Source organism: Armigeres subalbatus, chromosome 3, assembly GCF_024139115.2.
Source record: "Armigeres subalbatus isolate Guangzhou_Male chromosome 3, GZ_Asu_2, whole genome shotgun sequence".
In the NCBI taxonomy this organism is placed as follows: domain Eukaryota; kingdom Metazoa; phylum Arthropoda; class Insecta; order Diptera; family Culicidae; genus Armigeres; species Armigeres subalbatus.
Window position 1 is genome coordinate 249190396 of NC_085141.1, and position 56281 is coordinate 249246676.

Genomic DNA, 56281 nt, shown 5'->3' on the forward strand with positions numbered 1-56281 from the left:
CGGTAAATAAGTTGTAATTGCTGTAAAAAAGATGCAACATCTGCATAAGGCGCAGTTCGATGACAACAGTGGAGGTCTGTAATTTGATCCTCTGTTTGCTCGGTTCTGCTGGGTACAATGTACTCGGCAGGGTGCAATGATTTAATGATTTAATGACCTGCACTTGAGGAGTGCATGGCAAGCATATGATGCGAATGTAATTTGAGGATTGAGTTGAAGAGTGAGAATGGATTTATTGTGCAATGGTTCTACAGTGAGCAATTCACTGTTTGTTTATAGTTTGTTTGTTTATGTATTAAACGCTTACATGCGTTTGTTGATTGGTTTCGATCTTACCTGACGGATCGAAAATTGCGTGTGAAAGTTGGATCATCTCTTTCGGATCCCTTCGTCACGCCATCTGGTGTACCACAAGGGAGTAATCTAGGACCATTATTGTTTTCGATATTCGTCAACGATGTGACACTGGTGCTACCACCTGGTGTGAGGCTGCTCTATGCTGACGATGCAAAGCTTTACATTGTTGTCAACAGTCTTGAAGACTGCATTTAACTACAAATGCTTTTAACCCGTTTAGAGGGGTTGTGCGTGCGTAACTGCTTGTCACTCAGCATCCATAAATGTCAGACAATAACGTTCTGCAGAAAACGAAAACCTATCATCTATAATTACACGCTGTCTGGGACAGTTCTTGAGCGAGTGAACCACATCAGGGATTTAGGAGTTACACTTGACGACGCACTAACCTTCCGTTTCCACTACGATAACGTGTTTTTCATGGCAAACCGACAACTTGGCTTGATAATGATAATCGCCAAAGGATTGCGTGACCCTTATTGCCTGCGATCACTATATTGTGCGCTTGTACGATCAATTTTGGAATTTGCTGTCACTGTCTGGTGCTCTTACCAAACCACTTGGATCTCGAGGATCGAATCTGTGCAAAAAAAAGTTCGTGCGCTTTGCATTGCTCAATCTCCCTTGGTGTGATGGCCAACATTTCACTCCTTATGAAAACCGCTGTCGGTTGCTTGGACTGGATACCTTAGATTAGAGCTTCCCAAACCTTTGGGAATGCGACCCACCTAGCAAAATTCTATATGTCTCGCGACCCGCCTATGAAAAAATGCATTTTACCAAGTAGTATTAAGTATTAATTGAATCAGAATGTCATCTGTTTCGGCTTCTTCCACATAAAAAATATTCACATTACCTTACATGTACAAATGCAAAAAATGACGAACATGGTATTGTTTTTCAAAATGTTAGCGTTTTTATTTTACTTCATTAAGGGGACAGCTTTTAGGTATAAATGTTTAAATGAAATAGCGTGGTGATGGATATTTAAATAAAGTGCGGTTTGAACTTGAAATAATGTTCCTGAAAAAATGATCAAAGGGTTCGGCATTCGAATTGAAATTAATATTTGTTCTGCGCGACCCACCAACCCCTCTGGGGGTCGGGACCCACAGTTTGGGAAACCATGCCTCAGATGTTCGACGCCGTGTGGCACAGGCCATGTTCGTAGCGAAAATCATGAACGGTGCTTTTGACTCTCCAGCAATAGGGGCTATCCATAAACCTACTATCCTACGTAGACTCTTGAGGGAGGGGGGGGCTTCGAAAAAGTCTACGTTAATCTACGAAGAGGGACGGGGGCTATACTAAAAGTCTACGTAGACTTTATAATTTAGTTAATTTTTTGAAAACAATTCATACAGCAACTTTGTGCAAAGTTCACTTGTTTGATTTTTTTTTAGACTTTTCCGTTTTTGTTATAAAAAAACAAAAGAAATCGTGAAGTCCCTTGAAATTATGCCCGGTCCGCACTGGTTCCATTTTTGGCCGTTATCCCGGTTACCCCAAGGTCTTCTGGAACCGGCTGCACAGTGGTCAGTTGACTTGAAAGGAAGACCAGAAATATCTTATTCGCTGTGCCATTTGAAATTCATGAAGTTTGATTCCCATATTGCTCGGTCCGTACTGGTTCAATTTTTGGCCGCTATCCCGGTTCCCCCAGGGTTCTCCGGAACCGGATACAAAGTGGCCAGTTGACTTAAAAGGAAGACCAAAACATCCTATTCGTAATGCTATTTGAAATTCATGAAGTTTGATACCCATATTGCCCGGTCCACACTGGTTCCATTTTTGGCCGCTATCCCGGTTCCCCCAGGGTCTTGCGGAACCGGCTACAAAGTGGTCCAGTTGACTTAAAAGGAAGACCAAAAACATCTTATTCGTAATGCCATTTGAAATTCATGAAGTTTGATGCCCATATTGGCCAGCCCGCACTAGTTCCATTTATGGGCGCTATCCCGGTTCCTCCAGGGTTCTCCGGAACCGGCTACAAAGTGGCCAGTTTTTTTTTAAGGAAGACCAAAAACATCTTATTCGCATTGCATTTTGAAATTTATGAAGTTTGATACCCATATTGCCTGGTCTGCACCGATTCAATTTTTGGCCGCTATCCCGGTTCCCCCAGGGTCTTCCGGAACCGGCTACAAAGTGGCCAGTTGACTTGAAGGGAAGACCAAAAACATCTAATTCGCAATGCCATTTGAAATTCATGAACTTTGATACCCATATTGCCCGGTCCGCACTGGTTACATTTTTGGCCGCTATCCCGGTTCCCCCAGGGTCTTCTGGAACCGGCTACAAAGTGGCCAGTTGACTTGAGAGGAAGACCAAAAACATCTTATTCGGAATGCCATTTGAAATTCATGAAGTTTGATACCCATATTGCCCGGTCCGCACTGGTTCCATTTTTGGCCACTATCCCGGTTCCCCCAGGGTTCTCCGGAACTGGCTACAAAGTGGCCTGTTTTTTTGGAAGGAAGGCCAAAAACATCTTATTCGGAATGCCATTTGAAATTCCACCCAAAACTCTTTGAGTTTCCACAAAAAAAAATTGCAATTCTTGTAAGAAAGCATTTGTTATTTTCATGAAGTTTATTTTCGATTTTTTGACGTAGAACTACGTCTGTCTTTTCTATATTGGGGTACACTTTACGATTGCAAAAAATCGAAAAACGTCACGAAAATATGATAGACTTTGGTCGTTAATATCTCAGCCGTTTCTCGGTGGATTTTCAATTTTCTTGGGCCATTCGATCAAGGAAGAGTCAACGCTCCATACCCGACGTACACTGAAGTCATTTTTTACGCGGTTATTTTTACAGGCATCGCTTTTTATGCATTTTTTTTCACTCGAATTTCGGGATTCCCGCGGTTCATTCAAACATATTTTGGGATTTACGCGGTTTTTACGTTGTTTTTCTTCACGCGCCCCATATAATCCGCGTAAAAACCAACTCCACTGTGTTACAATATTTATGTATGATAATATTTACTATTGAAAACTTGCTAAAAGTTTAGCACTCGGTTTCGGTAAATCAGTTAATCTCGTAAGTACATCGTAAGCTTCTTCTTCCATAGCACTACATTCCAACTGGAACTTGGGAACTGGTGCTTTTCAACTTAGTAATCTATGAGCATTTCTTTAGTTATTGCTGTTCCAGAGAAAACTTTCCTCTTTCCGGTTCAATTTTCAAACTATAGGCAGCTGACACTTCACACTTTTTCTCTGCTGTTTAGCATGGCATTCTTCGATGAGAACGCCAAATAATAAATTTTTGTTTCAGTGTTTTGAAGATTTTCGGGTTTGCGGTAGAACTTTGACAGCTGCGGAAGCACATTGCGGAATACGCAAAATGGAAATTTGTGTAGTATCTTGTGTAGCAAAGTCAATGGATACACTATGACCTGTGTGTCGATAATGTTCCCCACCCGAAAACACCTTAGATCGGATCAAGAATCGATCTCGCCATCTCCGGATTCTGCGCCTTTGTTCGCAAGGATAACTGAAGACCTCAAGCCAGTATAGAGGTCATAATAATGCAACTTACAAAGCTTTTAGTTGGTGCAGTTCGTGTCTGCTAACTTACACGCGGGTATTTTCTCGAAAGCTTGGGGGCGTTTGACAGCAGCTTCTCGCTATTGATGCCTGTAGAGTAGGATGCCAATGAAAATTAATTTTTTTAATTAAAAAAAAACTACATTGCTCACATGTTTCATTACCCCAAAATATGCCCCATGCAAAATTTGAGCTTAATCCTTGGCTCAATCGGACATGATTTAGGGGTGCCTAAAATTCATGAAAGTTTTGAAATTTTTCTCATGAAAATTTTCCCAAGGGGGGGGGCCGAAGGAAAATTCGAAAATCGAATTTTGTTTTTGATGTCAAATTACTTAAAAATGCATGAAACGTCGAGATCTGATGTTACCTCATTTTTTTTTATATCGGTTTTTTCTCAATAGAGCATGAAACTTGTTAGCAATGTTGTTTTCTTTTAAATTCAATGACAATTTTTTCCCATACATTCCATTGGCACCCTACTGTAGAGGAGCTCGGAATCTTCTTCGCTGTTGCAGTGGATGCGTTCTGGGAAACTTTCTTCAGCTCGTTTTCGCTGATTCCTAGGTGTCCGACGCAACTCACGTGAAGGAATAATAATTATTATCAATAAGCTTTCAAGCTGCATTGTCGTGTCTACTCTGACTTCCTCTATAGGATGACCACCAAACGCCGTTGACAGTCCAGCTTTTACGATGGGCTTTACTGTAATAAGCTACCGGGGCTTAAACTGACTTAGTGGGGGTGTTTAGTCTCTGCTCCAATTTGCGTCGGTAATGGTTGTTGTTAGGGCCGGATTTAGGGGGGGCGTGTTCCCGGCCACCCACGAATCTTATGTACCAAAACCAACCTTTTTTGTACATTTTGGGGCCCCCACAAGTTGTCGGCCCCGGGGCCCCCTTCCGGCTAAATCCGGCCCTGGTTGTAGCGGTACACTATCATCCAGGGCTGTGCTAAACCATTCTCATACGATAATTATTGGAAATATCATTTGGTAACTTCTCAGGTGTGAAAGTAGGCGAGTTGTCATCGACGAAACTTTTCAAATTTTGGAATTGTTTGATAATTAACACAAAATTATCCAAGAAATTATCATTTTAATGTAAACTTAACTAATATCAATTTATTGTCAACAATGAAGTTCAGGCATTGTGTTTCGGTGTTATATATGAAAATTAGTTCAATATTAGTATTTACCAATGATTCCAATCGAGATACAATTATCGAAAAATTCTTACTCTTATTTATTCTTAATTCAAATGTGGTTTGAAAATTATATACATCATCAGGGCTCGTAATGTTCACTCAATATCAGAAGCACATGATAAACAATGAAAGCTGATTCACACTGGGCTTGAAAAACGCTTGCTTTGGTCTCATCGCACAGAAAAGTCGAAAACCTGTACATTACATAGTTCGTAGTTCAACGTCACCTTTGCGTACAACCCGTTTGGGCTGCACCTTTGAGTTTTTTGCGATAAATTCACCACAAAATCAACTGAAATTCTCCATAATTTCCACTGAAAATTATTTGGAAAACTCTTTGGAATGCGCATAGTTTTTTTTTTAATTTTCTCAGGATCTTACTTTGCAAGAGAAATTTTAAAATACCGTTTTAAATTTTTAATTGATATTGTGTTGGATTTTGTTCAGTTTGATTTTGTTATGTTTGAAATTTGAATTTTACTGTAATGTTCACAATGGATTTGGAAATGGATTTGTATAGCTGGATTGCTAAAAACGTGTGTAGCATTCAGTAATTTTGTATATAGCTTGTAAATAGATTTTGAAAATAAATTAGATTGTAAGAATACAAATCTTTCAATCGCCAATAAACTTAGATATAATGTTCCCTTGACATAGGCAAGCGAGCATTAGAGTAGAGTGGGGCAAGAGTAGGGTGAGTAAGAGTACGGCAAGAGAGTATGAATGTTTCTTTTGATGAAATTATCATTTAGATGAAATTGTGTTTTCGTACTATGTTTAGGTGTACAACAAGTCCTAATACAATTTCATTATTTCGCTTCAGTGCTTTGTTCGCTAAGTCCTTTCTAACACCGAATTACTTCAACTAACCCTAAAAACTTGTGATAATTTCGAATTCTGTCCCTTTTTTCTTAGTTGTGGATTTTTACGCTTTGGAAGAAGTCTTATTTCGGCCGGAGATACGGATTTGACATCATAACTTGAAGATTCATATGCGTACTCTTGCCCCACCGGTTCCTGCGTACTTTTACCCCACAGTCCCAAAAATTATTCAAGTAATGGTTTTGACTTCTTGGAAAACCAAGCGGATTGGTGTTCTGCACCATAAAGTACTCTATACAATAGGTTATCGAAATGGTATAATGTTCACCTGATTGAACGTATATATGGTAATGAAATACTAGTTGCGGAAACCCAATTATTTTTAGCAAACTGACCAAAAAGTTATCTAACTCCATATCTCCCTTGTTGTTTATTAAAATCGTTTACATATACACATGATAATAGTTGGCCAGAATACCTGTCAAACTGATGCAGTGTTGCTAGTTTATCTTTTTTACTTTTTACTTCAAAAAATCGAAAACGTACTCTTACCCCACGCGCACTCTTGCCCCACTCTACTCTAATCAAGCATCCAAGCTTTCCAAGGTCGAGGCCATTTGTTTCCTGGATAAGGTGGGAAAGGGATAGCAGCGCGACTATCTGGTCAAGTTATCAATCGTGCCGATGAAGCCACGATTGTACACAAAGGGGTCGGGAAATGGCGTACTTCCGGTTGTGTCCGAGTCCCACCTTCCTTAATCTGAGGATTCACAGACTCGATCATTGGACCAAGGAGTTGGAAGTACGCGTTTGTTGTTAGTGTTTCGTGTGTTACAAGTAGGGTAATTTAAAGTGGCGTTAAATATAGTTAATTAATAAATTATCTGGTCGTTCTTTAGTTGCTGTAGGCAAATCAAGTGTGCGTGTTATTCGTGTGCGGTTGTAGTAATTAAAGTGCAACAATCAGGTAAAAATGTGCTCTAGATGTGCGAAACGGTGCTTGTGCTCATTTTGTGTTGTTCTGCCAGATTGGCTTTATATTTCACCCGCAGCGAATTCCGCGCACTCAAGCGCGCGCTTCATCCCCTACGGACGAAAGATTCCTGGCAGTCGCCAACCGGCCAGAAGCGGACGATCCGTCACTATATTGGTCCGAGGAGGCCGGGGGATCTCTAAGTGGACGGAATCCACTAGCCGGTCCGTCAAGCTACCGGCAATTCAAGTGACCCCGTCGGCAAACCGCCATCGCGATTCACCAACACGGTTCATTTAGAAGCAATCGCCAAGCGTTGCACTGGCAAAGGAGCATCGACCTCGCCCAACGGTCATCGACTGTAAGCCCCATCGATACCGTGAGTCTGGGCGAGGAGGGCGCCGCGGAGGAAAGTTTTTGTGCCAGTCGTAGTGTGCGTCGTAGACTGATGACCCGAATGTGCTGCTAAAGCCAAATCTTTTTTCGCGAGTCGGAAAGCCTGCCGACCAACGCTTGGCGACCTAGCTATTTGATTGACTAATTGTGTTTAACGTCACAGCGATATTGTTTATTAGTTTTCGAGTCCCGTCCTCGAAAAGTTGAGTTTGACTGTGGGTCTTCCAGCTTATTAATGGTTGTTGGTGAGAGGAGAGAGTCTGCCGATGATGAGAGCGGCACTCAAGCTTAGAGTGTATTAGGTTCTGATGGGCTCTCACCGATTCTTTGAGTGTGTGGTGTGACTGTAAAGTATGGATGGAAGATAGGGTGGACCCAATTTGACACGTTTCGTTGTTGCTGGCTGGACCGATCCATAAATCCTTAACGGGAAAATTTAAATGGGCTCGCCTTGAGAGAGTCTCATCCGGGCAAATTAAATTGGGCCGTGGCCGTGTTGGTGAATCGCAGTGAGTGAGGGGTGAGTGATTTTAACACCAATTTTCATTTTAATATCCTCAGCTGATAGATATATTGAAAAGCTTTCCTTCAAGTACTATTTTGTAAGGCGAATGCTCATTTTTATTGTGTGACAAGCAAATTAACGGAAAAACGCCTAAAATGCTGGGCACTACTGAGGTAGAGTAATGTAAGGTGAACGTTCTCATTTGAATTATATATTTGAATCGCATTGTCTTATACGACTCGTCTTACGGCATTATGTTTCTATAATGAACTCACAAATGGAAAGAATGAATTATATTTTAACACAATATACTTGGATGCGCTACGAAGCTAATTGACGATGATATTGTGGCGCTAGTATGAAGAAAAGAATATGATTTATTGTGAACTTAGTAGTACTTAAACTTTTGACAACTACTCACCGTCACTGCTGAGGAAGCAGGTAAATCGGATGCCGATCAAAAAAGGTAACCCTATTATGTTTACGCGAATTCGGAAAATAATTTGTCCATTAACCTAATAATATGATAGGGCCGGAATGAATGTATCCCGTTCTCGAAATATTCCTTGCCAAATTTATTTGAGAAAAACAGAGAACATTGAACAAACAAATTTGATGGTACATTCAAAGTTAATTGCCTATATGCCGGGTATTAAGCCACCCGGAGTGGAAATTAATTACTACGTCTGAAACTTTGGCTTTGATCCCACGACCCCAGTTCGCATGACAGGTGCTGTCCCTACTAAGCTACGAAGCTACTAAATACTCATTCTACTTGGTTGGCATGTGTACAAAAATATATATGAGAGAGTTAGTTCTGAAAATGTATTGCGAGAGACCGGCTGGTACCTGGTGCTGGGAATTTGGTTTCATCAGTACCCGCTAAGCTGAGTGGACGACGGAGGTCCTTCGTAGCTTAGTAGGGAAAGCACCTGTCATGCGAACTGGGGTCATGGGATCAAAGCCCACCAAAGGGGCGGTTACCCTCCAATACCTTTTCCGAACTAAATTTGATGGGTTGTGAGTGTGTATGCGAATGAACAAACTAGATGAAATTCGTTCCGGCCTTAACAGTGTATCACAATGGCATGCTATTATAGAAACTCAGCCCATATCTATGGCAAGTTCTGAGTGTTTTACGACAATACAATAAATATCTCACTGTAACGCTGAAATTATGTTCATCATTTATTAGAGAAATGCCTTGCAATCATGTAAAATTGCAAACTCGCTAAAGAAACATCACTACAGTGTATAGAAAGAAATGGTATGTAGGTAGATATTGGACTCTGAAGCAAAGGATAGTCAGTAGACCTCTTCATGTTTTCAAAAAGTATCAAAACTTCAACCGGTCAGCCCAGTAACACAATTTTTATGCTAAAATAAGCCTCCTGTTAAATTTTTAGCTAGGGTAAAATGCCCAATAGTGGACCCCCTAGTAGCGAAATTTTGCTTTTCCTGGCATAAGGAGTGGAGATTTTCAAAATATTAATTCTGCGTGATATCTAATATCAAGCACTGCATCTCCTGTTTACGATACATACATAAAACACTCAAATACTCGACGTTATTCGTTGAAATTAACATTTTAAAGTCTGTCTGAATTCGCCCTTTAGTAGACTCCTTGGGGGTCCATAATAGGAAATTGCTTCCCTATAGTCGACACTTCATTTGATTTTTATGTTCCGTTTCGGGACGTTCTTTTTTCCTATTATGGACCCCCCAAAATATTCTTATAATAAGGTAGGATGGAATTTCATAGCCAAATGTTTACATTGTGTTGTAATAATGCAAAAATGGCTGGAGGGTCCACTATTGGGCACTTTACCCTAATTCGGATAAAATTTCGAGGTGGCTCAAGTCGATTTAGTGTTTTTGGGTTATTTTCAATTTTGAAAAATTCTAACGAGAGATATGAACGTCAAAAATTATCGCAACAACCTCTAAACGGAAGCTTTCGATGTGCTCTACGCATTGTGAACAATGCGTTTCGTTTCGTTTACGTTTTGGCCATGTTGAAGTTATTTTCAAGCTTTTAAGTGCATAAAAATACTGTTTCCCCTAGAAGTCGTTGTTCTACAAAATTCTTGAATTCATAACAAATCATTGCTAGTTTATTATATTATTATTCCTCTTCTTTCTCTGGACCTTTGAGTAATATAATATAATATAATATAATATTTGGTATAGCAGGTCCACTTCAGATATTCGACACATTCGCTCTGCGATGTTGTCCGCCCTTATGGCAAGCATTCTTCTAAGTGCCTCCGCAAACCTCGGGCAGTCGAATATCACGTGCTCTGGGGTCTCCTCTACATTGATACACGCCGGGCAGAATGGCGATGACACATGGCCACACCGGTGCAAATATTGGCGGAAACAACCGTGTCCGGACAGGAACTGTGTAAGGTAAAAGTTCACCTCTCCATGCTCCCTATACATCCACGTCGACACATTGGGGTGAGCCGGTGAGTCCTCCTTCCATTTTCCGCATTGTCCCACTTAAGAGCCACAGAAAAATTTTTTTTTAGCGAAATTGATTGGAATAAGCTACGCTACAACTTTGTAGAACATAACATGTCAATATTCTGAGAAATAAAAAAAAATTCTAATTTTTTTTAATGATAGGCCACCATCGGTAGAACCATAATGATGGCCTTACTATTTCGAACAATTTTGTAGAACAACAGTTTTTTCTAAAAAATATAGTTTTGGAGTAAAATGCATCTTTCCGCGTAAATCTGTATCCTGGACCATAGTGCATGGGCCTATACGATGCTGGATTCCCCGGTTTCCCTAGCAGTTTCCCGGTTTCGGTAGCAGCACTAGTTTCTGGATCTTCCACCTATCCGGAAAGTTACCATCTGCTAGGCATTTCTGCAGCACCATCCTGAACAAATCTGGAAACGCCAGTATCGCAATTTTTAGAGCCACGTTTGGAATTCCATCCGGACCCATCTTCAGACCTTTCGCCACTGATGACAGCTCGTCGTTGGAGACTTGCATACCTGCAATGGTTACTCCGTCTTCATCTGCGTACGGTGTAGGCGGCCACATCGTAGAATCATGCTGCTGGAAGAGACCGTCAACGATGATCTTCAGCTTGTCAGGACACATTTCCGCTGGCGTCGCTGGACCCCTGATCCTCGTTACGCGATAAGCGTTGTTCCAAGAATTAGCGTCAGCTTCCCGGCACAACTCCTTGAAGCAGTTAGATTGGCTGACTTTAATCTCCCGTTCGAAGGCCGATCTAGCTTCACGGAAGATTATCTTACGCTCCTCTCTGACTGTTTCAGACCTTGCTCTCTGAAAGCGTCTTCTGGCTCTGAGACACGCAGCACGAAGACTAGCAAGAGTTTCATTCCACCAGTAATTAAGCCTCCGGCTTCTCCTTGGCTCCAGTCTTCTTGGCATCGTCGCATCGCATGCCCTAGCAAGAGTTTCTGTCAGCTCATCTGCATCGAGATTTGTAGCGCCGCTGTCTGCTCGAAGTGATTCGATAAAGAGATCCTTGTCGAAGTCCTTCGCCTTCCATTTTCGTCCGCTATTCCTAATCTCTCGCCGTACCGTCGGCATTCGTGTTCCAACACTATACCGAATCGCCTGGTGATCACTATGTGTATAGTCCTCACTAACTCTCCAGCTTATGTTCCTCACCAGTGACGGACTGCAGAACGTGACGTCGATGATGGACTCCCTGCCGTCTCTGCGAAATGTACTAACGGTACCTTCGTTGAACAGCCTGACGTCCAGCTTTGCCAACGACTCCAGCAAACTGTAACCTCTGGGGTTAGTCAGCCTGCTTCCCCACTCCACTGCCCAAGCGTTGAAGTCGCCTCCGATGATAACCGGTTTTCGGCCGATCAGCTTCTCCGTGAGTGAGTCCAGCATCCGGTTATACTGCTCCAAGGTCCATCTTGGGGGTGCGTAGCAGCTACACACGAAGATCCCGTTGATTTTGGAGATAACAAAACCCTCGCTTGAGCTGTCTACCACTTCTTGAATAGGGAATTTGCCCATCACTTGGATAGCCGCAATCCCCGATGAATCCGCCACCCAGTTGCCGTTGTCAGAAGGGATCCGATACGGTTCAGCAATAATTGCCACGTCACACATTGCTTCTGTTGTCGACTGCCACAAGAGTTGCTGTGCGGTGTCGCAATGATTGAGATTCAACTGGATGATCTCCATTAATCCTGGCCCGCCATCGCCTTCTTGTATGCAGGGCATTGAAAGCCACCCGTCGTATGCTCGTTTCCGTCCTCCGGTTTGCAGAGCAGGCATCTTGGTTGCTTCGTGCAGTCCCTAGCAACGTGTCCTTCTTCACCACTTTTCCTACATAGACCGGATCTATCCGGGCCTTTGCAGTTTCGCGCCTGGTGGCCAAACGCCATGCATTTGAAGCATCGCTCCATCTGCTTGGTGACTCGTGGAGCGAATCTCAACGGGCACACCGACCATCCTACTTTCACCTTGCCCGCCTCCACCATTTTATTGGCAGCCTTTGCTGGTAGTCGTATCGCTGCTACTTGTGTGCCACCGTACGCTCTCCTCAGTCGAATCGTCATTTGCACTTCCCCCAGCTTGCATTGTGAGACCAGTGCATCCCTCAGTTCGTCTTCCGTCGTGATCTCGTCCATGTCTCTGCACTCGACCACTGCTTCCTGCGTTAGAGCTCTTACGTTACCGTCACTGCCCAATGAGTTGGCAATGAGCTCCCGGAAGGCCGAGCTCTTGATCGTGGGACCCTTCTTCAGCTCGAACAGCAACTCCCCCTTCTGGGTACGCCTAGTTCTCACCACTTTCTCACCCAAGTCTTTTAGCTCCGGGTCCTCTCTCACCTTCTTCAGGATCGCTGCGTACGATGTTTTATCGCTCGCTTCCACGATCAGGGCATCACCTTTAACTCTCTCCCGAGAAGAACGACGTTTTTCTTTTTTCTTCTGTTCCTTCCTCTTTTCTATATTCTCCTTCTGCTTCTTCCTCTTCTCCCGCTGACTTTCCACGGTCTGCCACTCACCACCTTTGACGCGTTCCTTCAGCACGCTGGCGAAGTCCTGTACATTCCGTTGCTTTTTCGTGATTTCCTGCTCTCCAGGCGAATCCCTTCCTCGCTTTTCCGTGCGAGTGATTCGAGGACTTAGGTGCCTGCTGTGTCTCAACTGCTGTATGATCCGCCGCTTCTTTCAGCACCTTTTCAGCTGCTTCGGCTCTCTTTTTTAGCGCGATCTGTTCGTGGTCGGCTGCTTTTACGGCGGACTTGATGCTCGTCACTAGAAGCTTGATCTTCGTGTGAACATTGTGCTTGTCCTTCACGAAGTCATAAAGCTCGTTGACTCGCTTCCGCACCTCCATCAGGTTGGTCCTTTCAAGTTGTAGCTCCTCCTGAATAGCACCACTTTCCGATTTTTGGGTGGACACCCTTGTAGTAAATAGGATGTTATTGATGTTCTACTTACCTGAATTCTGTTGAGGTTCTCGATTCCTTCACTTGACTTGTATACCGAACGTAAATTGTAAACGTAAATAAAAGCGAAAGGTGATGTCGACAAAAGTGAATGACGTAAAGTATATAAGCATACACGGAGCCGAAAACTTAACGAAATCAATATCAAGTCGGTAAAGTTATATTTGAAATATTTCACTTCGGTAAAGGGAAATCAGAGAACAACGTTTTACTAAAGCAGGTTAGCTTATTTTAGCGAAACGCAACAAAAGTTGCGCCGGAAATGAAAAGAAGAGAAGATCGGAAAATAAGGAGAGCGTGAGGACTGAGTCATTCAGTGTTCGTATTTCGAAGACGAAAGTCGCGTTTCTTCTAGTGAAACAAAATGCTATCGTACGGTCAGGAATACGACATGACGCAGTCGGAGGGTAAGTATATGGCAAGATAATTGCTTACATCGTGAAAAGTCACGATTCCCAAAAGGGAAAATATTGTGATAAAAAGACTATAAAAAACCCGTGCGAGAGGTCATGGAATATTCAGTATGAGAGGTTACAATTCGGAAAAATGTATCGTGCGAGAGGTCACGCTTCCCTGCTAGGGATACTTTTTGAAAAAACCCATGCGAGAGGTCACGGAATATCGTGCGAGAGGTCACGATTCCCATAAGGGAAATAAATCCGGATGAATCGCGGATGTATCGTACGAGAGGTCACGATTCTCATAAGGGAAATGAAACCGCATGGATCATGGATGAATCGTGCGAGAGGTCACGATTCACTGCGTGAGATCCAATAGGCCAGAGGCAACGAAAAAAAAAATGAAACTGGCTATGACATATTGAATGTTTATTCAACAATAGCGCTTCCTTGAGAGGGAAAGGGAAGATCAAATTCAAAATGGCGTTCACATGTGAAAAAAAATGGCTACATTTCATTACATTTGTGTAATTAAATCTATGATGAGAATTATTTTCATCAAATTGTAGGCAACAGTAGTGTGATGATGGCTTAATTTTCTTGTTTCAGAAAATCGGCCGTCAAAAAAAAGAAGCAAGTTACAAGCAATGGCTCGAGAATTGGCGGCAGAGAAGGCAAAGTCGGCGGCACTTACGAAGAAGCTGAAGAGGAGTAGAAGAAACAATCAAGTAACAGCAATGAACAAGCAATTGTCAAATGATGCTGGCGAGGATGCAGGATCCACAAATTGCTCTTCTTTGGGATTCGAGAGCGGAAATGAGTTTACTAGTACACGAAACGTACCAAGACAAGACCAGGAAGAACCTCGAATCAACTGGCATAGTATGGCGGAAGCTAGTCAGGGCCAGTCTAGGTTCTTGTCTTCAATGAACCAATTATCGGTTGCTTCAGTCAGTGTACCAGAGTGTAAACCTGCAGACGATGGGGACATTCACAGGCAAACCTATGAAACCTGGAAAGACCTCCTGATAGATTCGTTGAAACTTGCGGGTATCGAAGACGAGCATACGATGTTTACCGTCTTCAAAGTCAAGGCTGGTATAAAACTGTTGGAAATATTTCGTAATACAAAAACGCAGCAAGGTGATCCGGATCCTGAATCTAAGCCTTTTTCCAATGCTATGAACAGACTCAAAACATATTTCGGTTCTGGATCCGATATTATGCTTATGCGAAGGAAGCTAGCACTGATGGCGCAGAAAGCCGATGAGACAGATCTGGCCTATATAACCAGAGTTGGATCTATGGCACGGTTGTGTGGTTGGGATGAAGATAAGGAATTCGAGGAAATTGCAGCTACTGTGGCTGAACATGCTCGCGAAAAAGAAGTGCGTACGACTGCCTTAAAGATGCTAAGTAAGAAAGGCTCCTTCACCGATTTCGTGGATAAAGTAAGGGAAATTGAGTCCATAAGATTGAATGAAGAATACGTAATGCGGAAAAGAGGGCGATCGGACCAAGCCTCAGTGGCGTCACTTAGTGCTCCGTCAAATTATCAATCGCAATTCCAAAACCGTTATCGATATGGTGAAACTTCTCTACCGGCGGCAAATGATTCTTTCCGGCGTCGTCCACAATACCTCAACTATCGTTATCAGAACCGTAGCCATCCCTATCAACGGCAAATGCAGCAATTCCGAGCCGGCTGGAAGGCACCCCCCGGCGGTCAGTTCGCTGGCAATAAAATAGGTAATTCATCAGGAAAGTGCTGGCGCTGTGAAAGTGTTTTCCACTCTCCAAATGAGTGCACCGCCAAGGAAAAAGTGTGTAACTACTGCGGCCAAATCGGACATATCCGACCAGCTTGTCAAGCTCGTTCCACGAAAACAGATCAGTCTGCACAGCGACCGAAGAAAGCTGATGAACAATCTCCCGAGCGAATCGCAATCCTTGAGAAAATCGAAGACGAGCCTACGGCGAATGAAGGAAAAGTGAGTGATATTATTGAAAACTAAGATTTAAGCGTAAAGATGACATTTCACTTTCATTTTTGAAACATGTTGTTAATTGAATTCGTTTTCTTTCTTTTGAATTAAAGATATCTTTTGTTAAATGCATTTATTTCTCGGTTTATTGATTTTCTTTTAATCTTAAGAATTAAAAAAAATCAAATACATGATTATAACTTAAAAAAAAGGGCAAATAAAAAAAGAAATAAAAATAAAAAAAAGAAGAAAAAAAAAACTGGATTCAATGGAAGAAATTAGTCATCAAGATAACCATTCAGAAGTGTTTCAATTATGATGTTTTTCCTTGCAAGGCCAAAGCAACGAAGCTTGAAACGAAAGATTTTCTCATTGTGGATGACCAGCGTACCAAAAATATAGAATGTGCTCGCGGTATTGACAATCAAAGGCCAATTGATAATTTGGTTTGCATGCAGACGGAACCAGAGCTAGTGCGAAGGGTGAGTATCAACCAAATTTTAATTGCATATTTCAGTAACGAGGAAATATTTCGCCAAATAGATTCAAGCAACATTTCTCGACCATGATGACGGACACATAAAGGTGAAAGTAGCAGGCATGGGTTGTATTTTCCTGATAGATTCTGGTGCCCAGGAGAATACTTTCACAAAAGAGATGTTTCAAAGGCTCATTATGACCCCAGAGTTCAGTTCGAATGTATTCAACATTCAAAAAGACAGCGATCGCCCACTCAAGGCCTATGCGACTAATAAAAGCATTGAGGTTCTTGCGACGTTTGAAGCACCTCTCTACATTTCGGACAACAGACCGGTACTATTGGAAAAGTTCTACGTAGTAAAGGAAGAGCGAGCCCTTTTAAGCAGACCAACTGCCACAAGGTATAGCGTCTTGATGCTCGGGCTCAAAGTAAATGTTCAGCCATTAGAGAGCCAAAACAGACTATTCAACTGCGCAGGAGACGTAGCTTCTATAGCATTGGATAAGATCTTCCCGAAATTCAACATTCCTCCTGTAAGAATCCACTACGACACGACGAGGCCACCTTGCAGAAACATATTCTCGAATATACCATTGGCGGTTAAACCAATAGTCGAGAAAAGACTAGAAAGCCTGGGGTGACATTGCCCATCTCGAATCGAATCACTCGATTCGTAAGTTTTTCGATTCGTTTCGAAAAAATTGCGGCATTATGTATTTCGTTCGACTTCATTCAGTCGCAGTACAAGATTTCGAATGGTGTTGTACTAGTTCAATCGAGTATGTTCTGTCAAACGGAATGTAAACAGAGAGAATTAGAGATAGCTGTCTCCGTGTTTAGTATGCCGCCTGCAGGAGAGACAACCTTCAGCGCATGGCGAATGTGAGTAAACAGAGAGAATAAGAGTAATTTCATCTGCGTGTAGTATGTTGCCTGTTGGATAGGCATCCTTCATGGCATGAATTGGCAGTTAATTTATAAACAAGCAAATTGTGCTCGATGACTTTAAAAAGCAATTGATATTATTTATTGAGCAGTTGCAACCGATTAAAACATTATGCCGATACGACATGTTTTGTAAATTGAGATATTGTTACGACACAAATTATAAGTTTTATGTTTATTCGAATTTATGCCACAGATTCAATTTTGAGCTAAATAATTTAAAGCTAAAGAAGGATTCGATAATAAATTACTTTGACGTTTCTATGTGTTTTAGTTAAATGCACTTGAGTCATCTCATGCGCGTTTTTTTTATTTAACTCATTTATTTTTACGTAGATTGTGGAATAAACACGTTTTTACGCAGATTTTCCTCATGGATTTTTCACGCGGTTTATCGAAATCGTCAAGAAATACGTGAAAACTTCGAAAAAACGATTTTAGTTGAAGTCGTTTTTACGCGGATTTCGGGATAATTAGAAATTGCATATTGTCAGGGAACTGTAAAAGTAGGTATACTTATGACATTGTTTTCCTCAAGAAACAATAATAAAACATTTATTCTCTTCTCGTAGAGAAATAATAACAAATTATAATTAAAACTTTCAGCAAGAAATGACTCTCGAACAACATTCGAAAGCTAAAAAGGTGACGAGTGTTTTTCATTCGACTTGAGTCGTTTTTCAGTGTGCTATCGAGCATCCATAATGCCAAAACATCTCGTTATTCTTGTACCTCCTCGAGCATACTCGAACGATGAGTCGTTTTCGAGATAGAATCGAAACCCGTAATGCCAAACATGTTCGACTCGATAGAATTACGTTCGAATCGAGATGCACAATGCCACCCCTGGTTTCAGCAAACATCATTGAACCTATTGTCGAAGGTATGGACACAACCTTTTGTTCCTCGATGTTAGTGGTCCCGAAAGGCAAGGATGACATTCGCTTAGTCATCGATCTGCGCGGGCCCAACCAGTACATACATCGTACTCCATTTGCAATGCCTACATTAGAAAAAATCCTTGCAGAACTAAAAGGGGCTCAATGGTTTTCTACGATCGACTTAGCGAATGCTTTCTTCCACATCGAACTAGACCAAGGCTCACGACACCTCACTAACTTTTTTACGGAATTTGGAATGTTTCGTTGCGTTAGACTGCCCTTTGGTCTTTGCAACGCTCCTGATATATTCCAGGAAGCTATGCAAAGAAAAATCTTGGCTGGTTGCAAAGGGTGCCGAAACTATCTGGATGATGTACTCATTTTCGGATCAACCAAAAAGGAACATGACGAGAATTTGGCCGTAGTACGAGCACGTTTGGAAAACCATAACGTTAGGTTGAATGAGGACAAATGCATATTTGGAAGTCAATGCGTATCATTCTTGGGCTTCACCTTGACCCCCGAGGGCTGGCAGGTCGAAGCAGAAAAGTTATGGCTATCAAGAACTTTCGGAAGCCCACTACATGCGCAGAGGTGAAGAGCTTCTTAGGTTTAATCACCTTTGTCGATAAGTTTATTCTCCATCGTGCAACCAAGTCAGAATGCCTACGAGCTTTGGCCTCATCTGATGTTTTCTATTGGACCGACAGCGAAGAAAAAGAATTCAACTACTTCAGAGAGGAAGCCCTCGTCTCCATCAAACGGCTGGGGTTCTACAGCACGAGCGATCGCACAGAATTATTCGTCGATGCGTCTCCAGTAGGGCTTGGTGCAGTTTTGGCACAGTATAATGAAGAAGGCATTCAAAGAATAATAGCGTGTGCTTCGAAAGTCCTTAGTCCCACTGAGCACAAATATCCGCAGACACAGAAGGAGGCATTGGCCGTTGTGTGGGCGGTGGAAAATTTTTCGTTTTATCTTCTCGGGAAAAGCTTCGTTATTCGTATAGATGCTGAGGCTAACCAATACATTTTCAACTCTAGTCAAGGATTGGGAAAAAGGGCTGTGTCTCGGACAGAAAGCTGGGCACTGAGGTTGCAGCCCTACGATTTCAAAATCGAAAGAGTTCCCGGATGCGAAAACGTTGCAGACGCTCTATCGAGGTTAATACCAGCATCTCAACGTGACAGACCGTTTGACGAGAATGAGGACAACCATTTTCTATACGCACTGGATTCGAGTTGTATGCTGATGACCTGGAGTGAAATCGAAGCCGCTTCGGAGAACGATGATCAGTTAAAGCTGCTACGTGAAGCTATGGCATCTAAATACTGGCCTCCAGAACTACGAGCATACGAAGCGCAGAAAAAAAGCTTGCACAACCTCGGTCCGCTCATCTACAAAGACGACAAAAGTGTTCTTCCACAAACACTTCGAGTAAAGGCAATAGCATTAGCTCACGAAGGACATGTTGGGGAAGTTGCCATAAAGCGTATTATGCGGCAATTCTTTTGGTGGCCGCGCATGTCCACGGAAGTATCACAATACGTAAAACGTTGTGAAACGTGCATCCAACTATCGAAGAGGAATCCGCCATTACCTTTGGCAAATAGAAAGCTACCGGAGGGCCCTTGGGAAATCTTACAGATAGATTTCCTATCGGTCCCTCACTTTGGTTCGGGAGAATTGCTGGTTGTAATCGATACCTACTCCCGGTATCTGTGCGTCGTAGAAATGAAAGGCTTAGATGCAAGCAGCACAAATCAAGCTCTGTGCGAAGTTTTTCAAATGTGGGGGTGTCCTATTATTATGCAAAGCGATAATGGGCCGCCCTTCCAGAGCACGGAATTTACACAATTTTGGCGCGATAAAGGAGTAGAAATCCGCAAATCGATACCGCCCACAGTCAAACGGATCTGTTGAAAGACAGAATCAAAGTATAATCAAAGCATTGGCGGCGGCTAAACTCGAGGGCAGAAACTGGCGTCTATCGTTACAAGATTACGTGCATAGACACAATACACTAATTCCACATTCAAGGCTAGGAGTGACCCCATTTGAAATGATGGTGGGTTGGAAACATCGCGGAACATTTCCGAGTTTATGGTTCAACCCGGAACAGAAAATCGATCGCGAGGAGCTAGCAGAAAAAGATGCAGAAACTAAACTTGCAAGTAAGGTTTACGCCGATTCACGCCGAGGAGCCAAAGAATCCAACGTTGGAGTTGGTGACATCGTCCTTCTTGCACAACCGAAAAAAAGCAAATTGGATCCAACATTCTCATCCGAGCGATTCACTGTCATTGCTCGAGAGGGAGCTAAAGTGGTCGTGATGAGCAAATCCGGTTTACAGTACGGCCGCAACGTACGAGAAGTAAAAAAAGCTCCAGAATCAATCCAACCGGATGACACGTCGGATGAGGATATTCAGGACGAGGATAAAGGTGAGTTTGATTCGCGAACATCGTCCACCGTTGGTCACACAGATCTTCCGAAAAATTTTGCAGCCTCACATGATCCGCAACAAGCGCCACCCACTTCAAGAAATTTGCGTCATACATCGACAATTAAACGTCCGAAACGGTACGATGATCACTACGTGTACCGTGTTTTCTTCTAAAATTTCCTACAAAGATATGAAAAGATATATTTGGTTAATTTTATCATAAATAATGTTTGAATTCTGAAATAAAGCTAACTGAAAATTGAATGGTTATCAAGAGACAGTTTTCACTTTACTGCAATAAGGCCTACTATGTTGTATTTTGTATCCGGAATAAATTTATACCGCTTTTTATACCGAAGTTGGATTTTTCTCCAGATACAGGCAACTTTCCCAACTTCGGATATAGTGCGCTAGATTCGCCTAAAGATGCGCTATACAACGCATCAATTAGTTTGACAGATAAAACTTCGGAAGAAAGTTCGGTTCGGAAGTCCCGACTTCCGAATTCTAAGTTGGTGCTACGCCGACAATAACACATCAGATCCACTGCACAAATAAAAAAAAAACACTTGTTTAGAAAGAGTAGAGAAGGAAGAGGATGTAGTAAATAGGATGTTATTGATGTTCTACTTACCTGAATTCTGTTGAGGTTCTCGATTCCTTCACTTGACTTGTATACCGAACGTAAATTGTAAACGTAAATAAAAGCGAAAGGTGATGTCGACAAAAGTGAATGACGTAAAGTATATAAGCATACACGGAGCCGAAAACTTAACGAAATCAACATCAAGTCGGTAAAGTTATATTTGAAATATTTCACTTCGGTAAAGGGAAATCAGAGAAAAACGTTTTACTAAAGCAGGTTAGCTTATTTTAGCGAAACGCAACAAAAGTTGCGCCGGAAATGAAAAGAAGAGAAGATCGGAAAATAAGGAGAGCGTGAGGACTGAGTCATTCAGTGTTCGTATTTCGAAGACGAAAGTCGCGTTTCTTCTAGTGAAAAAAAAATCCGAACAAAATGCTATCGTACGGTCAGGAATACGACAACCCTATTCCCGGATCCTAGCTCCTGTTGGCCTGCCTGGTTCTCAGCAGTCTTGGCCGTACTACTGATACCAGCTACTGCTGCCTGCGACATCACTGGAGATCGCTGCAACTTCCCACTTTTTGCGAAAACATTCGCTCCGCCTGCTCCTTCGTTGTTTTTTGTATTCGTTTCCATATTAAAAGGGTCCCCCCTCCGGGCCGTTATCTCTACCTGTTGTAGATAGTCGCCTTTTGTGATCCCATGGGTGCCTTTGTAAACAGTGAGGTCCATGCAAGGGTTGACTCCGGTGCCTTATAGCACCGTGTTCAGAGCCGGATCGACGTAAATCAGGAATGGTGCATCTGAACCTACTACCCACCGGTATAGGTGACAGGTTTTGAGCGTTACCGGAGGCCTGCCAGGTTGTTTATCGGGACGGAGGCAGACGAGCCATTAGCCTGCTTGCCATTTCAGAAAGATGTCACTCTTTTTTACTCAGGAAACAGAATAGCTCGAATGTCAGCCCATATACGCCTAGTCCTATCCATAACCGAGAATCGTCCAATGTCGTTTGCTGTGACCAGTATACCATAATCAGGATCTTACTGGTGTGAATCCTGATGTGCCGGTTGGCACTCCTCTTGGGCTTGTGTGCTTTGAGCGGCGCACGGTCGCTTTGATAGGGCCTGCTTGCAGACACATGCAGCTTTTTATAGAGGATCAACAGAGCCCACTGTCAAACCCCACCACATCCTAGACAGGCCCCCTAACTCGCAGTGGCCATTGGGAGGGGTCGTCAAGCCCTTGGACAAAGTCCCTGCTGCCCGCGTATGTATGTATGTATGTATGTATGTATGTGTGTGTATGTGTGTATGTGTACACAATTTTGTAGACTCACTTTTTGGAACTTAGCATTGGCCTTAGCATTTGGAACTTAGCATTACTCGCAACAAGTTCCATTCGATGGGAAATCCTATCCCAATGTTTGCTACTGAAAATTGGCCAGATTGGACTATGGGATCAGGAGTTATGGCCAAAATACTATTTTCTATACCCAAAACACGCTAAATAACAATCACTCATTTTTTTCAGTATTTTTTTTGCACGAGAAAGGTACCAACACCGCTAGGCTTCTGGCTTCTGGTTGCACTATCTCTTCCACGATAAACTAATCATCTTCAGTGGGGCGTTATGAGGCCCCTTCCTCTGATAGCGACTGAGGAGCGCTTAACCGAAAGCTAGGCCAATTAATTGAATGCATAAGTCGATTCCACAATCTGATCTTGAATAAGGATATACGTTTTTTCTTAGATACCACGCTTCTCAAACAAATAGCATGCAACTAAGGTTAATTGAATCTAAACACATCAAGGTGCTAAAGTTAGCATCATATCTATCAGTCATTAACCGATAAACATGCCAAGCAAACTCGTTTCAGATTCAGTTGCGGAACGATTCTCAGTCTGGAGGTCTATGTCAACTTGAATCCGATAATGAATGAGTCTACCATAAATGCAGTTTATCGATAAATTAAATTACTTATTGAGCAAGGGGGGAGTATGAGTTTGAGGGGGTATTTTTGTCTTGATAAAACCACCTCAAGTCAAAGAACATTGAATTACAGAAAATGGAGAAAAATAATACATCGCTGAATAATCAAATGTAGCGAAATCTGAATGAAAGAAATTGATTCCATTTCGAAGGACGGTACATGTGGGTAAGTAATAGGCTGTGCTTGCCACGCATGGTATGATTGTACGAACCTTAATTTGAAAGCAGGCTGTGTTCCAGTTCGATTGTAGTGTTATGTAAAAAAAAGAAAACCTGCTCAATACTTCTTCGCACGTTCCACGCGTGACGGAGTAGCCCTCGGTGTTCAAACGAATTTGTTGATACGTGTAATTTACATAAATAGTTCACGCCGTGTTGTTTAACCGATATCTATCAGAATGGTTCACGATTACGAAATTTAATATCGGAACTAAAATTTTTCGATTAAAAATAAAGTTTCGGAAGTCTAGGGAATCGTGCCGAAAATGATTACAATGATGAGTTGAGACATTTCAAATTGAGTCATGGAACAGTCTAAGATCCGCGGTATCAGAGGTATCATAATGCTGTCGAGCAGCATGCAGCGATCGCTCGGTGAAATTGGGTCAGGATCGTTCCGGTAGCGGTTGAAAATGTATGACAAAAACAGCACAGGAGATAGCATCATACTTAGTTTTGCGTGGGCTGAAGCAAGATAAGACCTTTTTTTCAATTCCCATGCATTCCTCAACTTGTGTACTTTGGAGCGGTACAGACATCGGAAATGGCGGTTATTGGCTTCGTCGAAAGTATGATCGCTCAGTGGATGTTTTGTGCTTGGCGGTAACAGTTCGCGGATTGCGTAGTGCTTGTGCGGGGTTGATTCTGATGGTAAACAACGCGGTCACGCTTCGTGTGATATTTATTCTGCGTTGTCTGCGGATCTCCAATACGCCGGTAGTAGAATAGATGGACATTTGAATTGATTCGATTGTGTTGATTGTTCAGATAATTGATTGGTGTAACAACGAATGGATTTGGCAAGGCGTAAGCATCGTTTTCTAGGATATTTCGTAATAACAGGTAGGTATGACCTCATAAGCTCAACATTCTTATTCTAGAAGTGGATTGTCAACGTTAGCGGAGAGGACGATATAAATCGAACGACATTCCTTTTGCCAAGCTTCCGTTGTGAAGAGGAAGAAAAGCGTATCAGCGTGGAAGGTGATCTTTCTTTTTTGGCAAAAGGAAGGAGGTCCGATTTGCTCATATACCGACGTGTTGTGTGCGAAAATGGTTTCTTTTGACGAGCTCGAACTAGTTGATTTAGTTGGGCAGCTCTCCTGATGGGCATTGAAGACTTTGTTTTATGGGGTTCATTCGCATCTTCCAGTAGCGTTATCGACTGATAGAGATACCATCTAATGTATTTTTCGGATTGTATGATAGTTGAATGATTTTTCCCAGGTAGATGGGAAGATTGTAGCGTTGTAGTTTGTACACCAGGCCATCATGGCAACATTGTCGAACGCCTTCTCGGCATAAGGTGAGGCCTTAGCAGAGGGTTTTGAGACAAACTTGTTCCATCTGAGGACGTTGGCAACTCGGGTCAGTTGATGCTCGGTGGATCGACCGCGATGGAAACCAAACTGTTCCTCAAGCAAGGTGTTGTGATGTTCGGCAGACTCAACTAGCCAGCGGTGAATCGGCTTTTCAAACAGCTTGGATAACTCTGAGAGAAGGTTGATGCGACGATAAGTTTCGGGAGAGGAAGGATCCTTCCCAGGCTTCTGGATGGGGATATCTTCCGCAGACGATAGGAAGTACACAGGTACAAATATTTTGTGATTTTAATTCTTCTATCCAAGACTTTGTTAGCTAACAAAGTAAAGTGATGACCTATTGCGGCCACTCCTTAGAGTCATTGTCGTCTAATAGGATCAAAGGTGGAATGGGCCTATGCTTGGATTTTAGAATTTTGGTCAATTTCCAGAACGGCCTACCACAGTCTGAGACAGTGGAGAAATCACTGTTTTTGAGGTGTACCATTCTGGCCTGGATGATTTTTGTCAAGCGGTTGCAACGTGTCCTAAGCGCAGGCAACCCAATACGTTGGTACTGCCTCCGAGTGACATTTCGTTAACGGATCATATATTTGATGTATGTTTTAATAGTCGACAAGAGGTCGAAAGAAACAAAAGGTCGGAAGCACTTCCATTCTTTATCTTCCTTCTCCCTCCTTCTTTCTTTCTTCTTCCTTCATTCTTTTACTTTCTTGTTTCTTCAAGTTTCCTTCTTCATCTCTCATTATTTATTCTTTATTCTCCATTCTTCGTTCTTCCTTCTTTATCTTTCTTTTGTCATATTTCTTTCTTTATTCTTCCTTTTCCTTCTTTCTTCTTGCTGCTTCATTGTTCATTCTTCATTATTCTTTTTGACGTAGGACTACGTCTGTCTTTTCTATATTGGGGTACACTTTACGATTGCGAAAATAGAGGACCGTCACGAAAATATGATAGACTTTAAGCTTTAATATCTCAGCCGTTTCTCGATGGATTTTCAATTTTGACGTTGGACTTACGTCTTTCTTTACTATACTGGGTGTCATTTAGATTTTTGGAAATCGAGAGCGTTACGCTGGAAGGGAAGATTTTGAACGTTACTAGCGCCTTTATCTTTCGATGGATTTTGAAGATTTATATATCAATCGAATCGGACACTCTTCAGCATTTTGCCTATTTCACTGAAACTTAAGATTATTAACGATAAGCTATTGAAAATTTTCAATTCTTGTCAAAGCCAGCAAAAATTTCATATGTAACCAATCCCGTGCATTCCTAACACGGACATCAGAATGCTGTATGTCACAGGCCTTCGGGTCCGTCGGAAGATTTTCTTTGTGTATAAAAGAAGCAGTGCCTGCCGCGTGCGATTCATTACAATTTGTGACAGCAGCGCGTATTGACGTGCTTTTAGCTCGCGCATTTTTCGTTTCGTTCGTTCGTTCCCTGTGTTTACCTACACAGCGACAGCATGCAGTCACCAGCGGTAGAACTGCCGGTGGGTCTGCGAATATGCATGAAAGAAGTGGGCGAATTTTTTGTCATTCTGTGCTTGATGATGGTCGCGTGCAATGGTGTCGGTTGCGATGGATGCAATCGCCCATCGCATCGCTCGGAGTTCGGTGGTGGATGAAGAAGAATAAAATTAGAGAGATTTGGTCTGCTTATTCAGGTGATTGGTTTCATAATTCAAATGATCCCGGGATGAGATCGAGTCATGTCATATGACTGACCATATGTTAAGTTGTGCTTGGTACTAAACGACATGTACATTAAAACATGGTTATACTATAACGGTTCTGATTTCATATAAAAAAAATCAACTACACTGATGAAAATAAGATTTTAGATTAGAAAATTTTGCTGAATTACATGTAAATGTTTTAAAAAAAGTCCGCAAAAAATAATTTTCAGAAGAATATTTAAATAAACTTTATCTTATACTTTGTTTTTTTTTTATTTTCTGAGAAATTGTATCATTAAACTTGACGTAGACATGGAGTTTGGAATCGAAACATTATATAATTTTTCGTTGATGTATTAGCAGTATCTCCTCTATTATAGTAGAGCTCCTTGACTTGTTTCTTATTGTTGTGATTTTTTTTTCATCAGTAAGCATGCATGGTAGCAAAAAGAAGCAACGGAATTGGTGCTGCATTTCTTTGTTTGGAGAACGGGACAGTTCCCCCAAAATAGCACATTTTGCCCAAGTCTGAAAATTTTATAAATATAATTGTTTAACTTCAAATGTTATCATCAATAAGAGATCTATAAATGCCCTACACTTGCTTGAGTAAATAAGTGCCTAATAGTTAGAAACAAAGCAATTCTTATTATGTATTTAATTATTAGTTTTATTTCCAGAATTTTTGAATACACAAATTGCTAATAATTCTACACAGCATGGAAGTTGTCTTTCCAATATCAATACCTATAATCAAACTCTATAGATCCAAAAGTTCAAAGTTAAATGTAAATACGTTACGTTTATACAAGTCCTACGTCTACTCGCGGTTATGTTGAAAACATTACCCATTGCTCGTTTTTTTGGACAATTCGATCAAGGAAGAGTCAACGTTTCTTTGTATTTATATGAAAATACTATTTTCAAACTATATATTATCGATAATTGATAAAAAGTTTAGAAATAGGTAAACTAACCAATCACGTACATGCATCACTAGCACGGACATCAAAAATCGATCACTTGCGGGTTTGGATCAAATCTTCAGTTTGAACAAGATTTCACGCAGAGCGGACGCATCAAAGCGATCGCAGCGGAGCGGACACAGCATCACGGAGGCGGTAATAACATTTTTAAAGAAAGTCCTCGCATTGGTGGTGGTGCTCGATGTGTTGCTGCAGATCATTCAACCTCAACGAACCAGCATTTCATATGAAGAAAAGGTTGACCATAAAAATAGTACTGTGGCGATCCCACACCGCCAGTGCCGATGCTGAACATTAATTACAAATTGTGATGTCAGTTAGTTGGAAAGTAGCATTGGGAACAGAAAATTGGTTCTTCACAGGACCAACATCTTATGAAAAGAAAGAGTTAATTGCAAAAGTGGACTGCTTCGGTGGCATCGGTATTTTCTCGACTCTTTCAGTCTTTATGATAAGCTAAAACGGGTTTTGCGTAAACTATCCAACGTTTCGGTGTTTATTACACCTTCTTCAGGGATTTCTAAATTTTTTTGAATGTTTTACAGAGAATGTAATGGACTAGTCTAAAAGGTGTGTATGTGTTGTTTGACTTACAGAGGCTGCGTTTTGTTGTACTCATGTGTGTCATGTCCGACATGTTGCTGTCTAAGAGTTCTACTAATGGCGTCCAACTACGGCTAATTTTTTCGTGATTAAAATTGTGTGTTTGATTTTAACATTTTTATCACTTACTGCATGTGTTTCAATTTTTGTGCACTCCACTGTTCTATTGAAATATTTCTACGAAAAGCTTTGTTGCTTTCGCACCTACGCTTTCGATAAAAGCTGTGGCAATATTTTATCGCCCGCGCACTTCAAGTAGTCGTTGTAAACTAAGTTTACAATATTAGTGTGTTGGTTTTGGCTTTTCGTGTCATGGTATTACATATTTTGTGTTAGTGTGTGTGTGTTCGTTTTGTTGGTATCTGCGTTGTTTTTAATTGCATGTAAGATTCCTGCATATATTGCACTCAGGCCATCTGTGTCAGTTCGTCTGTTTATTCTATTTTCATTATTTACAATGTGGCACATTTCTAGGATAGGGAGTTTGTACTGCTTGTTATGTTGGTCGATTATTCTTTGTTACTTTCATAAATCGTTCTTTCTTTCCGCTTTCCTCTTCCTTTCTCCTTCTTTTTCCTTCTCCTTTCTTTATGTTTCCTTCTTCTTTCTTCCTTTTTCTTTTCCCTTTTTCTCCTTTCTACTTGTTTCTCTCCTTCATTTATTCACCTTTATTACTCTTGCTTTTTTCTTCCTTCATCATTCATCCTTCTGTTTCTCTCTTTTTTCTTTCCCCTTCTTCTTCCTGTTTTCTTCTTCTTTTTACCTTATTTCTTATTCTTCCTTCCTGCTTCCTTCGTCCTTATTCCTTCTTTTCCTTTCTCTCTTATTTTGCCTTACCTCTTCTTTCTTCCTGATCCTTCGATCACCTTCCTTCTTCCTTCGACCTCCTTTCCTCTCCCTTTTTCCTTTTGTCTTCTTCCTATTCCTTATTCCTTATTCCTTCTTTCTCCTGCACCATACCTTCGCCCTTATTTATTCTTCCTTGGACCTTCTACCTTTTTCCTTTATGCTTATTCATTCATCCTTCCTCTTTCTTCCTCCATTCTTACTTCTTCTTCAGTATACTTTCATACTTCTTTCCATTTCTGTCTCCCTACTACCTTCTTCCCTTTTCCTTCTTCTATTACCTTTCGTCCTTTTAGACATTTTGTCCCTGTTGACACTTTGTCCCTTTCGACCTTTCGTCCTTTTGAACTTTTGTCCTTTCGACATTTTGTCATAGATTCAATGGTTAGTGTGGTGCTTTCCTGCCGAATTGTTGGAATGCAAAGTTCACGAGTCTGGGACAACGCCTCTTGGATGGCGTGCAGCTGCTCGATGATTTCCTCCGGTGTTGTCGAATAACGTTGGTAGTCCATGTTGTCGCCCACGCATCTTCGCAATCGACGCCAGTCGACTCGGTGGTGATTTCCCCGGATATGCTGTAACTGCCGGTTGCTCAGCGGGGAGCTTTCCTGAAACTCCCTGACTACAATACACCTCAGGGTCGGCATGCTTAACGGGAAGATTCGAGGTACAAGGAATGACCGTACTGAAACACAGAAAAACTCGGATTCTTTGGTTGCGCTCGCTACATTTATTCGGACGTGTCCGACACTCTTCCAGACTGTCCCACTTCCTTAGACTACGCTAACCTGACTTCGTTTATTCGGTGGACGTCCCATCCTTCGCTTCTTTCCCGTCAATCAACGGCTGGCTTTCCTCCACGCTACGGCTTGGTGTGACTAGGATGCAATGGCACCCTCGGCAGACTCGTACGCCATCCTTCAGATTCTCCGAGTATGTTGACGGACTCGGTCGATGGCCTATGTCTTCGGAACTGTCCCCAAGAGAAGGGGGGTTCACACTAGCCAGATTTACATTTCCCCGAATGGTGGCGCACGCTACAGCTCCGGACTTTTCTTCTTTTCTCGGTAGATCCCAAAACCGGTCCTCTACCTTTCGCCATCACCGTGTTACTCCTCATTTTTACCTATTTTTTCATCTTTCAAGGCTCCCTAATCATGGCGTTCTCAGCGTTCAACTTCAGGTAGCGTTGGCTGCGTACTGCACAGTGGGGGGACAAAACACCAGAATACGGAGAAAACTGGACTGCATATGCTGACACTACTTATTTTGTTTAACATTCCACGACGTAAAATCTAAAAAGTATCAAAAACACTCAACACTGAACTACGAACACTTACCATGCTGAATGCCGATTTACCGAGGAGACCACTTTGGCCACCACCGGGTAGTCTTTTTTTTTTTTTTTTTACAAGGGAGAATGCATTTACACACTAACCCAGTACACGTGCATTGTAGTTGCCAAACTACCACACGGAAGTGTACTGGAGTGTCGGACTCGACCATACCGGTAATACCGACTAAACTCCCTTGGGCTCCACCATCGTTTCCCCCAGGAACTACCTCGCAGTACTACTTCTGGGGGGATGGCAGTACTAAGCGTACTCGCTCATTATCGCTCACACAGGCACTCGTCCCACGCGAGACTGACTTGGGTGCTCGCACACCATTCACTCCATTTGAGTCTTACTTGGATGCTCTCCCGGACGCTCCGCTGCCATGCCTCGAGGTGTCAATAGCGGTAACTGCCTGGGCCTACAGATATTACGCTACGACACTCCTGCCTCAGCACGAGCAGATCAATCACACCACTGCCGAAGCAGACCACACGCTACCGTGCCGAAGCAGGGACACTCCCCATGCACCACATGTGCACAACTGTAGGTGTGTGGGTACAACCCACTGCTACCCTGCCGCCGAAGCAGCTTCTCCAAAGACCATTCGCTCCATGTGACCCTTTTTCGGGTGCTCACTCTTACACTCCACTGCCATGCCTCGAGGTGTCGATAAGGTACCTCGACTCCTACCTCAGCATGTGCAGTCCATACTCAGACTTCTGCTGCGCTTCGAGGTGTCAATAGCGGTAACTGGCTGGGCCTACAGATATTACGCTACGACACTCCTGCCTCAGCACGAGCAGATCAATCACACCACTGCCGAAGCAGACCACACGCTACCCTGCCAAAGCAGGGACACTCCCCATGCACCACATGTGCACAACTGTAGGTGTGTGGGTACAACCCACTGCTACCCTGCCGCCGAAGCAGCTTCTCCAAAGACCATTCACTCCATGTGACCCTTTTTCGGGTGCTCACTCTAACACTCCACTGCAATGCCTCGAGGTGTCAATGGGTACCTCGACTCCTACCTCGGCATGTGCAGTCCATACTCGGACTTCTGCTGCGCTTCGAGGTGACAATAGCGGCGACACGCTATGTCGCACCTGCCTCAGCACAACCAGATCACTCACTCCCTGCCGAAGCAGCTCACGCGCTACCCTACCGGAGTAGGGACACTCCCCATGCCAATTGGCACTCCCTGGGCTTGTGCTTTTGAAGCGGCACACAGTCGCTTTGATAGAGTCTGATTACGGGCACTTGTGGTTTTTTGGGAGGGATTTTAGCAGAGCCCACTGCTAAATCCCACCACGCCCTAGGCAGTTCTCCCTGACTCGCAGACAGCTGGGGAGGGGTCGTCAAGCCCTTGGACATGGTCCATGCTGTCCCTGCTGTCCCTGCTGCCCCAGGGACCCCCCGGGTAGTCTGAACTGAGGTCCTGGTAGACTACCTGGTGCGAAGTACGGTTGTTCATATTTGTGATGAAGAAGCATGTACTCCGGACGGATTCAGCCGAGTAAAGAAATCTGGGCTCAGGATCGTGTACTGGCTTTTGTTAGAGTTTCTTTATGCTGGGGACTTTTTTGTCTCACTCTCAGACATCAGGGTCGTTTTTTATAGCTCTTGGGAGAAATTGGAGGGAGGGTGGAAATACTTCCCTGAATAATAGGCAAGATTACTCCGACTAAAAAAAATACGAAAGTATAAAAGGAACGAAATGACAGATAATGTTCTATAGCAGAGGTAACTTGATTTTGTATTATATATTCAGATGATTGGTTATATGATTTCCGTTTCATTGTAGGGTTAGAATCGTAGGGAAATAGGAATACAGTCAAACCTCCATGAGTCGATGTTTAAGGGACCGTCGACTCATGGAAATATCGAGATGTGGAATAGAAAATCCTTGGGAAGCTGTTTGAAGGGACCTACATAGTAACCCAGAAAATATTTTTTTAATATGGCATAATTTGCTTCCATGAGTCGATATCGAGTCATAGAACATCGACTCATGGAGGTTTGACTGTATTCTCAAATACCACATTGATGTTCTGGGTCGAGTTGGCCGACGCGGCCTGGGCACCTTGATGCGAACCACTCATGCTCCGGCTGACCGTCTAGCAGCGTATTGAGTCCTGCGTTGCCTTTTTGTGCGAATGGTCCGGTGAGGGGACGTTGATTGCTTGAAACACACCATCCAGTAGGGTCCACGTGACTATTTCGACACACTTTGCTCACCTGTCGCGATTGAGGTTATTGCGATCCTTGATTCGGTCGGATCCCACACAGACGAATCGGCTTGGTCGCCGCCGGGGCGAAGGAAATAGGAACGGTGGAAGAACACGCGCTCGGTTCTCCTCCTGGTCGTCTCTGTCGTTCAGTGACCTCACGCCAACGAAATGGCTTCCGTCAGCCACCAAGCCGAAGAAAACTGCCACAAATAGACACGAGGCTAACGGAAAACCGGGCCAAAGATGGCACTCCGGAGGTGAATTGCGGTTCACTCAATCGCAGTCTTTCACGCTGCTGGAACGCACTGGGAACTTCACTCGCGAACACCAAAGTTCTTCCTTTCCGCGGCCTGGGGTCAATCCCGTGGCGATTAGGCGGTTCCTGCACTTTTAAAATAGAAAAAAAAATACTTCGTGAATACGCGGACTATTTCCTTTTATGATGGCGGCTGACGAACGAAAACGGCCTACGACTAATTGATTTCGCCGCCTCCAAGAATATGGCCATTCGCAGCACCTACTTCCAACACAGCCTCCCGTATCGGTACACCTGGAGATCACCACTGCAGACAGAATCACAAATCGACCACGTTCTGATTGATGGACGGCACTTCTCCGACATTATCGACGTCAGGACATATCGTGGCGCTAACATCGACTCTGACCACTATCTGGTAATGGTTAAACTGCGCCCAAAACTATCCGCCATCAACAATGTTCGGTACCGACGACCGCCGCGGTACGACCTAGAGCGACTGAAGCAACCTGATGTCGCCACTGCATACGCGCAGCATCTCGAGGCAGCGTTGCCGGAAGAGGGTGAGCTCGATGGGGCCCCTCTTGAGGACTGCTGGAATACAGTCAAAGCAGCCATTAACGACGCAGCTGAGAACAACGTCGGGTATATGGGTCGAAGTCGACGGAACGATTGGTTCGACGAAGAGTGCAGACAGATTCTGGAGGAGAAGGACGCAGCGCGGGCGGTCGCGCTGCAGCAAGGTACCCGGCAGAACGTGGAACGTTATAGACGGAAGCGGAGACAGCAGACCCGCCTTTTTCAGGAGAAGAAACGCCGCCTGGAAGAAGCGGAGTGCGAGGAGATGGAACAGCTGTGCCGTTCTCAAGATACACGCAAGTTCTATCAGAAGCTCAATGCATCCCGCAAAGGCTTCGTGCCGCGAGCCGAAATGTGCCGGGATAAGGATGGGAGCATATTGACGGACGAACGTGTGGTGATCGAAAGGTGGAAGCAGCACTACGAGGGACATCTGAATGGCGCTGAGAGTACAGGCAGTGAAAGTCAAGGCAGCGGAGGAGATGACTACGTCAGTTCAGCGGACGATGGAAGCCAACCAGCCCCCACCTTGAGGGAAGTTAAGGATGCCATTCAACAGCTAAAGACCAATAAAGCAGCTGGTAAGGATGGTATCGGAGCTGAGCTCATCAAGATGGGCCCGGAAAAGCTGGCCACTTGCCTGCACAAACTGATAGTCAGAATCTGGGAAACCGAACAGCTACCGGAGGAGTGGAAGGAAGGGGTTATATGCCCCATCTACAAGAAAGGCGACAAACTGGAGTGTGAGAACTTTCGAGCGATCACCATCCTTAATGCCGCCTACAAAGTGATATCCCAGATCATCTTCCGTCGTCTGTCACCATTAGTGAACGAGTTCGTGGGAAGTTATCAAGCCGGCTTCGTTGACGGCCGCTCGACAACGGACCAGATCTTTACTGTACGGCAAATCCTTCAAAAATGCCGTGAATACCAGGTCCCAACGCACCATCTGTTCGTTGATTTCAAGGCGGCATACGACAGTATAGACCGCGTAGAGCTATGGAAAATTATGGACGAGAACAACTTCCTTGGAAAGCTTACCAGACTGATCAAAGCAATGATGGATGGTGTGCAAAACTGTGTGAAGATTTCGGGCGAACACTCCAGTTCGTTCGAATCGCGCCGGGGACTAAGACAAGGTGATGGACTTTCGTGCCTGTTGTTCAACATTGCGCTAGAAGGTGTCATGCGGAGAGCCGGGTGTAACAGCCGGGGTACGATTTTCAATAGATCCAGTCAATTTATTTGCTTCGCGGATGACATGGACATTGTCGGCCGAACATTTGCAAAGGTGGCAGAACTGTACACCCGCCTGAAACGTGAAGCAACAAAAGTTGGACTGGTGGTGAATGCGTCAAAGACAAAGTACATGCTTGTGGGCGGAACCGAGCGCGACAGGGCCCGCCTGGGAAGCAGTGTTACGATAGACGGGGATACCTTCGAGGTGGTCGAGGAATTCGTCTACCTCGGATCCTTGCTAACGGCTGACAACAACGTTAGTCGTGAAATACGAAGGCGCATCATCAGTGGAAGTCGGGCCTACTACGGGCTCCAGAAGAAACTGCGGTCGAAAAAGATTCGCCACCGCACCAAATGTGTCATGTACAAGACGCTTATAAGACCGGTTGTCCTCTACGGACATGAAACATGGACAATGCTCGAGGAGGACTTGCAAGCACTCGGAGTATTCGAGAGACGGGTGCTTAGGACCATCTTTGGCGGTGTGCAAGAAGACGGTGTGTGGCGGCGAAGAATGAATCATGAGCTCGCCCAACTCTACGGCGAACCCAGTATCCAGAAGGTAGCTAAAGCCGGAAGGTTACGATGGGCAGGACATGTTGCAAGAATGCCGGACAGCAACCCTGCAAAGATGGTGTTCGCTTCCGATCCGGCAGGTACGAGACGGCGTGGAGCGCAGCGAGCGAGATGGGCAGACCAGGTGCAGAACGACTTGGCGAGCGTGGGGCGTATCCGAGGATGGAGAGATGCAGCCTCGAACCGTGTATTGTGGCGTCAAATTGTTGATTCAGTGTTATCTGTTTAGATGTTAACTAAATAAATGATGGCGGTTCACCTAATAATCAATCCTCCAACGATGACAGCCGCTTTTTATTGGGCCTTGCGTCGGTCGTCGAACATTCACTCACTGACGTCAGTGGTATACTGTGGCCGCCGTAGCGGCGAGTGAGGATTAGGGATGTGCAAGAAGATAGGAAGGAATTCTTTCGATCTTTATTTTTTATGCATTTAATTCAATTAAATTATTTGTTCATTAATTCAAATGACCTGGGGTATATTTACAATATTTACAAAGCAAATGTAACCATTTTAACGGGTTACACTTTCCCCTATATCGTTGTCCTAGATGGCCCCATGTTTGATGTTTTTCATTCAGGTCACGGGCAATGATGCCCCCCTTCGCAGGGTGGCCGATGAACCATCCCCGGTATTTGCATGAGTTGGGCAGTATACCGCGATTATGCCGACAGAGGTAATAGCTTCGATGGCACCGATGGCCTCGATGACACTCAGCGGGAAGCTGAGTTGTAGTGAAGAGCGATGGCCACAGTACCTTACCTGATTGGCGGATGAGTCTAACGATGCGAAAGTCCGGAATGTAGACACTCACCGTCAGTTTTAGGTGCGTTTCAGTTTCAGTGATGAACGCCACGTCTATTTCCTTTTCCACGCGAAAATTTTTCAACAGGACGGTTTAGCTCTTGCCATTCTTGTTGTTTCGAGAGTTACCTTAGAGCGAGTGCCGGGCATTCAAGTCCCCTGCAACGATGAATTTTTGTCTCCAGCGGGTTAGTCTCTGGATGTCGTTCTTCAGATGCTCGGAAGATCCGTCTGAGTCCCTGCCTTGAACCTGCCAGCTCGACACCGACAGCTTCGATCATGGACAGGCGGAAGTCCGTGATCATCCTGCACTCCAGACCTCTTTTTATGGCAATGACTACGTCGCCACCAGGTTGGTAGTTGATCCAATCGAGTCGGACGATAAAATGATGCGGGAGAATGAAGTTCTTGGTAGCCTTGAGCTTTGTGTCCGTCAGGAACGCGATGTCAACTTTTTCGGTTTGCAGGAAGTCGATATCTTCCGACTGTTTTTTCACCACCGAGTTGGCGTTCCAATTAAGAACCTTGAGGGCGAATGTTTCAGCGCATGAAGAATTCTATCATTTGCATGAGCATATTCTGCATCTCGGTGACGAGAGACGCTAGTTGATTGTTGGCCTGCGCCAAGATATGCGGGGTGGAGGCGCGGGTGGTTGAGGTCCTTGCTGGAAAGATGTAGTCGACGGCGGTGCATTACCCCAAAACAGAGATGCATCCTGAACAGAACATGAGCCAAGAGCGTGCCTTGGTGTTCTTAGTTTTGAACTCTGAACACTGTTCAGTGTGCACTGGGTTGGTAAGCAAGCAAAACGATCATGGTAACTAAGATTCCTTAGATTTGGAACTATGCAAAAACATACGATCATGCTTGATTTCTGTCCGTTAGATGCCCACGTGTTCCATTACCAGCCGAAAAATGTGTAGCATGCCGTCGCTTGAGTTTGTTTTCCCAAAATACAAGTTTCTAAGTTAGGTCAGTGCTCTTGAACAGTGTGCTGTGTTCAAAACGTTTTGAACACGAACACGCGTTCTCGTGTTCAGATGCATATCTGCCCCAAAATCATGGGGGTGGGCCGGCGAATGCTTGCTTCTGAGCTGGCTGGGCTCCTTTGGGTGGGAGTAACTCCGGGAAGGAGTCGAGGGGCCGAGGTCGTTGTTGTCTTGCTGCTTCTTCGGGCGACGGCTGTGCTGGTTAGCTTGCTTGCGAAACTGAACGAATTCAGCTCGCTTCGGGCAGGACCGGCTTTCTGACGAGTGGTCCTGGTCGCAGTTCACACATTTCGTCGCGGGGTCTTCAACCGCGCAGGTGGCCGAAGCGTTATTCACGCCGCAGTTGGACCAGCGGCAGTTTGCGCACTGCGTAACCTCGTGATGCACTGGCTTGTACCGCTCCCACTCGATGATGTGATGAAACAGAACTCGATTGCCATGCAACTCCTTCATCGTCGTTGTTTCCTTCGGGAAGTGAAGCAAGTACAGCTGGACGCACTTGATCTTAAAGACCTTTTCCGGCTTAAGGGCAGCTTCCTTCAGCTCTTCCTCCAACTTGCTGATTTCCATATCGTCGAGACCCCTCAGGATCACTTTGAACGGCTTCTCAGCCTCCTTGTCATGGGTAAAGTATTCCGCCGACAAACGATTCAGGAGAGTCTCCACAGCACGGTAGTGATTGATGGAGGGGACGTTTATTTTGTAGTCGCCTGTGCACCGGCGGAGAGTGACCTGCAGGCCTTGTTTGACATAGTAATCAATGTCCCTATACAGCTTCTCCGGAAAGCCTTTCGTATGGAATGGCGGGAGCCGCTCCTTCTTTTCCACGTTGTCCGTCGCGAGCACCACGAAACGGTTGCTTTTCAACACGCGTTTGCTTTTATTTTCTTCGGCTTCGCCGTCGGCGCGACGTTTTTGCGTCTCGGTGGAGCTGAGCTTGCCCATGGCTTGCTGGGATGGAGTAAGAGCCAACTCGAAAAACTTCTTGCGAACGGACTATACAAAACGAACCGAGAGCGCAAAACAAATCCGAACGTGTCACTTGTCCAGTGACGAATGGAGGACGTTGAACGTCGGGTATGTGGCACGCAGTCGATTGGACGAGTGGTTCGACGAAGAATGCAGATAGGTTCTGGAGAAGAAGGACGCGGTGCAGGAGGTTGTGCTGTAGCTGGGTACCCGGCAGAACGTCGAACCCTACCCGACCAGAAGCCATGGACAGAATAACAATTGGTTCCGCAAGTTGAAGCCGAAGAAGATCGCAGGGCACGCGCAATTCTGAAAAAAAAACCGTTCGCATAGCGACTGGGAGATTTCAAACTGGTCTGTTGTGGAAGTATGACTGTGTTGAATTTCCTGAAACCCGATTCATGGCGGAGAGACGATTTAAGTGCTTGGAAAGTAGCTTGTCCAAGAAATCGGATAAATCGATGAAGAAGCTGTCAGCAATGATCCAAGGAAATTGTGGTATTTGCCGTTAGGAATCGTGCAGAATCCCAACAAACCCAGAAAAGTTCGGGTCGTATGGAACGCTGCTGCAAAAACCGGTGGTGTTTCCTTGAATTCGATGCTCTTGGCGGGCCCGGACCTTCTCACCTCGCTATCATCGGTGTTGTTTCGGTGAACACGCACCCACGGAGAGCTGCTGTCATAACAATTCACTCCGACCATTTGGGGCCACACAATGTGGCCCTAGTAGCACATTCAGAACGATTTTGTTGCAGCAACTTTAATGTGACTGGATTTGGTCGCATATCAGTCACAGTAAATGATATGTCACAATTGTGTTACTCGGGGGACTTGTTTCACCGATAATTTCGCTGACTCTAAACGCCACAAACTGTCGGTATTTCCATTGGTCTGAATGAATCCAGGACTGCACTGTCCTAGAATTACAACAGATCACGCGTCGGGTGATCGGCAAAGTGTGATTTCCCTGTACCGACTTTATCAACCGTACTCCGATAACCGCAGCTTGTAACTCTAGTCGGGGCAACGACATTGGTTTCAAAGGGGCGACTTTTGTTTGGAAGAAACAAGTGCACAGCGGACTTGGCCACGGTCGACAATCCGGAAATAAGCAACGCAGGCGTACGCTGCCTCGCTCGCGTCGACGAAAACGTGAAGTTCCAAGCGGTGAGACTCTGCTGGAACCTGTTCATTCCAGTCCACTCCTGCTCTCCAAATGTCCTGGATCAAGCACTTGCCATGAATAACAAATACCGCCACAAGCCAAAAGGGATCAAAAAAAACTCATCCCGACTCTGAGGACCTGACGCTTTGTTGGGATTATCTCTCCTCCCAGCAGCTGTTGAAAGTCGGGTCGAAACTTGACGGCAAATGTGAGGTTGTCGCTTTCTGGAAGCCACGTTATACCCAGGACTCGTTCCGCATCGGCGGACTTTCCCACAGTAAAGCTTTTCGCAGTATCCAAACTTTGCTCCCCGACCCGTTGAAGAACTTGTACGGAATTCGAGAGCCAGTTCCGAATTTTGAATCCCGCGCTTGCATGAATCTCTTTCCCTTCGAGTGCTGCACGAGCTGCTTCTTCAACCGTATCCGAACTGTTCGCGTAATCATCTACGTAGGTGTTCTCCATTATGGCTGCTGATGCTTCGGGATATATGTGCTTCCATTCATCAGCTTTTTTATTGTTTACGTATTGGGTAGAGCATGGTGAACATTTTGACCCAAACGTTGCTACGTCCATAACGTAATCCTGCACTGGTTCTTTTGGATGGTTCTACATATGAACGCATTGATTTTTTTTAAAGTTATTTGCATGAGACGAAGATGAACATATTGCTTTTGAGAAACCGTCCTTTGAAAACTGAACTCCAAAATAAACTTGTATGATCATCGTGGTTTTCAATCGCAGAACAACGAACTGCAAGTCAATAGGTTGTGTATCATTTAAATGTTAAACTAAATTGGTAATTGATCTCATAAAAGCATTTTATATTGTAGCAATAATCTAAATATATTATACCGTCCATTATATCCAACTATCAGCTTCATATATAGTAATACCAGCAAGCTGACCTTCAACATATCGATGTTGAACTTGCTAACAACAGCTTAGAACATGTGTTCCTAAACTGTGGGCCGTTGCGAAAGACGAATCTTGATTCATTCTTTTGTCCCTATTTTGTCCCACAAATCTATCACAGCCATTAGATTTGCATCTATGTAGTGAATGGAGAACAATAAATTTTTAGATTTTGTCAAATAGAATGAAATCCAAACAATTCAAATCCAATTCAAATTCAATCCAATTCCAATAAAAATTCAAGCCACATTCAATCAAATTTCAATCAACATCCAAATCCAATCAAATGCAATTCTAATCCAAATCTAAATCAAATCCAATTCAAATCCAGTCCAAATCCAATTCAAATCCAATCCATATCCAATTTAAATCCATTCCACATTCAATCCAAATCCGTTCCACATCCATTCCAAATCCACTCTAATTAAAAACTAATCCAAATCCGATCTAAATCCAATCTAAATTCGTTCAAAATCCAAATCCAATCAAATGCAATTCTAATGCAAATCAAATCCAATCCAAATACAGTCCAAATTCAATTCAAATCTAACCAAAATCTAATCCAAATCCAATCCATATCCAATTCAAATCCATTCCAATCAAATCCAACCAAAATCTAATCCAAATCCGTTCAAATTCCAAATCATTTCCAATCCATTTAAAGTAATATAATGATGGGATATGAAGCAATTCATAATGGTTTGTTCAATCTGACTCGAACTTATTTTTATCCTAATTCTTAAAGCCAATGTGGGAGGGTTGCAAGCAATATGCGATTCTGCTAGGTGGGTCGCATGTACAAGTAGTTCGGAAACATCTGGCCTAGGATATGATATTTATCTAAAATTTTGCAGTAATAAATGATAGTTGAAAAAAAAATAAAAATAAAATTTCGCAGAGATATCATACTTAAATGAGATAGTATAAGTATATATCTAAATTTTAGACTTATGTTAACCAGTACTTTTAGCCAATAACTCCAAACTTATGACTTTGTGAATGCTGGCAACGTTTTTTGAACTTCGTGAATGTTGGATATCTCATCCAACGGGTAATTCCGCTACGACTACTAAGTCAGTAAATTTCAAAATAAACTACAAGATAATGAATTAAGCCTTCCAAACAACTTTGTAGCATACGATAGATCTCCATATCTCTCAGATTTCGATAGAACTAGCTTAACTGGTAGTCTCATATACACTAAAGTCGCTAAGTTATACATTTCAAACTAAATTTATTTTAACCAACCTTAGGAATTTTTAGATTGTCAACTTTTTTCTCGGCAGTCTCCCACACACGCCTTGTGGTACTGCGAACCACAAACCAGCGGTCTCCCATGCTTTGTGATTTTCCAAACCACAATCCATTTTCCAGCGGTCTTCCAGACGCGCTTTGTGGTTTTCCAAACCACAATCTATTTTCCCGCGGTCTTCCAGATGCGCTTTGTGATTTTCCAAACCACAATCCATTTTCCCGCGGTCTTCCAGATGCGCTTTGTGATTTTCCAAACCACAATCCATTTTTCAGCGGTCTTCCAGACGCGCTTTGTGGTTTTCCAAACCACAATCCATTTTCCAGCGGTCTTCCAGACGCGCTTTGTGATTTTCCAAACCACAATCCATTTTCCAGCGGACTTCCAGAAGGGCTTTGTGATTTTCCAAACCACAATCTATTTTCCAGCGGTCTTCCAGACGCGCTTTGTGATTTTCCAAACCACAATCCATTTTCCAGCGGTCTTCCAGACGCGCTTTGTGATTTTAAAACCACAATCCATTTTCCAGCGGTTTGTGATTTTCCAAACCACAATCCATTTTGTAGCGTTCTTCCAGACGCGCTTTGTAGCAATACAAACCCATTGCCTTGTGTTTTTTTAATTATCAGATATTTCAACACATTAGCACATTACCAAATGAATTCAACTCACCTTTTGAAATCAGAGTCAGGATCCAACAAATAACCTGACGGGATCGCCAAAATGTGTGGCCCCAAATGGCCGGAGCGAATTGTTATGACAGCAGCTCTTCATGGGTGCGTGTTCACGCCACGAAGGTCTGACCAGAAGAGGCCGAGTCATGGCTTGCTGCGCACTGATCGACACGCTGAGGTGTTAATGTATAATCACTCGCTGATGGTAATATACTCAAACCCCACACACATGAATAGCGATGGGTTCCGACGCGACTCAACGTTGCGGATGAGGTTACGAGATTGGGCAAAGGACCATGCTTCCAATCTGACAATTGGTGGTTTTTAAGGCCTAAATTTCTTTACAAGAACAAATCTGAATGGCCATTTCAAGAGTCATAACCTCCGAATACTCCGGAAGAAAAGCGAACGGCTCAAGCTCACCATCGAGTTGCAGCAGAATCTCTTATTCAATATAGCCGATTCTCCAAATATCAACGGCTGTTGAGAACTGTGGGTTATGTTTTACGCTTTATCGATCGTTGACGGAGAAATGTTGATTCCGAACGTTGTGATGACAGAGTACTGTCGAGAGAAGAACTATTGAATGCAGAAAATGCAATGTGGCGGTTGGTTCAAGCCGAAGAGTACTCAAATGAGCTGTCAACAGTGCGAAAAAATCAACAGTTGCCACCAGAGCAAGCCAATCGGCTGGAGAAGAGCAGCCCACTGCGCAAGCTGTCGGTGTTCCTGGATGAAAAAGGGGTCTTGCGTATTGAAGGGCGAATTGGTGCAGCCAAATTTGTTCCATACGAACCCAAGTTTTTCGTAACTCTTCCAAAAAAACACCGCTTTACCGAGTTATTCATTGAATTCTTCCATCAACCTTACGCACACGGGTATGGGGAAACAGTAACGACAGATTTACTATATTCCTAGTTTAAGGACTCTTGTACGAAAAATAGCCAGGAAATGTGTTTGGTGCGCGGTGTATCGTGCTGTTCCCAAAATCTCACGGATGGCACCGCTTCCAGCTGCTAGAATAACCCCATACGTTCGACCGTTCAGCTTCATCGGTATTGATTACTGCGAACCTTTTTTAATTCGTGTTGGAAGGATCAATGTTAAACAATAGATTGTCGTAATAACTTGTTTGACTGTGTCAGCCGTGCATCTAGATGTGGCCTACAGTTTGTCCAGCGAGTCTTGCAAGATGACTATCCGGAGATTCATAGCTAGGAGAGGAGCCCCGCAGTAGATATACAGCGATCAGGGCACCAACTTCGTCGGTGCGAGTCGGGAATTACGAGCCGAAGTTTCGGCCGTAAATCGTGAATTAGCTGGAACCTTCACTAACCATGATACCCAGTGGCGTTTTAATCCTCCAGCGTCACCACACATGGGTGGAGCAAGGGAACGCTTGGCACGAACGGTAAAGTCTACGTTGGAAACAATATCCGTCAGCAGAACACCGAATGAAGAAACCTTTTAGACACTTCTGACCGAAGTCGAAGGAATCATTAACTCCAGGCCTTTAACCTTTGTACCGTAAGAAACGGAAGATGATGAAGCGCTCACACCCAACCATTTCCTTATGTTGAGCTCTAGCGGTGCAGTTCAGCCAACGTAGTTGCCGTTGGATGACAGCGGACGTAAACTCAGGACCAACTGGGACCAAATACGGAGCCAACTGGATGAATTTTGGACAAAGTGTATCAAAGTTTACCTGCCGATGATCTGATCGTATGAAATGGTTCGACGATGTCAAACCGGTCAGCGTTGGAGACTTGGTTGTCGTTGTCGATGAAGGTGTGCGGAACAGCTGGACTCGTGGGAAGATTGTTAAGGCGATTCCTGGCAAAGACGTCGGGAACGTAAAGTAGAGGTACAGACTTCAAATGGAGTGTTCCAGCGACCGGTTGCCAAAGTGGCAGTTCTTGATGTGGCTTCTAGTGGTATGGCTGAGGATGACTAGCAGCAATACGGGTCGGGAAATTCCCGAGTGTACGCCTGCCTTATTCGTGTAAACCTATCTTACGCACTACTATACTCCCGCCGATGAAAAGGGCAACCTTCGACACAGCGACTGTGGTATATATGAAAACTTGGATAAGGACACAGAAAAACGACAACAAAAACAACTATATAAAATCTTATACTTAAATCTAAAATATTGAACACGCGGTTGAATTATAAAATAATATTTACTTGAATTCAGCTAAAATTATGTAAGTAGATATTATGAAACTTCCCTTAATTGAAATGATTAAAAACATACTATGTGAACTAACTTTAATAATTGAAATTATACAGACGAGAACAAAGTAAACAGACAGTTGCGGACAGTAGACAGACAGACTAAAATTAGGACTATGAACGTGAGTAAAAAATTATGTACTCTAGTGCTAAAATAACGAAAAATTAAAATCCGCAGCTTAAAGCATTCTCCCATAAAAAAGGGTTTGCTACAGAGGCGTCGTATCCGTCGCAAAAAATGCTGTGAGGACACCGGATTATCTTAAGTATTCAAATTGCCTGACTTTTCTCAGTGCGGGAAAAGCACTTCAAGGATATATCTGTTTTTATTTATCTATCCTTGTATAGCGTTCTATTACAAGGAGATTTTTGCTACCACCCTTTTCAGGAATTTTGTCTTCACAATGTGCTACAGCGCAAAGCGAGAAACCGGCACCGAACATCATATTCATTCTAGCTGACGATCTGGGATGGAATGATGTTGGATTTCACGGGTCATCCCAAATCCCAACACCAAACTTGGACACGTTGGCCTACTCTGGCGTGATACTCAACCGTTATTATGTAACGCCTATTTGCACACCGTCGCGATCAGCCCTCATGACGGGAAAGTACCCCATCCATACGGGAATGCAGCATGCAGTTCTTTACGGTATGGAACCACGAGGACTTCCGCTGACGGAGAAACTACTGCCGCAGTACTTGAAGGAACTTGGGTAAGTTGCTAAGTTTACAATTCGGGTAAACGATTTTTTTTTGTTTTCCATATGATAGTTAGCGTGGTCAGACCGATATTGAACTCCGTGTTGTAGTTTCCGAAATTTTCCAGCTACATGAACCACATCTACGGAAAGTGGCATCTTGGTTCCTATACCCGGAAACACACTCCGCTGGAACGTGGTTTCGATTCGCATGTAGGCTTTTGGACCGGTCATCACCACATGTTCGACCACACGGCTGTGGAAACCAACACTTGGGGATTGGATATGCGAAGGGGATTTGACGTTGCCTATGACCTCCACGGACAATACACGACGCACGTGATTCGGGATGAGTCGGTAGCGGCAATCCGGAGGCATAACACTACTCAACCGATGTTCCTGTATGTATCCCACGCGGCGGTTCATTCTGCGAATCCTTATGATTTTTTGCCAGCACCGGATGAAACTGTAGCAAGGTTGACGGGAATATCAAATTACCAGAGGAGGAAGTTTTCTGGTAAGATAGTTACAATTAGGCATAAGATGTGAAGTAACTTTTGATCATGATTTTCTTAGCCATGATGACGGAACTGGATCAATCGGTAGGAGCAATCATCGCTGCCTTGAGTGAACGAGAAATGTTGGACAATTCGGTAATTGTGTTCAGCACCGATAACGGCGGTCCTGCGGAAGGTTTCAACAACAATGCTGCTTCCAATTGGCCACTCAGAGGAACGAAAAATACGCTCTGGGAAGGAGGTGTCCGTGGTGCAGGATTTATTTGGAGTCCATTGATAGAGAAAACGTCGCGGGTTTCTAAACAAACGATGCATATTAGCGATTGGTTGCCGACGCTTTTGGAGGCAGCTGGATATGATCTGGAGTAAGTGTTTTCTACACTTATTTAAAGTCTCATATTTATATTTATTAATTGCAGTAAACTTTCACCGGATTTGGACGGTATCAGCGTATGGCAGCCACTGCGAAACGATAATCTCACCGGTCGAACTGAAATCCTTCACAACATTGACGATATCTGGGGGAGCGCTGCGTTGACTGTTGACAACTGGAAAGTAATTCATGGAACCAATTACGAAGGGAAATGGGATGCTTGGTATGGACCAGCTGGAAATCGAGACACCAAGTCTTATAACGTGTCATCTTTATATAATTGCCCAACTGGACGAGCATTGAAGAAACTTGGAATGCTTCCATCGGAAGATGTAGTTATCCAGCTGCGACAGGAAGCTACCGTCCAGTGTTCAGGCGTACAAAAGAAAGAATGCAATCCGCTGCAATCACCGTGTCTTTTTGACATCGTTAGCGATCCTTGCGAGTTTCAGAACTTGGCAGATCAATTCCCGGATGTCTTGAGAACAATGTTGGAAAAGCTGAGTGATTATAATGAAACGGCGGTTCCTCCTGGTAACATGCCGTTGGATACTCGAGGAGACCCCCGTTTTTGGGGTTATACGTGGCATAATTTTGGCGACGAACTGTTGCAGATATATGAGATTGTAAATATGACTGATAGTGCAATTTGATATATTTTTACAAAAAAATACAGAATCATGCAAATACAGTGCCTGGCTCATGCATTATTTATTGAGAAAAATATTCAATTGTTAAATAAGTTAATAATCGTGCTGGCCGGGATACGAGCAACCTTAGGGAAGATAGGGTAACCATCTCCGGTGGGAGCTATGGTTGTTGGCTGACAGGGAAGGGAGGGTTTGCTCCTCACTAGAGGTGCAAATCTTACTGAGCGTCTGTACTAGGGTGGTTTAACCGGTAATACCGGTATAACCGGCCAATTTTGGGTACCGAAAATACCGGTATTAGAGACGGAAAATACGAGAAAAAAAGAGAGACGATCCAAATACGCCAATGATTTTTTGAATAGGGACACGGCAGGTATTTTCGTCTGTTCGTCATAGTCTCGAAAACCAATTAAAGAGACGCTTTTTTGTAAAACTCATACGTACCAAATCGTAAGCTCAGGAGAAACGTTCTGCTATAGTGGAGTTCTAGTAAATGTACGTTGCTTTCGTTGGTTTTAGCTCCTACGACGATGGACGGAAATACCTGCTGTGTCCCTAATTCTCCCGTGAAGCAATCAATCAGAAACGGTTTGACATGTTCTTCGAGGCATCCAGAGCTACTTTGATTAGGCAAGCGGACGGGATCTAGAAGCGTTTCATCATTCCTGATGCGATTGCTGAAACTGAGACAACGACCATACCGAGCGATCGGTACGAAGAAGATGCCTCTATGGATAATTTTTCTGGTTTATCGTTTAAAGAACAACTTGTGAAGAGACTGAAGCAGAGCAAAACACTTGCGTTGACGGCAGGATCGTTGCATGCAATCCGTAAGGAATTGAATACTATGGATCTAAACAGATTAAGGGCAAGTATTTGACACTGTTTTTTGACGGTCTTGGAACCATTCGTCCAACTTCGGTTGAACCAGAGAAGGCATTCTCAGTAGTTGCCAACATTGGCAACATAACAAAATCCAATGCGTATTGGGAGATGAGTTGCTTAGTATGTAATGTCTACTTTATTTTCGCTTTGCCCAGCCCAACAAGCAATGATTTTAACATCTGAAATTTGTCAACAAATATTGTTTTTCATCCAAAAGTCCAAATCAAAAGTTTTTCTTTTAGTACCTGAAATTTTCACAAAAACCGGTATTCTACCGGTATTACCGGTTTTGACTCCACCTAATACCGAATACCGGTATTTGTCAAAAATGACTAATACCAACCACCCTAGCTGTACTCCATGTGAGGAGCGGCTGACAACAGCGTCTGTTCTCCATGTTAGAGGCGGCTGATCATCGTCCGAGTGCCAGCGAACTGTGCACCATGGTCCACCGGAAATAAAGAGGAATGGTCCTCCGGAAATTTAGGAGGTTTGGTGTCAGGCCCTGCAAGCCATCCAAAAAAACGCATCGAATAATCAATAAGAGAGTACGGACCGGAACCATCAGCGAAAACCACTGCGACGAAAAGTGAATAGCGATTGAAATCTCTCAACTTCATCGGGAGCACACCCATACTCGCCGATGTGCTCAAAGACCGTAGCGTCGCAGGAGGTAGCGCTGCAGTAGGTTTGTTGGAAGGGATCAATGGAGCGAACGTTTAGAGTTAATCATACCATCTACCAGAGCTGCGATAACACACATGAGCTGGGAACAGCTTTCATAGTGATGGGCGAAATGCAAAGGCGCGTGATCAACGAGAGAATTTGCTGTTTTAGGATCAAAGGCCGGTTCATCAACTTCAGTATAATCAACGTCCATAGCCCACACTCCGGAAGCACTGATGATGATAAGGACACATTCTACGCGCAGCTGGAATGTGAGTACGACAGCTGACAAAGCCACGACGTCAAAATCATCATAGAAGATTTGAACGCTCAGGTTGGCCAAGAGGAGGAGTTTAGACCGACTATTGCAGACAACTGCAGACAGAATCACAAATCGATCACGTTGATTGATGGACGGCACTTCTCCGACATTATCGACGTCAGCACATATCGCTTGTAACCGATAGTTCCAAAATGATTATTTGCTGGCTCCACCACAAATCTCATATTCAACGCATTTAACCTATACTACACTCAACATACCAGTGAGTGACTGCTCTGGGAAACTCAATTAAGTTTTGACAGATGCAGCACTCACGCAGTTCAATTCCATTCAGTCCTTCTTATCGGTATTTATAAGGCATTTTATGAGACAGATCGAAACACGCGATCACCGCGAAATATCTCATAAAATACTTTATTGGTAGCGAAGTGGACGTGTTGCCAAAACAAACACTTGTAACAAAAAAATATATGACAAAAAAATATATATGGCTATTATATCAAGACAAGATGATATGCAAAGGTGGAGGAGTATATGAATGTCAAACCTCGTATTTTTGTCACAAAGTTTGCGCTCCAAAATTACACTTCTTAAATTATATAAAAGCTCAGCCGCAACTGAGAAAAAAAATTCTGTCGAAATAGTCAGACGAATTAGTAGTGCGCGTCGTGTATAAAATTATAGTTTAAAGGTTTTGTTAAAATTATTCGTAAAATTTTACTTATTCATCTAAAGATGTGTTTTTTTCTTGTAAATTTTGCTACTTAGTCTGATAGTACGGATAAATAAAAAAAAACCACATGCAAAAAGTAACCTAAAAATAAATTGTAAATTTTATTTTAGTTAGTACGAATATTGTTTCAAAAGCGAGTACTGTGAAATAAGTGCCTAAACGAAAATACATCCAAGAAAAAGGTAATTGTTAGAAATACAAGTAAAAAGTTGTAAAAAACCCGACCTACAGTGAACGCAACACTTTTGAATGGTTGTGTGTGTCCAGTGCATATTACAATTTCTATGCATATGACCTTCAATTGAATGTAAAATAACTGATATTATCATGCTTTTAACGATTTCAAAATAAAAAAAGGGATATTTCTTGAAATTTTACAATTTTTAAAAAATACAAAAAGGCTGCAGATTTGATTTGCCGCCTTAAATGGCAATATTACAGCTTCTGTTTAAGCCCAAAAGAGTTCAAATCGGGTCATAGACGGCTGAGATATTGGTGTGACAATTTTTCATTAGTAGTCTGAAAATATGTCTCATATTCGTATTTCACAGATATCTCTGAAACCGAATTTCCGATTGCAGAAAAAAATTAATGAGTCCAATGACAAAAACATAGCTTTCCTTTAAAGATAAAATCGCACAAATCGGTCCAAGGACGACTGAGATCTTGTTGGGACATATTTTACCAATGTGTGAAGTTGATACGTCTAATGCTTTATGTTCGTATTTCAGAGATATCTCCGGAACCCAATGTTTAATTGCAAAAACAAAATACAATGGGTTCAATGGCAAAGTCATAGCTTTCGTTTAAAGATAAAATCATGCAAATTGGTTTACAGACGGCTGAGATATTTATGTGACATTATTTTGTTAGTTTTCTGAAAATACACTTCATATTCGTATTTCTCACATATCTCTGGAACCAAATGTTCGATTGCAAAAAAAAAAATTGAACTTATACAATGACAAAGTCATAGCTTTCGTTTAGTGTTAAAATCGTGCAAATCGGTCCACGGACGGCTGAGATCTTGATGTGACATTTTTGTAACGCACACACATACGCACACACGCACACACACACACACATACATACATGTGCTCAGTTCGTCGAGCTGAGTTGATTGGTATATACGACTTGGGTCTCCGAGCCTCGGATAAAAAGTCGGGTTTTCAAGCGACCTTTACACCCTTCTTAGGGTGTAAGAAGGGTAAAAAAGGAAAATAGTCACACGATAGGGTACTAATGCCTTCTGGCAGGTCCGATCAGAGGACCTTTTTCTTTTGATCCTTTCGCACAGGCTGTGGTGTGCCACCAGGAGCTGCACGAGTCGCTAAAGTGTCCCGATCTGCGCACGAAACACCAGTTACTCGTAATCAGTAGAGATTCGACAGAAAAGGGGACCTGTCACGGGGAAGCGCCGGGGCATCCAAGCAAACACCATTTTGCATCTGCTATTGGAAGGTGGTATTTCGGAGTGCTATATCACCAGTGCCTGTCCAGTACCGTCGGCCACTTTGTAAGACCGAATTCTTCCACCAGCTTCTCGGCCACCAGTATCGCCGGTGGCTAAACATTATCAACTTCTCGGCCACCTGTTTTGTTCGAAAGAATCACGTGTCCAAACAGAAACACAATTGGTGTTTAACTAATTGAAAATGTTGTTTTTTTGCCGACCGAATCCTTGCTTTAGTAACTACAGAAGTAGTTTGAGGAGCTTCCAGTTATTCGCAAAGATTTGCATTGGATTCATTGTACGCAACTTTTATATCAAAACTGCATAGAAAGAAAATATCCTGCACTGTTTACGGCATGGGAAAATCCGGAGAAAACGAGTTAGATTCTCTGTCCGGTCTAGGATGTTTTCGGGTTGGAAACATTCTCGATTCTCTGGGCTAAGTATGCCAAGTTCCAGTTGGAATGTAGAGCCTTTGAAGAAGATGAGACCGGCATGGAGAAGCTTGAGTGACAATCAAGTGATAAACGTAATACCGGCTCAGGCTCATTGTTAAGAAAATGCGTCGCAAAGTAGTTTTGCTTTATTAGTAGATCGAAGACTATGTCAAGTTTCTAATCAAATAAATGAGTAGGTATAATTCATTCAAATTGATTTGGCGTTTTCAGGGGATAGGAAATACTATATTTTTATATATATAATTTTTAGGATATTTTTGTTCTTGACAGTCGGCCACCTACCTCGGGAACCTGCAATCAACGAGTCGCTTCGAGTTTCATCTGCGGTGAACCGTCGGTCGCGTTCCTCCATCCTAGTTGACCGCCAGCCACAACGATCAACGGATCAAAGGGCTAATGGCCCAGCATGCAAGTACCCTATCTAATAATGTGACTAATTAGGGCCCAATAAGGGCAAATAAATCATAAAGTATGAAATCCAATTGAGCAGGTTGTAGCGATTCATTAACAAACGCACATTCCTGGAGCAATAAGACACTTGCAATTTTTTATTCAGTTCAATCAAAGATAATTGCCTCCCAAGTAGCACCGAAAACATAACTTTGATTAGGCGTATATGAAATTAGTCTAAAACTAGTCGTTGAAGTGCACGACAAAACAAATATGTCACAAAGTTGTCTGGACAGTCAATTCAACATTACTTGTTTGTAGCAAACTAGTTCTTTTCCAGTCTTGATATCATTGAGCAACAAGAAGTTCGTTTTGAGTAAAATATTAGTCTTTCCCTGGTATGCGCAAACAAGTTTTGTTTGCAATGAACTTCTATACAAAATGTTTCTTGGACTGCACTTCTAGAACCTTTTTGGTACATTTTTACTTTACATCGGATAGCTTGCGCTAATTATTTTGATTGTATTCTCTGAAAAATAAGACGGGAACGAAACACTTCAGAACAAATTTAATTATTAGTCTTCACAATGTGAATTATTAAAAGGTGTTACTGAAGAGTAGCGGCAGTTCGTTTTATATGTACGACATTTCTCAGATTCTTTTACAGCAAGGACCTAAAGGCAATCAAGTATCATTGGGGTTATTAATACACTTGAATTTGAACATTTATGTTTTCGAATAGTTATAAGTTTCTAACGACGAGATTTGTGTAAGCAAATTTGGTATAGGGCAAAATGTTCGCGGGAAATACTTCGTGGATTTGAGTTCGATACTCTAAATAGCCATACATGTTTTTTTGCACTACATATATGTTTCAATTTGTTTCTTGAAACATATTTTTAAATCATAGAAAAATTATATTGCATAGGCTCCACCTTCTACGCTTTTTCAGTCTTACAGAAGTATAAAATAGAGTCTCTAATATTAAGACTCAATACTTGTGCGTTTGTCGTACAAAAGCAATATTATATCATATGGAACAAATTGTGTTACTTGGGCTATTTCCGGGGATTAAACCACCCGACTTGGACGTTAATTTACAATGTTATGAAAACTCATATGTGAATATGTACGTTATGTGGAAGATATTGATTTGGAAAATGTATTGGAGGTAACCACTTTCCCTTCGATGGGACTCGAACCCATGACCCTACAGTACGCTAGACTGGTGCTTTAACCAACTAAGCTACGAAGGACCTCCGTCGGCCTTCGCAACCTAGCGGCTACTGAACGAGCTCGAGATTCCCAAATGGGACGCATAGTCAAATCACTCGCAATCCATTTCTCAAGCCAATACTTCCACATTTGTATCGTACACGTCCACATTAGAGGAGCGTGAGTATTTAGAATGTCTGGCGGCTATGCACATTCCCTGGGAAGCTTATCAGACTGATCAAAGCAACGGTCGATGGTGTGCAAAACTGTGTGAAGATTTCGGGCGAACACTCCAGTTCGTTCGAATCCCACTGGGGACTAAGACAAGGTGATGGACTTTCGTGCCTGTAGTTCAACATTGCGCTAGAAGGTGTCATGCGGAGAGCCGGGGTTCGATTTTCAACAGATCCAGTCAATTTATTTGCTTCGCGGATGACATGGACATTGTAGGCCGAACAAGGGGTCAGAACTGTACACCCGCCTGAAACGTGAAGCAACAAAAGGTGAATGAATCAAAGACAAAGGAAGCAGTGTTACGATAGACGGGATACCTACGAGGTGGTCGAGGAATTCGTCTACCTCGGATCCTTGCTAACGGCTGATAATAATGTTAGTCGTGAAATACGAAGGCGCATCATCTGTGGAAGTCGGGCCTACTATGGGGTCCAGAAGAAACTGCGGTCAAAACAGATTCGCCACCACACCAAATGTGTTATGCACAAGACGCTGATAAGAACGGTAGTCCTCTACGAACACAAAACATGGACGACTCTATTACACTACACATAATTCCTATACCCATAATGCCATTACCCCGAAGGCCACTATTCCGAATGCCATTACCTCGAATGAGTCACTACCCCGAATGAGCCAGTACCCCGAATAGGTCCTTATTTCAAGTTTATACTTCATTTCGATGAAAAAATGTTACTCAGTAAAAGTTTTGTTCAGATTTCATATGAATCAACAATAGTTTGCCATTCACCTGAAACTGGTTTAACGCAGTATACAACTAAGTCTCCAATGTTTCCGCGAGCGGTAATGGCCGCAAACTTGCATTTGTTTCAGATTTGACGATTGATGAGGTCAACTGCACCCAATACGGACAACTGCGATCCACTTCAGCAAGGCTACAAGGGAACAAGGTTGAAGTTGATCCTTGGTCACTAATAGTAAAAGCACCTGTTTGCTGATGAAGCGTGACCCAATTCTTAGAATCTACGATTGAATGAGTGAGTGAGTTAGTCTGATTGAGTGAGTAAGAGAGAGTGAGTGAGTAAGAGTAAGTGAGTGAGTGAGAGTGAGTTAGCAATGAGTAATAGTGAGTGAATGATTAAGAGTGAGTGATTGAGTAAGAGCGAGTGAGTGGGTAAGAGTGAGTGAGTGAGTGAGTAAGAGTGAGTGAGTGAGTGAGTAAGAGTGAGTGAGAGAGTTAGAGTGAATGAAGGATTAAGAGTGAGTGAACGAATGAGTAAGAGTGAGTGAGTAGATTAGAGTGAGTAAGTGAGTAAGAGTGAGTGAACGAATGAGTAAAAGTAAGTGAGTGAATAAGAGTAAGCGTGAGTGAAGGAATAAGAATAACTGTGGCGCATGGGTAAGAGCGAGTGTGTGAGCAAAAGTAAAATAGTGAGTAAGAGTATGTGAGTGAGTGATTGAGAGTGAGTGAGTAAGAGTGAGTGAATGAGTAGGCAAACGCATAAAGAAGGCATAATCTCCTCTGTGTGCCTTGTACCTGGCAAACGTGTTCTTTTAAAAAGTTATTATCTCCTCTATCTACCTTGTACAGGGAAAAAAGGATTAATTTAAAGAAGGCATTATCTCCTCTGTTCGCCTTATACCGAGCAAACGCGTCCATTTGAAGAAAGCATTATCTCCTCTGCAAACATGTCCTATTGAAAGAGACATTTTCACCCCTTACTATATTTCGACTATATTTCGTAGAATAGTAGTTTTCTTGGTAATAATGGGGAGGAATAACGATTTAAGTTAAGTAGATGAATAATCAACATTGTTGGTTAAATCTTCAATGCGTTTTTTCAAGTAACTCTAACTCTTTTTTAATCTTTGCGAAGATTGTCGTTTTGGATTCGATATCTGTGAGTGTGAAAAATGATACTCGAAACACAGAGAAACAGACGTCTCACTTGGAACAAAATGCAATCAAAATCATTGTTGCGGAAACATTGCCGCCCAATGCTAAAATCACTGTGTGTGGTCAAGCAGCAACCAGACGACGGTAGTGAGCAAACGTCAAACACAAGCGAAACCGATGGAAGCGCCATCGGTGACTGATTGGCCAGCTACAAAAATTTAAATCAATCGTTAAAAAGGTGAATTATGGAACATGTGTTGAATGAGATGTCTGGTTGTCTGTGCTCGAAAGCTACAGATTCGCATTCGGGGTACTGGCATTCGGGGTAGTGGGGTGGAGCCAACATGGACAATGCTCGAGGAGGACTTGCAAGCACTCGGAGTATTCGAGAGAAGGGTGTTTAGGACCATCTTTGGCGGCGTGCAAGAAGACGGTGTGTGGCGGCGAAAAATGAACCACGAGCTCGCCCAGCTCTACGAAGGGTACGATGGGCAGGACATGTTGCAAGAATGCCGAAAAGCAACCCTACAAAGATGGTGTTCGCTTCCGATCCGGCAGGTAGGGCGCGGCGTGGAGCACAGAGAGCAAGGTGAGCAGACCAGGGGCAAAACGATTTGGCGAGCGTGGGGCGCATTCGAGGGTGGAGAGATGCGGTCTAGAACCGTGTATTGTGGCATCAAATTGTTGATTCAGTGTTATCTGTTTAGATGTAGACTAAATAAATGAATGAAGATACGATGCCGGTGAAACATACAAATTAAAGCATCTATTTTGCCCAGCAGCATTGAATTGTTAAATAGCATTGTTCTTGTCTCTCACTTCTTCGCCATTTTGACCAAAATATGTTTTAAATACAAAACATTGAATGTTTAAGCAGCCGATGTTTATTATTATAAATCAAGACAAAATTTTCAAAACGACTTATCTGCTTTTGTAAACAAAGATTCAAATGACGATTTGACGAATCTGATAGCTCTCCCACGCAAACCAACACCATCAATAGGTAGGCGAAGAACTCCGCTACTTGTTAATGGTGTTGGTTTGCGTGGGAGAGCTATCAGATACATTAATCGTGTTTATAATAAGACATTTTATAGAAAAAAATTCGCTGAACGCTCAATTTTGTCACATCTAACAGGCGTATTTTGAGATTATTTTCAAATAAATAAACTTTAGAGGAAAATTTCAACCATTTTATGTACGCATACATTGGAGAAAGGGATGAATATTGAAATGCGTTAAAAACAACCGAGCCAACAATTTAATTGCCTTTGAAATTTTCGAATGTAGTCATCTAATCCATACTGTAGGTACGCTCAATCTTGAGAAGTACAATCTGCGAAATCATTATTCGGCAGTTTTGTGTAAAATCGTACACCTGTTATCAGGATTTGGATAAGGTGACTAGTTTATTTTCGGGTTCCAAATAGTATGCTTCTCTGATAAAATCATTTATTATTATTATTGTACTGTACACCTCGCCTTCTTGTTCCCGTCGGATCGTTGTCGAGAACCATTTTCACCGGATTACTGTCCGACATTCTGGCTACGTGCCCGGCCCACCGCAGTCTTCCTATTTTAGCGGTGTGAACGATGGATGGTTCTCCCAACAGCTGATGCAACTCGTGGTTCATTCGCCTCCTCCACGTACCGTCCGTCATCTGCACCCCACCATAGATGGTACGCAACACTTTCCTTTCAAAAACTCCCAGTGCGCGTTGGTCTTCCCCGAGCATCGTCCAGGTCTCGTGTCCGTAGAGAACTACCGGTTTTATAAGCGCTTTGTAGATAGTCAGTTTGGTACGGCGGCGAACTCTATTCGATCGGAGCGTCTTGCGGAGTCCAAGGTACGTGCGATTTCCAGCCACTATGCGCCTCCGAATTTCTCTGCTGGTATCGTTATCGGCGGTCACCAGTGAGCCCAAGTACACGAATTCTTCAACCACCTCGATTTCGTCACCACCGGTAGAAACTCTTGGTGGGTGG

The 56281-nt window shown here is 43.2% G+C and overlaps 2 protein-coding genes across 2 annotated transcripts; both read left to right on the forward strand.

Annotated features, from left to right (window-relative positions):
- Positions 1-19883: 19883 nt before the first annotated feature.
- Positions 19884-20704, forward strand: LOC134227878 (uncharacterized). The gene is made up of 2 exons (XM_062709575.1): positions 19884-20416; positions 20480-20704. Exons 1-2 carry the CDS (start codon positions 20035-20037, stop codon positions 20590-20592), a joined length of 495 nt encoding a protein of 164 aa, XP_062565559.1. The 5' UTR covers positions 19884-20034; the 3' UTR covers positions 20593-20704.
- A 3031-nt stretch (positions 20705-23735) lies between these two features.
- Positions 23736-46148, forward strand: LOC134227882 (arylsulfatase B). The gene is made up of 5 exons (XM_062709579.1): positions 23736-24058; positions 44267-44594; positions 44708-45096; positions 45156-45462; positions 45517-46148. The coding sequence occupies exons 1-5, from the start codon at positions 24007-24009 to the stop codon at positions 46121-46123; spliced, it is 1683 nt and encodes a 560-aa protein (XP_062565563.1). The 5' UTR covers positions 23736-24006; the 3' UTR covers positions 46124-46148.
- Positions 46149-56281: the final 10133 nt, after the last annotated feature.

Coding starts and splice junctions, on each gene's coding strand:
- LOC134227882 (XM_062709579.1), top strand. CDS start 24,007: ATGGATTTGGCAAGGCGTAAGCATCGTTTTCTAGGATATTTCGTAATA. Junction 44,595..44,707: donor CAGTACTTGAAGGAACTTGG/GTAAGTTGCTAA, acceptor GAAATTTTCCAG/CTACATGAACCACATCTACG. Junction 45,463..45,516: donor GCAGCTGGATATGATCTGGA/GTAAGTGTTTTC, acceptor TATTAATTGCAG/TAAACTTTCACCGGATTTGG.
- LOC134227878 (XM_062709575.1), top strand. CDS start 20,035: ATGATGGTGGGTTGGAAACATCGCGGAACATTTCCGAGTTTATGGTTC. Junction 20,417..20,479: donor TATTCAGGACGAGGATAAAG/GTGAGTTTGATT, acceptor AAAATTTTGCAG/CCTCACATGATCCGCAACAA.